This window comes from Bos grunniens, chromosome 18 (assembly GCF_055505025.1).
Source record: "Bos grunniens cultivar Pamir isolate PY7600 chromosome 18, Bosgru_T2T1.0, whole genome shotgun sequence".
NCBI classification, from domain to species: Eukaryota; Metazoa; Chordata; class Mammalia; order Artiodactyla; family Bovidae; genus Bos; species Bos grunniens.
The window spans coordinates 51,953,001-52,014,240 of NC_141182.1; the positions used below are offsets into that span (position 1 = coordinate 51,953,001).

The 61,240-nt window shown below is 48.9% G+C and overlaps 3 protein-coding genes across 11 annotated transcripts; 1 reads left to right on the top strand and 2 right to left on the bottom strand.

The window, feature by feature from the left end:
• Positions 1-3,550: 3,550 nt before the first annotated feature.
• Positions 3,551-30,675, bottom strand: PHLDB3 (pleckstrin homology like domain family B member 3). 3 transcript variants are annotated; one of them, XR_015146142.1, is made up of 16 exons: positions 29,209-29,470; positions 28,374-28,556; positions 27,991-28,128; positions 24,341-24,469; positions 23,975-24,136; positions 22,625-22,735; positions 22,421-22,504; positions 21,954-22,064; positions 11,296-11,395; positions 11,052-11,142; positions 10,882-10,963; positions 10,686-10,742; positions 8,413-8,756; positions 6,426-6,645; positions 5,736-5,821; positions 3,551-3,975 (listed from the first exon to the last, which is right to left on the bottom strand). XR_015146142.1 is itself a non-coding variant. In XM_086352879.1 (16 exons), the coding sequence occupies exons 1-16, from the start codon at positions 30,275-30,277 to the stop codon at positions 3,841-3,843; spliced, it is 2,421 nt and encodes an 806-aa protein (XP_086209005.1). In that variant the 5' UTR covers positions 30,278-30,675; the 3' UTR covers positions 3,551-3,840. The 3 variants fall into 3 exon arrangements, 2 of the variants coding, with proteins under 2 accessions (XP_086209005.1, XP_086209006.1); XM_086352879.1 differs by lacking the exon at positions 8,413-8,756 and adding an exon at positions 29,899-30,675 and having other exon boundaries at positions 29,209-29,561; XM_086352880.1 differs by lacking the exons at positions 3,551-3,975; positions 5,736-5,821; positions 6,426-6,645; ... (3 more) ...; positions 11,052-11,142; positions 11,296-11,395 and adding an exon at positions 14,781-15,630.
• Positions 30,676-31,289: 614 nt separating this feature from the next.
• On the bottom strand, positions 31,290-48,574 carry ETHE1 (ETHE1 persulfide dioxygenase). 4 transcript variants are annotated; one of them, XM_086352896.1, is made up of 7 exons: positions 48,451-48,574; positions 47,852-47,996; positions 47,543-47,691; positions 33,931-34,060; positions 32,668-32,757; positions 31,713-31,829; positions 31,290-31,502 (listed from the first exon to the last, which is right to left on the bottom strand). In XM_086352896.1, the coding sequence occupies exons 1-7, from the start codon at positions 48,529-48,531 to the stop codon at positions 31,450-31,452; spliced, it is 765 nt and encodes a 254-aa protein (XP_086209022.1). In that variant the 5' UTR covers positions 48,532-48,574; the 3' UTR covers positions 31,290-31,449. The 4 variants fall into 4 exon arrangements, with proteins under 4 accessions (XP_086209022.1, XP_086209026.1, XP_086209025.1 ...); XM_086352900.1 differs by lacking the exon at positions 47,543-47,691; XM_086352899.1 differs by lacking the exons at positions 47,543-47,691; positions 47,852-47,996.
• A 6,774-nt stretch (positions 48,575-55,348) lies between these two features.
• On the top strand, positions 55,349-57,808 carry ZNF575 (zinc finger protein 575). 4 transcript variants are annotated; one of them, XM_086352893.1, is made up of 4 exons: positions 55,349-55,721; positions 56,001-56,110; positions 56,513-56,624; positions 57,086-57,808. In XM_086352893.1, exons 3-4 carry the CDS (start codon positions 56,543-56,545, stop codon positions 57,739-57,741), a joined length of 738 nt encoding a protein of 245 aa, XP_086209019.1. In that variant the 5' UTR covers positions 55,349-55,721; positions 56,001-56,110; positions 56,513-56,542; the 3' UTR covers positions 57,742-57,808. The 4 variants fall into 4 exon arrangements, with proteins under 4 accessions (XP_086209019.1, XP_086209020.1, XP_086209018.1 ...); XM_086352894.1 differs by having other exon boundaries at positions 55,412-55,721; positions 56,001-56,093; XM_086352892.1 differs by having other exon boundaries at positions 55,708-55,900.
• The last annotated feature ends 3,432 nt before the right edge of the window (positions 57,809-61,240 follow it).

Sequence of the window (61,240 nt, forward strand, 5' to 3'; positions counted from 1 at the left end):
TGTTTCTCCTAATAGATGATGAGATTTACCTGTGGCAGGAAAATAGCGGCTGTGTTCATAAAAATTTTATCCGTTCCCTGGACCCCATGGGGTACCTCCCCCCACACACACTGCCAACAATGACTAGTACCTCAGTCACCTAGGCTGGGTCACTTGGCATCATGCCGCAGCTCAGAGAGAGAAAGTGAGTGACTGTGAAGTCATTCAGCACTGACCCCTAACCTTCCTGCCTCCCAGCCTTGGAATCTCAGCCCCACTTATGGTTTGCTGTGTGACCCTACCTAAGCGTCTTCACCTCTCTGAGCCTCTGAGGTGTCTTATAATAAAGAGAGAAGAATCTTTCGTGGTGGATTGAGGCAGTGGACAAAATTTCAAGTTTGGAGTCGGACAGACTAAAATTTTACCCCTGCCTCTGCCATCCTCTCACTCTGTGACCTCCAGCCACACCATCTCCCTCTCTGAATTTCAGCTGCCTCCTTTGCCAAGTGGGTCTGAAACCCTCTATCTCCTGAGGGATGGAGTGAGGCAGGGTGACAATACAATTATTATTGTGCGCTCCAGAGCAGGAGGCCCTGCAGGCCCCAGCTGCGTGGGAGAGTTTCAGGGAGGAACCCCAACTGGCCAGACCAGAAGAGCTGGCGTCTTGGGAGGGAGTGGGACCCAGGGTGGGGAGTTTCCTCTTGCTCAGGCCTGCCCGCATCCTGGGTGCTGACAGCCTGCTCCCCCCGCCCACCCCCACAACATGGCCTGTGACCAGAGAACACAGGGAGGTTTAAATGCAGGGTCTATGCTTATAATTAGTCTATGACTCTCCCCAGATCTCCTCCACAGGGGTCAATGCAAACAGGTTGAGAATCTGTTCCCCAGAGAGATGAACAGAGGGTCAGTGTGGAGGCACCAGGTCCCCAGCCCCAGAGGTCATGCCAGGGTGTCAGACAAGCCTGGGGCCATCTGCACTATGGGTTTCCTGTCCCCTGGGGAAGGGTAGGCTCTGGGCCCGGTGGTGTTCCCAGCCTCCCTCAGACCCACTCCCTCTGGGATGCGTCAGAGAAGGGGAGGGGTCAGAGCCAGGGCCGGCTACATAATTTGCTGGGCTCAGTGCAAAATGAAAATATGGGGACCTGGTTCAAAGGGCAGGAAAGAGTGTAATGAAAGGTACTAAAGTAGAAATGCTGGGGACTTCCCTGGCAGTCCAGTCCAGACCCTGAGCTTCTACTGCAGGGGGTGTCGTGGGTTCCATCCTTGATCTAGGAACTAAGATCCCACATCACATTGCATGGCCAAAGGAAAAAAATTTTTAATAAATGCTACTTTCCTTTCTTTCTCTGTCTCTCCCAACACCATGTGTCATGTTCCCTTGGTCTAATGTCTAATGTCATGTTCCCTTGTGCACAGGGATACTCATGGGACAAGCACAGACCCTCACAGGTGTTTAGAGACCCTGCCCCACAACTAAAGCATTCTGGTTGCTGGGTTCCCCTTCCACCAGTTGCCCGCGGCTGTGCCCCACCTGAGATGCTAGGAGGCACAAGTGTCTGACTCTCCTGTGGGCTCCCGGCCCCTGCTGGGGCTTGTGGATGGCAGAGGTCACAGGGCAGGAGTGAGGAGGGGAAGGCAGACAGAATCTATCCCAGGGAGGTGGGAGATGACAGGTGTGGGACTTTGTTTGAGCCGAGGCCCCAATCCCTCCAGATCAATCTCCATGTCCCTTCAGACTTCACTTCCAAAATGCAAATTCAAATGCAAAATTAAGAATTTCCAGATGGCAATCACAGATGATTAAATCCAAGAGGGCTCTTCTGAATGCAGGGACCTGTCAACCCCGTGAGTCACATGCCTGGGAAGCTGGTCCCTGTAAGGAGACCCAGTTTGCAGAGGGGCTGAGGGATGAAATAATCCAAAGATCCAGATATCTCATACCTGGAGGTAGAGGCCAAGGAACAGCTGGGGTCCCCAAAGGCCTGGGGTTTGGGTTGTTTGCATTCTGGGGCTTCAGGAGGACAACTAGATCCTTAAGGAATCCTGGGACAGGACACCCAGGACCAGAGGCGATGGGAACCAGAAGAATTGAATGCCTAGTTCCAGAGAAGTTTAAGGGAGGAAAAGGCCTATTCCACACAGGGACAGCCTAAAGTGGTCAAGGTTGTATCTGGGGAGCTCAAGGGACTGTGGAAGCCCACCAGGGATCAAGGAGAGCTTCCTGAAGGAGGGGACACCTTGTTGCTGCTGTAGCTGTTAGGTCACTCAGTCGTGTCCGACTCTGCGTACCATGAACTGCAGCACACCAGGCTTCCCTGTCCTTCACTATCTCCTGGAGTTTGCTCAGACTCATGTCTATTGACTCGGTGATGACATCCAATCATTTCATCCTCTGTCGCTCCCTCCTTCTCCCACCCTCAATCTTTCCCAGCATAGGGGTCTTTTCCAAGGGGACACCTTGGGTGAGACCTAAAGGGTAAAAAGTTCTGTCTGTCCTGTTTACCACCGCCCCATCCTCAGCATCTCTCTCATCAATTTTTCAGCCATCAGACATTCCCTCAATACCTAGTTTGCATATGGGTGCTTTGTTGTGTGTCAAGGACTCAGTAGTGATGGAAACAGTCCAACCCCTGCCTCCTGGAGCTCCCCCCTGCCCAGCACAAGAAACAGACTCATCAGCAAGGATGACCCAGAGCAGTCAAGGCTCCAGTGGGGAAGGTGTAGGCAGAATGATCAGGGCTGGGACTGGAAGCCCTGAGGAAACATCTGACTCAGTCAGAAGAATCAGAGAAGGCTTCCTGGAGAAGGAACCATCTGAGTTATGACCTAAATGATGAGGAGTAGGGTGGAGAGGGGAAAGGTGACTTAGCAAAGGGAACATTGGGTATATTATTCACCAAGACTGAGAGATGAAAGGATAATTTTTTTTCCCCCTTTCATGGAATGAAATGTGCCCTATGGTTCTGGGAATACAGCTATGACCAGGGCAGCCCTGGCTCTGCCTTCTTGGAGCTCCCAGTCTGTCGGGACAAAGATCCATCACCAATGATGACCCAGGATGTTCAGGAATGGGCCGTGCGTGCGTGACTGCTAAGTTGCTTCAGTCGTGTCCAACTCTTTGTGACCCAATGGACTGTAGCCCAGGGGAGCTCAAAGGAGAGGGTGTATTTGATCCAAGTGGGGGAGTCAGGAAGGGTTGCCTATAGAAGGCGACAATCCAATTAAGACGCTAAGAACAAGGAGCTAGCTGGTTAAGTGAAGGGCAGAGCAAATAACATGTGCCAAGGCTTGGAAGGCAGGAGCCTAGGAGTTCCTAGAAATTGCCCATTGCCTAGAAATTGCCCAGTCAGGTCGAAAAGGGTGGAAGCAGGCGAACCCACAAAGTGAAAAAACAAAATTGCCACACGCCTCTCTATACCCACCCCCTGCTCCCATCCAAGACCATGGGGTTGAAGAAGACCTCCATTCCTTAAGGAGAGGGATGGTTGCTTGTCTTGGGTACCCGTAACTCAAGATGCCTTGCCTAGGGTTCGAGGGGTCACATACGTCTGTGCTGGGAACCTCAGCAAACTGTTTTCTTCCATGTTTAATTCGGTATCACATGAGCAACAATAAATAGTTCCTTCCCGTCCCTGCAATCTTCCTCCAGCCCGGGTCAGAGCCCGAGGGGCTGGCTTCCCATCCGGAGAAGGCACCTGCAGCCCGGAAAAGTCGCGGCTCAGACCAGCTGAGCCAACAAACCCACAAAACTCCCTGGAGAGTTAAAGGGGCGCGCCCAGGCTTCCCGGCAGTGGGCGTGGCTTCGAGGCAGTGCGCGGGGGCGGAGCTTCACTGAGATGTCCCCTCAGAGGGTGTGATCAATTAGGGGGCGTGGTTCTCATCAGCCGCTGTAACGATGACGTCCATCCAAATGCGCACGGCCTCTGGGCTGGGAGCCACCATGTAGAAAAGGCGTTCGTAGGTTTTGACACAGAACGTTAGGCGAGGGTTCGGGCTCTGGAATAAGTAGCGGAGTGGAGGTGGTTAAGAGAACAGGTATGACTCCATCCTAGTTCAAATTCCAGCCTTGCTATTTACAGGCTGTGTAGGGTTGGGCAAGTAATTTAAACTCCCTGAATGTATGCGGATCTGTCCTCCTACATGATGTTACCTCCTTCGATGGGTTATGGGGATTAAATGAATTAACACAGGAAGGCGCTGAGAATTATGGGAGCAAGAGAAATTTAAAGGAAGGACCCATGTCCCAATCCCCCAGCTCTGCTGCTGCTGCTGCTAAGTCGCTTCAGTCGTGTCCGACTCTGTGCGACCCCATAGACGGCAGCCCACCAGGCTCCCCCGTCCCTGGGATTTTCCAGGCAAGAACACTGGAGTGGGTTGCCATTTCCTTCTCCATTGCGTGAAAGTGAAAAGTGAAAGTGAAGTCCCTCAGTCGTATCCGACTCTTAGCGACCCCATGGATTGCAGCCTACCAGGCTCCTCCATCCATGGGATTTTCCAGGCAAGAGTACTGGAGTGGGGTGCCATTGCCTTCTCTACCTTCTCCTATATTAGAAATTGTTGCTGTTGTTCAGTCGCTAAGTCGTGTCCAACTCTTTTGTGATCCCAAGGACTGTAGCCTGCCAGGCTCGGCTCCTCTGTCCAGGGATTTCCCAGGCAAGAATATTGGAGTGGGTTGCTATTTCCTCCTCCAGTGGGTCTTCCCGACCCAGGAATCTGAACTTGTGTCTCCTGCGTCTCCTGCACTGCAGGCGGATCCTTTACCACTGAGCCCCCTTATGCTTAGTTGCTAAGTCATGTCCAACTGTTTTCGAGCCATTGATTGTAGCCTGCCAGGCTCCCTGTCCATGGGGATTCTCCAGGCAAGAATACTTTAGTGGGTGGCCATGCCCTCCTCCAGGGGATCTTCCCAACCCAGGGATCAAATCCAGGTCTCCTGCATTGCAGGCGGATTCTTTACCATCTGAGCCACCACGGAAGCCCTACTGAGTCCCCTAGGAAGTCCATATGTTAGAAATACAAGCATTCAAATTTCCCCTCTTCCAAATCTAGGTCTCCCTGGTTCGTAACTGGGAAAACTTTAGTCTACAACCTATATATTGAGTACCTACTTGCCAACCCCAAATTAAGTAAAGCCTTTACGACCATTTTCTGTCTTTAACCTCAACTGTGGAGACATGGGTTTAAGAGTGCCCATTCTGCAGGTGAAAACACTGAGGCTGGAGAATGGAAGTCACTTTTCTGATGTCCCACAGTTGGGATTCCAACCTAAGCTCTAAAGACACAGTTACTCTCCAGAGCTTTCTAAACATTGGATCAGTTTCTGGCACTGCACTTTTATAAATGTTCCAATTCCAGAATTCTCTGGGGAAAAATAAATCTGATATGACACCAGGGGACCCATTCCCATTTGGCAATTGTGAGAAAATGCTAAGAAATGATCCTCTCCTTTCAATGCTCCCAGGTGGCCTCAGTCCCCACCTTGCCCAATTCAGTCATTCATTCTTGACTTGGCATCTGAGTTTCCCAAATTTCTGCTCTCAAACTTTTGTTCCAAGAAAAATAACTGTGGCTGAGAGCCAGAGACTGAGCTCTTAATTTTTGGTCCCTGCAGTGAAATGACCTGTCTGGATTTCCTGTGCTGGATGGAGTACCCTGACAATAGGGGCTGTGGGTGGCCCTTCCCCGGGGGATAAGCTAAGATTTGACTGGCAGGGCTCCAACCATGAGGGCAGGGCAGCACCAAACAGGGGCTTCACCTTGAAGGCACAGCGTAAGTGGTCGTAGTAGACTTCCTCGATGGCCTGGAAGTAGATGACGCCTTTGAGCTTGGTCTCTTCCTTGTCTGATGGAGGGGGGTGAGGGAGAAACAGAGCCAGTGAGAGATGGGTTGGGGTTGGCGGGGAGGGTACCAAGGGGGAGAGGAGTCTCTGAGCCCAAGTCCGGAGACTGGGGTTGGGGTGAGGAGCATGGTGATAGAATCTGAAGGTCCCTAAAGCGCTGTGGTTAGGAGGTGAGTGAATGTCGATGGAAGACTGGTGTGGTGAATGGACAAGGCTGGGAGGTGGGGTCTGGGGAGCTGGAATCCTAGGTCCCCAAGTCCCTTGGCCCCTGAGAAGGGCAGAGACTTAAGGAGAGGTTCAGAATCATCGATTACCCTAGAGAGGAAGGAGGAGAAGCTTGGAACCCTAGATCTGGGGGCTGGGCACTGATAATACTCCTCCTGGGTATGGGGAAACTGGGGTCTGGAGACTAGAATGGTACACAGTGATACCCAATGAGGGCTGGGTCGCTAAAGGAGGAAGCGACTGGGGGGTCCAGGCACATACATGGACCTAAAAGAGAAGAGACTGGGGGTGGGGCTGCTAGGTCTCTGGGGTGAAGGTCTGGAGTGGTCTCTTTCACAGGCTTGGGGGCCCAGGCACCTCAGGCAGCAGAGCTGGGCTTACCTGCGTAGTAGGCCAGGCGGCGGGCCTGGCGGTCAAAGCAGAACCATCGCTTCCTCCAGGTCTTGATACGGCCACCCATCTTCACCAGGGGTCCGCGGCAGCATCCCCCGGACACCCGTAAGTGCGGGCAGTTTTCCGGATTGTGGCCCCAGCGCTCCAGGTGCTGCCGGAGATCCAAGACCCGAGGGCCAGCAGGGCTGGATGGCGGCGCGGGCGGGGCCTGGGGAGGGAAGAGAAGGGGGGTGTGACGTCATAGGGTCAAGAGCTGGGAGGGAAGTCTATAGCCTGGACCCTCGAGGGGAGCCCGTCAGAGTAGCTCAAGAGTAAGGACCAGCACATCCTTTAACTTTGGCAATGACGATTAAGACGGTATCTCTGACAGCTACTCCGATTGACTGCACACTGCCCAGGGCTTTACCAGCATCCATTCCTCAATCCCCCTCAATGGCCACTCTTGGGTCAAGGCTACTATAAGTCCCGTTTTTCAGATGAGCACACTGAGGTACAGAGAGAAATAATCCACCTGAGGTCACATAGAGTTTCTAAGTGACAGAGCAGGGCTGTGAACCCAGGTCTTCCTGACCTTAGCGCTCACCCTGAAATACTGGAGATGTGTTAGAAAAGTGATAAACCCCAGTAAGCCCTCATCTGCTGTATCTGTAAAACAGGAACCAGATGGTGAGTGGTTATAAGGAGAGCGTTGATTCCATTATTATTATTGTTGTAGATAGCATTCTTGCTGTGATGAAATTGCTGATCATTACCTGTGATAAAACACACACACACACACACACACACCCACTTTATAATCTCTTTGCCCCCCTTCTCCTCAGGAGGTAGGTACGTCATTGTCCCCATTTTACAGATGTGGAAACCAAGATTCGGAGAGGTTAAGTCACAGGCCCAAGTCACACAGCCAGAGCTGATGAGCCAGGACTCCCCAGGCACAGTGGTCATCTCAGGTGGCCATAAAGTGGAGCAGAATGAAGGCAATCAAAGTGTCTACTGTTACGAGGTCTAGCCTGATCAAACCTATTCTTCCTGAATGTTTCCTGCAAAGAATGGTATATGATCCCCAAGGTCATACTGAGGCCTCAGACTACAGCATGCAAGCAGACCCCTAAGGGATTTTGTTAAAATACAGACTGGGATTCAGTTCAGGGATGCTGACGCTGCTGGTCCATGGACCACACTATGAGGATTGAGGGTTGAAAACACTGAAGTAAGGCTAAAGCAAGAAAGGATGAGAAATAGAGGTGAGACGAATTGCATGGAGACAAGGAAGAGTGAGGAGAAGGGGGGAGGCGGGAGCTGGGGAACACACAGGAGGGGAAGGGGTGGTTAAAAGGGCACCCACTGGGTCATCCTGCCAACTCCACACAGTAACACTAAGTGATCACCATGTACTGAAGTTCTGCTCTGTGGCCAGCACTGTGCCAAGTGATCACCTCGCTGCTTCTCCAAAACAACCCATTATTGTCCCCATTTCACAGAGGAGGAAACTGAGGCTCTTAAAGAGGAAGTGACTCACCAAGGTCGCCCAGGTAGGACATGGGTGTAGCCGGGCCCCAGTCAAGGAAGGAGAGCAGGGATGGGCTTGGGACTGGCAACTCCCCCACTGCCCACTTGTTTCACCTCCAGGGAACACTTGCCCCTCTCCAAGTCTTGGTTTTCCTCATCCCAGCACCCTCCTCATGGGGCTATTTCATGGATGAGCTCGCTGTTGTCACCTGGTGAGTCCACCCCCAGGCGCAAACCCCAGGGACACGCTTGCTCACGGAAGCGAGAAGGCAGCTCGAGGCATGAGGGGGTGGGGATGGGGGACAATGCAGTCAGCAGGGGACTGGTTAATAAATGATGGTGCTACCCAGCAGGAGTGTTTCATTTTTAATGAGGCAGAGCTTATGCCTGACAACCCGGAAGGCTCCAGCAGCCTTCCTGCTTTATTTTACTCCCGGCTCTCATCAGCACCTGACATGCTACTTACTTTACTTATTGATGCTGCTTTGTGTCGCTCTCCCCTGCTAAATGCCAGCTTCCAAAAGGCAGGGACTGTCACTCTGCTGTCATCCAGGGTCTACCACACAGTGCGAGCTCAGTCACTCGGCCACGCCCGACTCTTTGCGACCCCGTGGACTGTAGCCCGCCGGGCTCCTCTGTCCGTGGGATTCTCCAGGCAAGAGTGCTGCAGTGGGTTGCCATGCCCTCCTCCAGGGCATCTTCCCCACCCAGTGACGGAACCCGAATCTCCTGCATCTTCTGCATTGACAGGCGGATTCGTTATCACTGAGCCACTTGGGAAGGCCACCATCAAGAGGCACTCCATAAATACTGGGTTGAAATGAATAAGGAAAGGCCTCATGTTTGAGAGAAACAGAAATGGTTTGGGAACCATGTACTTGTTTGTGAGGAACATAAATTCACCAAATGCAGTTTGACCAGTGAATGTGGAAAAGTATAAACACAGATTTAAAGCCTCCTCTATGACAGAAAACACTTGCGCCTCCCAGTTGGGAGAACTTCACTTTCCCAAATTCTAAAGTGTTTGCTGTAGGGGCTTCCCTGGTGGTCCAGTGGCTGGCACTCTGCAGTTCCTCTGTAGGGCGCATGGGTTCCATACCTGGTTGGGGAACTAAAATCCCACATGCCACACAGGGAGGCCACAAAAATAAATAAATAAGGTGTATGCTGTAACAAAAAAGTATTCATATTCTTAGTATAGGTAGAAATAAAAGCTTAATGAGGAGCTGTCAGCTAAACTCAAAGTGTGAGAAATTCTACAAGATAAATGACTTTTCCACCCAATAAATGGCATTTTTTAAAAAAAAAGCAGGGAGGGAGGACTCAATCTCAGAGATTTAAGACATTTTTACTAAAGGCACTGTGTGTGCTTTGTTTGGATCCAGATTTGAATAACCAACTATCAAAATCTATTCTGAAGACAATTTGGAGACAATTAGGGATTTTGTTAAAATGCAGACTGGGATTCAGTCATTCCAGGGTGGGGGTCTGGAGGCGAATGAAGCTCAGGGATCCAATGCTGCTGGTCCATGGACCACACTATGAGGATTGAGGGCTGAAAACATTGAAGTAAGGCCAAAGCAAGAAAGGATGAGAAATAGAGGTGAGCCGAACTGCATGGAGACAAGGGAGAGTGAGGAGGGGTGGGGGGAGGAGCTGGGGAACGCACAGGAGGGGAAGGGGTGGTTAAGAGGGCACCCACTGGGTCATCCTGCCAACTCCACACAGTAACACTAAGTGATCACCATGTACTGAAGGTCTGCTCTGTGGCCAGCACTGTGCCCAGTGATCATGATCACCTTACTGCCTCTCCAAAACAACCCATTATTGTCCCCATTTCACAGAGGAGGAAACTGAGGCTTCTAGAGAGGAAGTGCTCACCAAATGTTACTATGGACCAGTATTAGAATGTTACAGAATTAGTCATAATTTCATAAGCTATGACAGTGGAACTTACGTTAAATATATATATATAGTAGGTACATACTGATATATGGAAGGAATGATAAAATATCTGGAATTGGCTTTAAAATATTCTTCTGCAGAATGGGAAGTAAGTGTGAGGTCCAGTACAAGAAAGTTAGTAATTACAATAAGATTCAATATTGATAATCACTGGAGCGACATGGAGGACTTCCCTGGTGGCTCAGTGGTAAAGAATCTGCTTGCCAATGCAAGAGTCGCAGGTTCAATCCCTGGGTCGGGAAGATCCCCTGGAGATGGAAATGGCAACCCACTCCAGTATTCTTGCCTGGAGAATCCCATGGCCAGAGGAGCCTGGCGGGCTACAGTCCATGGGGTCACGAAAGAGCCGGACACGACTGACCAACTAAACAACGGTCATGAGCTGCGTGGTGGGCACATGGGAGGTTATTAATCTAGTCAAACTTTGAACAATATGTTTGAATATTTCTTAAGTAAAAAGGGTTTTTTTGGTTGTTGTTTTTTAAGAATCAAATAAAACAAAATTTTAAATATTATTTAAAAGCCCCAGCTTGTGGTTACCCTTATACTGCAGTAACTGGCTGACAACGGCACCCACTTACAGAAAAGGAAACCGAGGCACAGAGAACTGAGCGTGTCACATACCATGGATTCAGATGACCCTGATGGGAACAGAAACTAGGTCTTCAGAGTTCCCCTTCTCTTGCCAAGCCCAGGATACTTTTTGGAGGTCAGGAGAGGGTGAGATGTCAAAGGGCAGAGGCCAGGGGAAGTGGGGGCAGGGGCGAGACTCACCATGATGGCAGGTACAGGGGGGCCTGAGGAACCTTCCTTGCTTCTTCTTGTCCCTTCCTGTGGGTGCAGAAAGAAAGTGTCAATGAGACTGCAAACCAATAAGAAGTGGGGGAAATGTACTGTGTTCCTGGGTCCGAGGGAGGAGGGGCTGGGGGCCTGGACTCCTGGGTCCGAGGGAGGAGGGGCTGGGTCTCACCCTGGCCTGCAGCAGCCGCTCCCTCTCCGCCACGGCCTGCTGCAGGAGCTGCTCCATTCGGGCAATGTCTGGGTAGAGGGCCCTGCAGTTGGGAGCAGGGAAGAGACAGGGCCGGTGAGAGGAGCCCAGTCTCTTCCCCCCGTCTCCTCACCTTCTCCCTGATGTCTCACCTATTCCTGGGGCCGCAGTTCAGAAGCTGATAGAGAGGGTGTCTCCCGGAGTCTCCAGCTTCAGGCGGGAGGGCCGAGGCCTCCAGGGATCCTGGGAGAGAAGGGCCAGGGCAATGGGCTGGGATGCTTCCTGGTCTAAGCCTCTCCCTCTCTCCCCCAATGAGGGCATCCAGGTTTGTCCATCCTGTGTGCAGGGAGGGTGGTGATGGGAGAAGAGGGTATGTGGGGTGATGTTGGTACTCACCACTACAATGGAGCGACAGAGGCCGGGGGCATCCTCTCTGACTGGCTCTCTCTCCCCTCTTCCGGGACAGGCTTCCAGTCCTCTGGAGGCCAATGGAGCCCTGAAAACACACACAGCCCAGGCACACAGGAAAAGATGCTCAGTCTCCACCATTAGATCGGAGAACCACCAAGGAAAACCACCAGCTTGAGACTTCCCGGGTGGCCCAAGGGTGAAGACTTCGAGCTCCCCACGCAAGGGCCCGGGTTCCATCCCTGGTCAGGGAACTAGATCCCACATGCCACAACTAAGAGTTTGCAGATGGCAACTAAAGATCCTGCATGCCCCAGTGAAGATCGAAGATCCCCGAGCAAGCCGGCACAGCCAAATAAATAAATACGTTTTTTTCAAAAAAAGAAACCACCATCTCATTGGCACGGATCAGAAAGCCACTGTAAACGCAATGCTGAGTGAATGCAGTAGTCACAAAGGACCATACAGTGTACTGATCAGAATGGGCAAATCCAGAGACAGTGGTTGCCAGGGGCTTCGAGGAGAGGGGAATTGAGGGGTGATGGCTCAAGGGTACAGGGTTTCTTTGTGCATGCGTGCTAAGTCACTTCAGTCGTGTCTGACTCCTTGCAACCTCATGGACTGCTGCCTGCCAGGCTGCTCTGTCCATGGGGATTCTCCAGGCGAGAACACTGGAGTGGGTGGTCATTCCCTCCTGAATATTCTCTAAAATTGCTGATGGTAATGTTTGCACAACTCTATGACTACACTGAAAACCACTGAAAAACACTTTTAATGGGTGAATTGTAGGGTAGGTGAATTATAGATCTACATAAAACTGGTTGTTGTTGGTTTTTTTTAAGCCCACTGTATCGGGGGAGATGTGGGAAACCAGACGTTCTCCTACAAGGCTGCTGCTGCTAAGTTGCTTCAGTCGTGTCCGACTCTGTGCGACTCCATGGACTGCAGCCCACCAGGCTCCACCATCCATGGGATTTTCCAGGCAAGAGTACTGGAGTGGAGTGCCATTGCCTTCTCCGCCCACAAGGCTGAGGGCTGTTTTATTGGAAAAAATTTACGGAGGTCTGTTTGGCTCTTTTTAAAAAATAAAAATGGGAAAAAAGAAAAATAAAATGAATTTTTAAAAAGAAAGGAAATAAAATCAAAATGACAAATGTATAAAACTTTTGAGCCCCAACTCCATTTCTAGGACTGTATCTTGTGGGTACACTCAGACATGTGCAAAATGACCTGAGTTCAAGGTTAATTCCCACAGATGCCTGGAGACCACCTAGTTAGTTAGTTAGTGTTAGTCGCTCAGTAGTGTCCAACTCTTTGCAACCCCATGGACTGGAGCCCACCAGGCTCCTCTGTCCATGGGATTTCCCAGGCAAGAATCCTGGAGTGGGTAGCCATTCCCTTCTCCAGGGGATCTTCCCAACCCAGAGGTCAAACCTGAGTCTCTTGCATCTCCTGCATTGCAGGCAGATTCCTTACCTAAGTAAGGAAGAGACCACCTAGGAGACCACCTAAGTGCCCATAAAAAGGAGACAGGCTCAATAAACCTGAGATCATCCACATGGAGGAAAATCCCAAAGCAGATAAAAGGCAAAGGATGCTGTTTATATCAGCTAGAAAACAATGTTTACGGTATAAGCAAGTACAGAGAGTGCGAAGAGGATACCACCTACCCATAAAGAGAGGGGGAGAGTGTATACATGCCTGACTGCTTCAGTACCGAGTATTGGGACTTCCCTGGTGGTCCAGTGGCTAAGACTCTGACCTCCCAATGGAGGGGGCACGGGTTCAATCCCTGGTCAGGGAACCTGATCCCGAATGTGGCAACTAAGACCAGCATAGCCAAATAAGTAAATATCCGATGTACAATGAAAGTCGTTCAGTCGTGTTCGACTCTTTGCAACCCCACTGACTATACAGTCCATGGAATTCTCTAGGCCAGAATACTGGAGTGGGTAGCCTTTCCCTTCTCCAGGGGATCTTCCCAACCCAGGGATCGAACCCAGGTCTCCCGCATTGCAGGCAGATTCTTTACCAGTTGAGCTATCGGGGAAGCCCAAATAAGTAAATAAGTAAAAATAAATACTTTTTAAAAAATACAGTACATCTCCGGGAAGACAGGAGACACTGGTAACCCTGGCTGCCCCTGGGAGGTGAGTTGAGTGGACGGAAACAGTGGCAAGATAGATCTTTTCTCTGAATGTCCTCCCTTTGAACTCACAACAAGAGGAATTTTTTTTTTTTTAATAATAAAATAAACATGACAACCAAGCGCAACCTGTGTTCCTGGACCAGAAAAAACAATTTTTTGTTGTTGTTGTTTTTTGCTAACAAATAACATCTGTGGGACAACTGACAAAAATATGAATAACAAGAGCTTCCCTGGTGGCTCAGTGGTAAAGAATCTGCCTGCTAATAATTCAGGAGACATGGGTTCCAGCCCTGGTCCAGGAAGACCCCACATGCCAGGGAGCAACTAAGCCTGTGTGCCACAGTCATTGAGGTCTAGAGCCCGGGAGCTGCAACCACCGAGCCCTCCTGCCACAGCTACTGAAGCCCATGAGCCCTAGAGCCCGTGCTCTGCTACAAGAGAAGCCACTGCAATGAGAAGACTGCAGCTCCAGAGCAACCCCCTCACCACGGCTAGAGAAAACCAAGAGCAGCAATGAAGACCCAGCACAGCCCAAATTAGATAATTAAAAATATATATATATGAATAACATTTGTGGACTTGAATAGTATTGTCTCAATGTTAGCTCCCTGAGTGTGATTGCTGTACTGTGGTTGTGTCTGGGAATGGCCTTGACCTCAGATGATAAAAAGTAAAAGCATTTAGGGGTAAAGGGGAATCATGCTTCAGAAAAGAAGAATAAACTGTGTGTGTGCGTGTGGGTGTGTGTGTACAGAGAAGGATAAAGCAAATGCCAAATGTGGTAAAATGTTAGTCACACAATCTGGGTGACAGGTAGACAGGAATACTTTCTGCTCCTCCTGCAATTTTCCTGTAAGTCTTAAATCTTTTCAAAATAAAATAATAAAAAACTACCCCCCAAATGAAAATAAACTTATTTGAGAGTTAACAAAGCAAACTAAAATAATTTCTTTAAAAAAACAGCAAAAACTCTGCTTGGATAACAAAACATAATAAGAATAAATAAGTTGTATAATTTGAGCACCAACACATATCGTGCGTGCCAAGCTGCTTCAGTCGAATAAGACTCTTTTGCAATCTCATGGTCTGTGACCGCCAGCTCCTCTGCCCATGGGATTCTCCAGGCAAGAATACTAGAGTGAGTTGCCAGGCCCTCCTCCTGGCCCAGGGATCAAACCCAAGTCTCCTGCATCTCCAGCATTTCCAGGAGATTCTTTACCAAGGAGCAACCAGGGAAGCCCACCAATATGTATGCTCACTGCTAAAGATATTAACTCATCAAATATATGTAATTCACGAGTTAATACTAAAAGAAAAATCGAACTGGTCACCAAAAGAACCAACTCTTTATTTTGAAGGTAGGTGAATGAAGTGAAATCGTCAAACACTTTCTTTTCCTACAAAAACCATATCCCTGGGTAACCAAATAATCAATAAAGGCAAGTCCCCCTTTAGAAAAAATTGTCAATCAATAAACGAAGAAGGAGGACTTCCCTAGCAAGCCAGTGGTTAAGACTCTGCACTTCCAATGCAGGGGGTACAGGTTCCATTTCTGGTCAGGGAACTAAGATCCCACATGCTGAGTGGGCAGCCAAAATAAAATAACTGCTTTTTTTGTTTTAAGATTTCTTTAACTAAATTAAAAAAAAAAAAAAAAACAATAAAAATAAATGAAGTAATGACAGATGGGATTTTCCCACTCATGGCTTCCAGGGAATCAATCAGTGGATGCCACAAAAAAAGAGACACATGCTCCCAGGATGATTTGCCAAAATGCCAATCATGCAACTGCTCAGCCTCCCACATCCAACTTTACAGGAAATAAAGAGGCAGAGCAAGGTGGTGTTGACCCCCACAGATGCAATCAGCAGACCCTGCCTGCGAAACTACAGAGCAACTGCCTGGTTTCTTCACCAAACAGATTTCAAGAGGGACAACAGAAGAAATGGGAGTCTGTGGATGCTGCTGCTGCTGCTAAGTCGCATCAGTCGTGTCCTACTAGAGTGGTTTGCCATTTCCCTCTCCCGTTCACGAAAGTGAAAAGTGAAAGTGAAGTCGCTCAGTCGTGTCCAACTCTTCGCGACCCATGGACTGCAGCCTACCAGGCTCCTTCTTCCATGAGATTTCCCAGATAAGAGTACTGGAGTGGGTTGCCATTGCCTTCTCTGTGGATTCTAGGAAATTTAAAAGAGATGCGCTGTGCTTAGTCGCTCAGTCTTATTCGACTCCTTGAGACGCCATGGACTGTAGCCCGCCAGGCTCCTCTGTCCATGGGGATTCTCCAAGCAAGAATACCAGAGTGGGTTGCCATGCCCTCCTCCAGGGCATTTTCCCAACCCCAGTGATCGGACCCAGGTCTCCCGCCTTGCAGGCGGATTCTTTACCTGAGTCTTCCCAATAATAATCATTAAGCTGTGCGTGTGCTCGATGTGATTCTCTATGTCTGTATTATTTTAAAACGTTTTTTTAAAAATAGTTACCATGGGACTACTGGGCTTCCCAGGTGGCTCAGTGGTTAAGAATCTGCCTGTCAATGCAGGAGACGTGGGTTTGATCCCTGAGTCCCGAAGACCTCCTGGAGTAGGAAATGGCAACCCACTCCAGTATTATTACCTGGAAAATTCTATGAACAGAGGAGCGTGGCGGGCTACAGTCCATGGGGTCGCAAAGAGCCGGGCACAGCTAAACACACACACACACACATACACACACACACACACACAAACACAAAACCATGGGACTCCCCTGGCGTCTAGTGGTTAAGGCTCTACACTTCCACTACAGGGGGTGCAGGTTTAATCCCTGGATTGAGAATACGATTCTACATGCCACGCAGCTTCATTCAGAAGATAAAAAGTAAAATAAAATAAAAATAATAACCAGTATTTACCAAGTGCTCAGTCTTTACCTAAGAGTGTATGTGGCACACCACAGACCCATTTAAGCTTCTAGAAGCCCTGGGAGTCAGGAAAGGTTCAAACCACTTCAAAAAGATGAAAATGAGCCCCAAGTTCCTGTGGTTCTTTACTCTTCCCTTCCCTCAACTGATATTCCCAGCACTTCCCAGCTGAGAGATTGTTGGCACTGAGGAAACATGTAGGTAAGAGAAACTCAGTCTTTCCTGGTGGCTCAGACCATAAAGAATCTGCTTGCCAACGTGGGAGACCAGAGTTTCATCCCTGGGTTGGGGAGGTTCCCTGGAGAAGGGAATGGCAACCCACTCCAATATTCTTGCCTGGGAGAATTCCGTGGACAGAGGAGCCTGGCAGGTTACTAACACACACCAGCAAGAGAGCGCCAAGTCTTGTCTGCATGGAGCTGACACTGCAGGGACTGAGTGACGTGTGTGTGTGTGTGTCCAGTCCTGTCAGACTCTTTGCAACTCCATGGACTGTAGTCTGCCAGGCTCCTCTGTCTGTGGAATTTTCCAGCCAAGAATACTGGAGTGGGTTGCCATTTCCTACTCCAGGGGATCTTCCCAACCCAGGGGTTGAACCCGTCTCTTGCACCTCCTGCACTGGCAGGCAGGTTCTTTACCACTGCACCACCTGGGAACCCTCAAGGAACTGAATGAGTCATCACACAAGACGCAGATCATCTGACATCGCTGTGAGTGAAGAGTGTTACAAAAGAGAGTTATAAAAGGGTAATATAAAAAAGGATCACCTGCAACTAGAAGACCAGGAACAGCCTTCTGGACACTGACCCTGAGGCCCAAAGGATAAGAGTTGGCCAGGGTTGACTGAGGCGAAGGGTGTTCTAGGTCGCAGGATCGGCAAGTGCGAAGGCCCTGAGGCAGGAGCCAGCACGGTGTGCTGGGGGGTCAGTGCCCCCGCAGCTGAACAGAGTCAGTACAGGGAGGGGGATGCTGAGAGGTGGGCAGGGGTCAGACCACACAAGGACTTGTGGGCCACACCAAGGAGCCTGGGGGAACCATGGAAGGCTTTTTGGGGGAAGCGCTGAAGTAGGAGGGATCAAGATCACTCTGGCTGTTGTTTGGGAGCCAAAAACTAAGGTGGAGAAAGTCAGTGAGGAGGGTGGTAGAAGGTCGCGAAAGCCAGAAATGAGGGTGGCAGTGGGTGGAATAAGAATTATAATAATTATAACAATATCAATCAAGGATGGTTAAGAATCCACCTTCCAATACGGGGGACATGGATTCAATGCCTGGTCGGAGAGCTAAGACCCCACATGCTGCAGGGCAACTAAGCCCTTAAGCCACACCTGGAGAGAAGCCCACGTACTGCAACTAACTAGCCGACGCAGCCAACAGTGAATTTTTTTTAAAAAAAAGCTGGTCTTCCCTCATTAAGAAATATAATAATATCAATCATTATATAACCAGAGCAACAGGTGCCCACGTTTACTAAGCACCTGCTATGTGCCAGGCATCACATCAAGTACTTTAATGCATTAGCCAATGAATGCTGTTATTATTCCCATTTCACAGCTAAGTAAACTGAGGCATAGAGCCGTATCTCAGGTCAACCAGCTAGGAAGTGGCACAACAGGTACTGGAATCCGAGCAGAGTCAGTACTCTTAGGCATCACATGATCCTGGAAAGAAGGGGTGGGATTTGAGAAGGATTTAATAGGACTTGGAGGGAGAGACGGGCAGGGGCAAGGGGAAGTGATTTGTTAATCCCTGCATTTATCTGCTTGTCTACTGTTTCTCTGGCTTCGTAAACAAACACTCCCTATGTTCTTTGTGGGGCTTCCCCCTGTGGCTCAGGGGTTAAAGAATCCACCTGCAATGCAGGAGACTCAGGAGATGCAGGTTCGATCCCCTGGAGGAGGCCATAGCAACCCACTCCGGTATTTCTGCCTGGAGAATCCCATGGACTGAGGAGCCTGGCAGGCTACAGTCCATAGGGTTGAACAAAGTCAGACACAACTGAAGCAAACTTAGCAAGCACACACATACAAGCTCTTCGTCATCCCTGAGGTCCCTCGTCACTGCCTATGAGCTCATGTTAACCAGGTGCCCACTTGGGTTCTCAAGTTTCCTTGAGAAACCCTCGTCTCTGAAAGGCACAGGCTGAGGAATCAGGCAGCTTTGGTTCACACCGAGCTCTGCCGCTTAGTTGGGTATGTGACTATAGCAAGTCACGTCTCTTCTCAGGGCAACTCCCCTCCCTGTAAAGTGAGCGAGGTCCTGCCACCCTGCCGTAACTAATGCAAAGATTCATACGCTGACCTCATGCAAAACACACATAAGAGTGGGGCACTGCCACCAGTGTCCAAGGGCCAGACACGTGGTGACACCTGCATGCAAGGTGGGTGTGGGGTCCATGCCAGAGGGTACCGGGTCCACCTGGCCTTAGAGGCTCCGTGTCCACAGAAGCCACTAACTCAGGTGAGGACTCCATAGGAATGGCCCGGCTTTCCACCAAGTCTTTATAGATATGCAGTTTAATTATAAGGGTCATATTTACCCAAAGGCACGTTGCCTGGCAACAGAGCTGACAATCCACCTTTATCAGCCTTCCAGCTAGAAAGTTACAAAAGCTCTGCTAACCCTTTACCTGGACAATAAGAGGACCCACTGTTACAGTTTCTTCTAACCAAAAAATGAATTTTATATTAGGTGCATTTGCAATTTCATACATATATAACATATTATTGATTATATATTCAAGAAACATATCATTTTAATAAAAATATATTAAGTTGAAGCATGTCAAACTGTCAGTATTTGACCGTTTCTCACCTTCAAATGGGCTTCCCTGGTGACACAGACAGTAAAGAAGCCTGAAGTGTGGGAGACTGGGGTTTGATCCCTGGATCAGGAAGATCCCCTGGAGAGGGGAATGGTAACCCACTCCAGTATTCTTGCCTGGAGAATTCCATGGACAGAGGAGCCAGGAATTATATGTTTCATGAATATATAATTCAATAATATATATTATATATGTATGAAATTGTATATGCACCTAATATAAAATTTTATTTTTGGGTCAGAAGGAACTGGCTTTGCATCCATGGTGTTGCAAAGAGTTGGACACAACTGAGCGACTTTCACCCTCAAATAATAGCAATTCTGTGGGTTCAAAGTGATGAGATGGCTTTGAGCAGACCCTGGCCTACATTAAGCTCTTAAATATTAATATTAATTATATTTTAGCAATAGTTAATAATATATTAATATTATATTGTTACTATTAAGATATGTTGCATATAATATTATATAATCAACAGGTAAATATTATAATATACAATATAATTAATGTATTAATATTAACTTTTGAGCTTCCCTGGTGGCTCAGACAGTAAAGAATCTGCCTGCAATGCAGGAGGCCCAAGTTTGTTCAGTCCCTGGGTTGGGAAGATCCCCTGGAGAAGGAAATGGCAACCCACTCCAGTATTCTTGCCTGGGAAATCCCATGGACAGAGGAACCTGGCGGGCTACAGTCCATGGGTCACAAGGAGTTGGACACGACTGAGCAACTAACAACAGCAACAACAATATTATGTTATTATTGTGGGTACAAAGACAGACAGACATGGATCTTCATAACATCATTGTTAACTGCACAAAACTCCATCCGCCATCCTCAGAGAGGAGCTCCAGGCGCCCACACAGAATTGTGTGCGCACAGAAGCTCAGAGTGGTTCAGAGCGTGGCCTCTGAACGCAGAGTGCTAAGTTCAAATCCCAGCCTTGCTGTATACTAGCTGATTAAGAAACCTCAGCTGCCTCAGTTTCTTCCCTATAAAACGATAAGAAGAACCCAGCTTGTAGAGTTGTTGCAACGCCTAAATGAGTGAATCCACATAAACATTTAAAACAGTGCCTGGGGACTTCCCAGGTGGTCCAGTGGTTAAGAATCCACCTTCCGATGCAGGGGACAGGGGAATCTAAGATCCTGCAGCCTTGGGGCAACTAAGCCCACACCCAGCAACTACTGAGCCTGTGGGCCACAGGGAAGATCCAGCACAGCCAAAAGAAAAAAAAAGTTTTTTAATTCATAAAATAAAACAGTGCCTGGCACACTATAAAGACTCCAGAAAAAAAAAAAAAAGGCTTCACAAATTTTAGCAGTCTTTATGATTGTTACTGTTTATATCATTATTACAGAGCCATTGAAAAGGAAGAGGCATCTCTAAATGTATTGAAAGAAAAAATCTCCACCACAGTCTTGAGCTAGGGGAAAAAAAGCCAACTAGTAGCTAATACTGGAGAAGGCAATGGCACCCCACTCCAGTACTCTTGCCTGGAAAATCCCATGGGCAGAGGAGCCTGGTAGGCTGCAGTCCATGGGGTCGAGAAGTGTCGGATACGACTGAGCGACTTCACTTTCACTTTTCACTTTCATGCATTGGAGAAGGAAATGGCAACCCACTCCAGTGTTCTTGCCTGGAGAATCCCAGGGACGGCGGAGCCTGGTGGGCTGCCGTCTATGGGGTCGCGCAGAGTCGGACACGACTGAAGCGACTTAGCAGCAGCAGCAACAGCAGTAGCTAATACACATGTTTTTGAAAAAACATTTACAGGATAGAACAAGCGCTCACCCTTTCTAAGGGCTGACCCCACATCCCTACAATAGCCCTACCTCCGGGCACAGCACTCTGCCACTGTCTACTCTATTTCATTTAAAGTTGCTAGCAATATATTCAATAAATGTTTTAACCCATTCATAAGTTGGAACCCCCATTTTCAGAAAATCTGGAAGAAAGAAACAAATAGCTACCAGGACCTCCCTGGTGGCCCACTGGCTAAGACTCCACGCTCCCAATGCAGGGGGCCCCGGGTTTGATCCGTGGTCAGGGAACTAGATCCCACATGCTGCAACTAAGACCAGGTATAGCCAAATAAATAAATACAAATACTAAAAAAGAAAAAGAAACAAATAGCTGCTCGGTTCTGAGGAGGAGGAGGGCCACGGCTCCTTGGGCTGGGGAGAGGAGGACTGATTATCAATATGCTCTGTTGGGTGGCTTTTAAAATTTACATCTGGGGGCCTCCCTGGTGATTTAGTGGTTAAGAACCCACCCGCCAATGCAGGAGACACAGGTTCGCTCCCTGGTCTGGGAAGATCCCACATGCCAAGGAGCAGCTAAGCCCACGTGCCACAACTACGGAAGCCCATGCACCCTACAGACCTTGGTTCACAGCAAGAGAAGCCACCGCGATGAGAAGCCCAGGCACTACAGTGAACAGTAACCCCCGCTTGCCGCAGCCAGAGAAAAGCCCGAGCACCGCCACGAAGGCTCAGCACAGCCAAAAATTAAGAAACAAATAAAATCTTTTTAAAACTAACTAAATAAAATTAACATCTGGGCAGGCCCGGTTCCATTTCTCCAGGGGAGGAGAGGTAAGATGTTAGGCAGAAGACAGAAAAAGAATAATAAAGCTGGAGCTTGGTGAAAGTTAAAAATGCGGCTTGATCAGCCTCCCCTGTCCCTCCCTCTCTCCCCCATGCCCACAGCAGAGAAAGCCACAGTGACCAGCGAGACCCCCCAGGTGATGAGGTATTTGGGGGTGGTAGGGGGGGCACCTGGAGGGAGCTGTGAACAGAGAAGAGGCAGGAAGAGGTGGCGGCGGCCGTGTGGGCAGTGGGATCCTGGAGAACCAGCAACTGGCGGTCTGTCTTCTGGGTGAAGAGGAGCTGCAGGAGAAGGGGTGGGGTGGAGGGCCGCTGCCAGGATGCTCTGGCCTCCAGAGCATGGATGCCCGCTGCCAGAATGCTCTGGCCCAGGCCTCCAGAGCCAGCCCATTTCTTGAATGGAAAAGGAAAGGCTCAAGGCCCCAAGAGAGTGGGAATGCAGTCTCAGGGAAGGAGGACTTGTGTGCAGACTGCTGGCTCTCTGAGGAGGAGGCTCTGGAGGTCTGCACTCCTGAGGCCCAGGGGGAAAAGGGATTAGGGGTTGAGAATGGTAGATCCCAAGGGAGAATGGAGGTGGGGGGCCTAGATTCCTGGGTCTGAGGGAGGAGGGGACTGAAAGGCACACGAAATCTCCATACCTTGGTGAGAGCCTGGTTGGGCTCAGAGAAGTCCCCGCCAGGGGTTCCCTGAAGGCAGTTAAGCTCGAGCAGTCGGCTCCGTTCCTGGGGAGGGCAAGACATGAGCAACTCCTACACCTCAGGGGACATATGGGGTGCAGGCGAGGCAACGGTATGCCCCAGCAGGAAGTGGGGATGTAGGACAGGTGTCGGCAGTGAACTGACCTGCGTCAGGGCCTGAAGGGCCTCCTCCTTCTTCCGGCTCAGCCCCCGACTCTCAGCGGCCATCTGCTCCCCCAGCGACTTGAGCTGCTCCTCCAAGACCTGGATCCGGCGCTGTGGGGCACCCGCCAGGGCCCGGGTTACTCAGCTGACCCCGGGTCCCGGGCTGGTACGCCCAGAACCAGGCCCTCCTTGAGAGCCTGGGGTGTGCTCTACCCCATACAGAGACCCTGGCATCTGGATGCCCGGGAGGGCAGGGGGAACTCAGAGTTAACCTTCGCTAGTGCCCTTCTCCCCTTTGAGGGCCTAGAAGAGACCTGGGGTGAGCTGGAGGGATGGAGGTTCAAACATCCAGAGGCTGAGGAAGACAGAGACCCAGAGAAAGTCGACATTGCCAAGAACAGAGAGAGAGAGGGACTTTCCTGGTGATAGAATGGCTAAGACGCTGGGTTCGTGCAATGCAGGGGGCCTGGGTTTGATCCCTGGTCAGGGAGCTAGATCCCACATGCCAGAGCTAAAAAGATCTTACATGCTGCCATGAAGATCGAAGATCCACTAAGACCCGGCACAGCCAACTAAATAATAAGTATTATTAAGAAAAAAGAACAGAGAGAAAGGGAAAGACAGAGATAAACCGGAAAAGATACAGAATAGAAGAGCCAAGACAGGGAGAACAGAAACAAAGCCTGTGAGGCAGGAATGGGAAAGGAGACCCACGTGGGAACTTTCTAATCCGAAACTCTGGGAACCTTTGTATTAAATACAGTCAAAAGTTTAAAGTCGCACAGTTGTGTCCAGCTCTTTGCGGTCCCATGGACTGTAGCCCATCCATGGAATTCTCCAGGCAAGAGTACTGGAGTGGGTTGCCATTTCCTTCTCCAAAATATAGTCAAACTTGTAGCTTTTTCCAGCAGGACTTTTCAGACCCTTGAAAGTGAAGCTCCCAGAAAGGACTGGTGGGAGCATGATTTGAGATAAGGGCTGAGACATGGGGAGTGTAGTGGCGAAGACCTAGCAGGTTCAGATCCCAGTTCGATCCTTTGGGAACAAAGTGACCTTGGAAAAGATAACTCGAGCAGCTTGACCTTGAGTTCCTTCATTTAGAAAATTCGGGAAAAGATATGAAGATCTGTCTCCCAGGACTGTTGTAAGGATTCGATGACTTAATAGTCATGAAATGTTTAGGATCGTGCCCAGCCCATGGTCAGTGCTCAATAAACATCATCGACCATCATGACTGTTTTGAAGAACATGACACAGGGAGGCCACCAGGACAGAGAAGGGACGAGACAAGTGAGTGGAGGAGCCAGAGGGCAGCGGCGAGGGAGGCAGGGTGAGCCCAGACCGACTCACCCTGTGCTGTGCCACACTGGCCTGGAGCTCCTGGACCTTGGGGTCTGGCACGCCGGCCCCAGGGCTGTCCCGATCTTCTTCCTCCTGCCGGCTCTCGCGCTCCAGCTGCTGGAACTCCAGGTCCTCGTAGGCACGCTGGGCCATGTCCAGCTGTTCCCTCATCTGTGGAGGGAACACAAAAGGATTGGAGGCCTGGATCTCTAAGAACCAGGAGGGTGGAGGGCTGGAGCCACGACTCCTGGACGAGGGAGGAGGGGCTGCAGATCTAGACTCCGGCGTCCAGAGGGTTAGGGGCTTGGGGCCTGAGCTTCTAGGTGGGTAGGAGAGGAGGGGACTGAGGGTGGCCTGGATACCGGGTCCCCTTACCTCCTGCATTCCCTGCAGAAGCCGCTCATGCTGGTCTTCAGGCTGCAAGTCAAGCTGCTCCTGGGCCTCCTGGAGTCTTTGGCGAAGACGCTCCACACGATCCCTCTCCTGGCTCAGCCGCCTCTGTTCCTGCATCAACAGCAATCAGGCTCTTAGCCTCAGCCTGAGCACAGGGAGGGAAACAGAGGCCAGCTGGGGCTAGGCCAGCCAGATCTCAAGCTCCTACTCGCCTGGGAAGTCCCCCCCTTCCAAGTCTGGGGTGTTGGCTCTATGAGGGCAGGGACCCTGTCTCTCTGGTTCATGCTGTACAGGCCCACCCAGAGCAGACCAAGTAAACAGCTTTTTAAGAAATGAAGGAGGGGACAGATGAATGGATAAAGATGTGGTACACATACACAGTGGAATATTACTCGGCCATGAAAAAGAAAGAAATAATGCCATTTGCAGCAACATGGATGGAATTAGAGATTAGCATACCAAGTGAAGTAAGTCAGAGGAGAAAGATAAATATCACAGAATAATAATCATATGTGCCATCTAAAATTTGACACAAATTAACTAATCTATGTAACAAACAAACTCACAGTCATAGAGAACAGACTTGTTAGCGCAGGGAACTGTATTCAATATTCTGTGATAAATTGTAATGGAAAAGAATATGAGGGGTCTTCCCCTCGGTCCAGTGGTTAAGACAGTGTACTTCCACTGCAGGGGCATGGGTTAGATCCTGGTCAGGGAACTAAGATCCCACATGCTGAGCTACATGGCAAAAAAATAAATAAATAAAGAATATATATATATATATATATATAAAACTGAATCACTTTGTTGTACAGCAGAAGTTAACACAACATTGTAAATCAACTATTCTTCAATAAATGTTTAAAAAAGAAACAAATGAGGGAATGAATGCTAAACATATCCAGACTTGGTGATTGATACTGGGGACCCAGAAGGGGGTCAGACCTGGGCCCTGTACTCCAGTAGGGGACACAGCCAGTTATAGCCTGGGACAATCAGGGCAGTGAAATGCAGATTCTGTGGGAACCAGAATGGGGGGAACAATTTCTACCAGGGTAAGCCTAGGCTTCCTGGATGTGAAGATTTTAAGATGAGCCACAAAAACCAAGGAGCATTGAGACCTGGGGAGCTAGAGAGGGCTGGAAGGGCTTTCTGGACTGAGGGAACATCATGGTGCAAATGAATGGAAGTTGAACAGTACAGGAGGGACTTTCCTGGCGGTCCACTGGCTAAGACTCTGAGCTCCCAATGTAGGGGACCTGGGTTCGATCCCTGCTCAGGACACTAGATTCCACATGCCACAACGAAGAGTTTGCAGGCGTGCTGCAGGCTAAACTGCTTCAGTTGTGTCCAACTCTTTGCAGCCCCATGGACTGTAGCCCACCAGGCTCCTCTGTCCATGGGATTTCCCAGGCAAGAATACTGGAGTAGGTTGCCGTTTCCTCCTCCAGGAGATCTCCCCGACCCAGGGATCAAACCAGTGTCTCCTGGGGCTCCTGCATTGCAGGCAGATTCTTTACCACTTGAGCCACCAAGGAAGCCTATGAGTTTGCATATCACAACTAAAAATTTCCACATGCCAAGTGCCCAACTCAGCAGAGCCAAATAAATAAATAAAAATAAATACTTAATAAAAGAGAAAAGAAAAGTAAAGGAAGTGTAAGGGCAGACTGCAGTCAAGAAGAAAGAAGGTGGGATGGAGGGAAGAGATGGGGAATACAGGTGAGAGATGACAGTGGAAAGGCAGACAAGATGGAGCTCGGGTGTGGTTTGGACCACCAGGCTGAGGAACCCTATCCGGGGTCAGTGGGGAGTCACGGCAAGATTGAAAGGCTGGGGTAGGATCTGGGTGTGGAACCATCACTCTGGGAGATAGGTTCGAGGGGTTGAGACCAGCTCCTTCCTGAGTCCTCCGGGCAATAAGAATGAGACCTTAGACTTCCCTGGTGGTCCAGTGGTTAAGAATCCGCCTGCCAACGCAGGGGACATGGGTTCAATCCGTGGTCTGGGAAGATCCCACATGCCGCAGGTCAACTACTGAAGCCTAAACTCTCGAGCCCAAGTGCCGCAACAAGAGAAGCCACAGCAACTACAACCAGAGAGTAGCCCCCGCTCACCGCAATTAGAGAAAGCCTGCACGCAGCAACAAAGACCAAGTCCATCCAAAAATTAGTAAATAATAAAAATTAAAAAAAAAAAGAATGTGACCTCGCCCGAGGTCTAGGCAGGGCAGATATAAAGGAGATAGACTAGCAAGAGAGATTCAGGGAGAACAAAGAACAGGACGTGGTGACTGACAGGCTTGGGGTGAGAGATAAGGTGGCGTGCAGAGTGAGGCTCAGGACTCTGGCCTGGTGACCAAAGGGACAGTGAGACAGGGACGGTGTGGAAAAGGGAGTTGCTGAGGTCAGCACTGGATATGGTGAATGAGAAGGGGCCAGACTCCTGGATCTAAGGCAGGAGGGGCTGGGGTCTGAAAACCCAGGTCCTAGGGGAAGAAGGAGCATCTAGGAACCAATGTCCTAGAAATCAGGACACATAGGTCTAGATTTTGAGAGAGAAATCAGGGCTGGGAGAAATACAGGCTCTTTGAGGTAACTGAAGACTTAGGATCCAACCCCAGGAAATTCCAATATGTAAGATAAAGGCAAAGAGAGAGACTGACAGAATTACAAAGTTATCATTTTCCAACCTGCAGCATGCTCGGGAAAAGCAATGACCACCAATGGATGTTAAAGCCTTTAGGTAAATAACTATTAGGAAGGGATCAGAGTGACCTCACTGAGGTCTGGAGAATCAGAGACAACATCCCCCTGGCCCAGTGCCCCCAAAGCACCACAGCACATCTGAATCTGATCCATCTTATACATTTAATCAACCACCTGCTTCCAGGAAGCGAAACAAGTTAAAGGACACCCCCGGTGTGCAACTGGTCACATACTGACCATGGGACAGAGGATTTGGTTTCTTCAACAAAGAGTTCAGGGGAAAAAAACAGTAGGCAGGGACCATTAGAGGAGAAACAACACACACAAGGCATTTCAACCCATTACAATATACTGGCCTGTGGGGAACCCGATTCAAACAGCCAGCCATTAGCCATTGTTTTTGAGACAGTCTGGGACCCATAGAAACTGACTGGAGATGAGACAGTAATTCTTCAGATGTGATAATGACATAGGGGTGATGTTTTCTTAAAAGAGTTCTTAAAGAACTAAAGTATCTACTGTCAACATGATGTCTGGTACTGGATTTCAAATCTAGGGACAGGGAAGGCAACTGGAGGACATGAAACAGGAATGGAGGATTCATCGCAGCTGAACTGGGGAGTACATCACATGGCAACCGTCTATTTTTTGTTGGTTTGACATTTTTCACAAAATGACATTTAGCGAGCAAAGAGAGATGGAACACGCCCCAGTGAGTCAGGCCCCAAAGTCATAGAGGAGGGAGGGAGGAGGGAAACAGAGAGAGGCATAGGTCCCTGCCACTGCCCACCCCCAGCCCCAGTATCATCATGGCTTGGGCAACGCAGGGTGTAACCCCGGCCCCAGGTCCCAGGAGCACCACAGGAAGTCTGTCCAACAAGGAAGAGAACCGACGGTGAAGATTCAGGAGGGCTAACACACCTGTTCCCGCTGCTCCTGGCCGCCCTTCTCTGAGTCCACCTGCTGCCCTAGCAGCTCACGAAGCTGCTCCTCCTCCCGCCGAGCGGCCACTCGCTCCCCAGCCAGCTCACCCCGCAGCAGGGCCACCTCCACCTCCATCTGCAGAGAGAAGGCAAGAGCTGGGACCCAGAGGCCTGGGTCTGAGAGTAAGAAAGGGGTGCTGGCGCGAGGATGCCTGCCTGGGTCTGAGAGAAGAACCTGGGAATCCGAACTCCTGGATTCGAAGAGAGTATGGAGCTGGAGGCCTGAGACTCGGCTCCCATGGTTGTAAAGGACTGGGAGCCTGGCCTGACGGGGTTCCCCACGAGTTGGGGCCAGACTTCCCAAGGGGTCTGCAGCCTCACCTCGATCCTCAGTTCCTTCCTCTGACGCTGTAGCTCCTTCACTCGCTGCTCCATCAAAGCCACGCGAGTCAGTGCCTCCAGCTGCTGCGCGCGAAGCCGCCGCGCCGCCCCTCGCACCCCTTCTCCAGACAGAGCGGGTGCGGGGGTCGTGGCCGGGGTCTGAACTGGAGACGGAGCCTCCGCCTGAGGTTGAAGAAGGCTAGTCAGTTGGGGAGGACTCGCCCCCTGCCGTCACTAAATAGGTCCCTGGGGCGGGGAATGAGGGTGGGAGTCTGCGTTAGCGACCCTTAACCACCAAGCTCTTTTATCCGAGGCGGGGAGGGTGCAGGTCCGATGACCGCTCGGCCCCAGGAGGTGGCTCAGGGACTCGCAGTTCGGGGAGGGAGTACAAGGATGCTGTTTCCCATTGTCTTGGCCTCACGTCTTCGAAGGTTCTGCATTTCTTTCTCTCTCCCCGGGTCTCTGAGTCTTCCCCCCTTTTTTCTGGGCCTCATTTTCCTGATTCAGTGTGTCTTCTGTCTCTGAATCGCTGTTTCTTTCTCCCTCAGAGTATCTCCCTGTCTCAAGGTTTCTCTGTCTCTTTTTCTGTTTCTCTGAGCATCATTGTTTCTGGGTTTCTGTCTGTGTCTATCCTCAACTCTCTGAGTCTCCTGTCTCTGGTCTCGCAGTGTCCCTTGACTCCTTTGGATCTTTGTCTCCCAGTTTCCCCGTCTCTCGGTCTCTATCTGGTCTCCCTATACCTGGCTCAATGTGTCTCTGTCACCCGCTTGGGTCTGCTCCTCTGGGTCCCCGGCCCCCCCCCCCCCCAGTAACTCTCGCCCCCCGGGTCCCTCACCGCATCGTGGCTACTTTCGGTGCTGCTGCCTTCTCCCACTTCTTCCTCTTCCTTCGCCTGCTGCTCAGCTCCTTGGCCGCTCGGAAGCTCTGCCGGGGCCTCGGGCGCCTCCGGCTCGCGGGAGTCTTTGGGGTGCCCCTGGGGCTTGGAGGCCCCTTGAGATCGGACCTCTGTGTCGCACTCCGGGACCGCCGCCGGCGGGGCCCCCAGGTCCGGGCTGCTTCGCGTCCCCATGGCCGCTGAGAATTCCCGTCGGGTGGGCGGGGCCTGGGGTTCCGGAGGCGTTGGGGGCGTGGCCCAGGGGGCCGGCGCGTCCCTCCCGAAAGCTACGGAGAGCGCTCCAGAGGCGGGGCCTGAGAATTCAAAGGACGGGACTGAACATTCCACAGGCGGGGCCTGGAGCTTCTAGGGGCGGGGTTCGTGGCTCCTAGGGCGTCACGCCCCAAGAGGCGGGACTGGAATTTGAGTCCGGGTCCTAGTACGCCCCCTACCGGCGTCTCCCTGCTATCTAGGTGTCGAGCCTTGTACTTTCCCACCCTCCCCCGACTATCCCCTTAGACCACTTTAGAGCGACCCCATCATCATCTGCTTCGCGGACTCAGGATCTGGGTTCCGCCCTGTCCTCTCTGGAGCCCCGTAGTCTCAGCTCTGACCCCCCTGTGTAAGGGAGCCGTGCCCCTGCCGCCTCACCCAGGGATCGGAGAGTCGGGTCTCCTGGTCTCCCTCTCTGGACAAACCAGGAGCCTTGAGTCCTCGGGTCCTCGGGAGCGAAATTCCAGAACTCCAGCCCCCGAGACCCCCACAGCCCCGGCCCCCTCACCGGCTCAGGCTTCGGCGCGCTCCGTTCTGCGCTCCGGCGCAGCAGTTTCTGCCCACTGGACAGGTGGCTGGGGAAGAGGGAGGAGAGACAGGCTGCTCGGTCCCCCTCCCCAACAGCCCGGAAGTGGAGCGGGGGGACAACAGGTCCAACAGCTCTCGAGGGAGGAGGGAGCGACCAGCTTGCCCCGCCCGCAGCCGCGGCACCGGGCCATCCTGGCCCCACCGGCGCCACCCTAGGAAAACCCAGCATGACGACCCCCCAGCTCTGCCTCCAGCTCCCCCAGTCCTGCCCCCAGGGGGCCAGGCGCCTTGGTCACCTGTGTAAAAGCGCCTCCCTAATGCCCAGACCCTGAGACTCCTGACAGGAAGAGGGGAATGGAGGTAGGGACCTCTCCCCTCTAATGAGCACTTTAGAAGGGCCCCAACCGGTTTGGGGAGCTGGACAAGAGGAGGGGGTGCCCTGAGCTGAGTCAGAGGCCCGCCCAGAGACAGCGGGAAGTGTGGCCCCCCCACTTTGCTATGGGTGGAGGGCAGAGGTTAAAGGTCTCAGCCAGACCCTTTCCTCTCTGGGCAAAAACAGGAAAATAACTGCTATGTGAGAAAGGATTTTTGGATGTCAGGAGCTGCCTATATAAAGTATAAACATTTTATACACATTAATTTATTTCATCTTTACAGCAGGTTACAGAGAAATTACTATCTCCATTTTATAGTCAGGAAAGCTGAGGGGGGCAAGCGTACCCAGAGTCTACACATGTTGTTGATGTGAGCAACGTATCTGTTCTCTGGAAAATCCATAGTCTTTACCATTACACTTACTGCCATTCAAGCCAGGAAGTCCCTGAGAGATCATTCGGAAAGATAGTAACAATAATAGTTAACACTGATAGGAAATCTGCTGTGTAGGCAGTGTGCCAAGCACTTCATGTATAATGAACTCATTGGATCATCACAACACTCTATTATTATTTCTATTATTCCCATTTTACAGATGAAGAAACTGAGGCTGGGAGAATTGAAATACTTTATTCTGGGTCTCACGGGGCAAGTGGTTTAAACTCAAGACTGTTCTAATCCAAGGAGCTGAGAAATCCTGCCCCACGTATCTGTTTGCTTCTCTCTTATGAGTTACAAAAATCTCCTCCTTCCAGGCTCCCAGGACCTTTATTCTGCCCTGCTCCCTGACCTCTCCAGGGACCAGAACTAACCGCAGATACCTCAGCCCAGAAACCCACTGGTTCCCCCAGAAAACAGAAGTCAGATTCAGAGAAGGGAAAAAAAAAGATGTTTATTTAAGAAGCTTGAGGGGGCTAGTAAGGGAGGGGAAGAGGAGAGAGGCCCCAGTGATGGCACGGCTCCCCTCACCCCACCTAGTGCATTCTTAACGGATGTGAGCTGTGAGCGCCTGAGAGTCAGGGTCGGTCAGGAAGGGGGTGTCTGGATCCCACAGCGCATGTTAGCTGGAACAGCAAAGTCTGAAATGAAGAAGGCAATAGTGAAACAAAGGGGCCCAAGCAGACCATGCGGCTTCCCCTCTGCCCCACTGGGGACCCAGACATCCTAATAGCTCTTCTTCTTTGAGAAACTAAGAGTCCAGACCCTCAGCACCTCCTCCCTCACACCCAGGTGTCCAGACCCCCAGCTCCTTCCCTCAGATCCAGGAGTCCAGATCCTCAGCCACTCACCTATCTGCTGAGGTTTAGGCAGGTTCAGTTTGTCCATGACCTTGACAAACTCCTCACAGCTGAGGGTGAGCCGAGGGTTCAGAGTCCGCTCCTCCTCCACAGTGGACACTGTGAGCCCTAATGGCCAAGGGAGTGGGGAGGAATGTCAAATTGTCCAGTGCCTCTGGCCTCCCAGAACTACATTTCCCAGGAGGCCTCAGGGTATCTTTCTGGCCCAGGACTAACAGATTGCTTTCCCACTAACCAATAGGCACTATGGGAAATGTAGTTTCCCAGTTCCTTAAGTTCTATAAGAAAGTCCCAGGAAAGCCTATGCCTTCCGGAATTCTAGGCTTTGCCAACAAAGGTTCGTCTAGTCAAAGCTATGGTTTTTCCTATGGTCATGTATGGATGTGAGAGTTGGACTGTGAAGAAGGCTGAGCGCCGAAGAATTGATGCTTTTGAACTGTGGTGTTGGAGAAGACTCTTGAGAGTCCCTTGGACTGCAAGGTGATCCAACCAGTCCATTCTGAAGGAGATCAGCCCTGGGATTTCTTTGGAAGGAATGATGCTAAAGCTAAAACTCCAGTACTTTGGCCACCTCATGCGAAGAGTTGACTCATTGGAAAAGACTCTGATGCTGGGAGGGATTGGGGGCAGGAGGAGAAGGGGATGACAGAGGATGAGATGGCTGGATGGCATCACTGACTTGATGGACATGAGTCTGAGTGAACTCTGGGAGTTGGTGATGGACAGGGAGGCCTGGCGTGCTGCGATTCATGGGGTCGCAAAGAGTCGGACACAACTGAGCCACTGAACTGAACTGACCCTCAGTATACCTCAGCACTTGATCTTTTTAGCCAGAGGAATTCCTGGGAATTGTAGTCCGAGAGCCACACGAGGATTATAGCAGTTCAGTGCTCCCTCTCAAATGCTAAATTATGTAAATCCCACACCTCCTCCAGGAAGCCCTCACCATGGTAATCATGAGCAGGGTAGATCAGGCAGTTTCCTGGAAGAGTGAAGATCTTTTCATGAACTGAATGGTACAAGGTCTTAGCACAGCCTGGGGAAGGAAAAGTCAGAGGTCAGTGGAACAACAGGTTGAGAGAAGCTCCCAAACTGCTTCCCTTCAGGAAGAAGACAGGAGGATAAAAATCACTGTAGCTAAACCTTCTCCCTCATTTTCTGTCAGTAGCCAACCCTTTGTGTAGAGGAGAGCGAAGGGAATTCTAGGTAAGTGGAACAACACACGCAAAGACTTGGGGGATGGTAAGAATTCAGCATGACTGTAAAGAAGGTTGAGATAGGACCCTGAAGCACCAAGTCCCGTCACTCTGGGGGTGCTAAGAAAGGATTCTGGGCAGGGAAAGTGGACTAGAAGGTAAGAAATTGAAGACATGAGGCAAAGGAGGATAGAGCCATAGTTTTGGCAAGAAGCTCCGAGTCCTAAATTGGGACAGGAGCAAACCTCTCAGAATGTTCTGCCATCTTTTCTTTGATCTCATGACTGTGTTGGGGATGAATAAATGGAAGATTAGGAGCTTCAGAGAGAAAAAGACAGAGACCAAGATGGAAAGATAAGGAAAGAGGAAGCAAGAAGCAGCCTGGGGACGTGGCTACCCACAGCCAGCTCACTAGGGCTGTCTCTTTTCTCTCATCCAGCGTCACCCTGCAAGGTGGCTGAATCCTCCCAATCTAGTGTCCCCCCCATTCACACACATACTCAAAGGGCAGCTGAACCCTGACACTGTGAAACTAAACATCCTTCCCATAGTGAAACTCCTTAATGTAACTGCCCCAGCAGCTATACCCCAAATGTAACATCGTGCGTGCACGCTCAGTCACTCAGTGGTGTCCAACTCTTTGAAACCCCATGGACTGTAGCTTGTCAAGTTCCTCTGCCTATGGGATTTTTCAGGCAAGAATACTGGAGTGGATTGCAATTTCCTCCTCCAGGGGATCTTCCTGATCCAGAGATCAAACCAGCATCTCCTGAGTCTCCTGAATTGGCAGGAAGATTCTTTACTGCTGAGCCACCAGGGAAGCCCAATGTAACATCACCCCCTAGCAATTAAACCACTGAACCTAACCACCTCCTAGCAGCTAAACTCCTTGAGTCTAATGCTAATGCCCTAAAAATCTAACATTTGTTCATTCATTCTTACAATGGACACTTAAAATCCTGGCATTCACATAACCATACTAAAATCTTGGGTCAGGGAAAAGGGCCTGTGACCTTGCTGGAAGTCTGTCCGCCCACACCCTCGGATAAGCAGGGCGTCTCCAGTGAAGGCCATGCTGTGGTCGTTCAAGACGAAGGTGACACAGCCAGGGGTGTGGCCAGGGCTGGCCCGGGTCTCCAAGGCCTGGCAGAGAAGGAAAGTACAAAGAGTCACCAATAAGCCTATGGTTTTACACTCATGGTAAAACTGGCCTCAGATGCTCCCACCTCATCCCAGGGTCACATTTAGATAATGTGTACTTTTTTTTGATTAAAAAAAAAAATGTAAGTTAGATCCTAGACTCAAACGTCACTCCAGAGTAAACCCCCAATGAATTACAAACTTAAAACAAGGAAATAAAATCATAAAACTAGAACAACAAACATACAAAGAAATAGGAGGCTGGCCAAGAAGTTCACTCAGGAAGTTTTTAGCCAACTCGATATATGATCTCTGGTTAGAGAAGAACATTCTCTTAAAAGGCTTAAATCATTAAGGGAAAGATCAGTGGTTTGAATTTTAATAAATTTGAGAATGTTTACAGAATGGCAACAACATCATAAACAAAATTTAAAGGAAATCAACACGCTGGCAAAATATTTTTGTAGCACATACATACCAGACAGTAGTCAGGATACTTTATGTACTAACGGATCTTACATATCAGTAAGAAAAAGGTAAGCACACTAATAAATATGAAATACTAAACAGTCATTTAAAATTATGTCATTGAAATAAAATTTAATGATGCTATACACAAATATTTAATGGCATGAAAAAATGTTTACTAGCCAGTAAGTGCACAAAAACAGGTTACAAAGCAACTTAATGTCTATTTTTAAAAATTTATTAATTAACTCCAAGTATTTTTTTCTTTAGACTCCTCCTATATTATCTTTTTGTTTTACAGTGAACATGCCATTTTGTAATCAAAAATAAAACACAAAATTCAGGATAAACTAAATAAACACTTAAAAAAACCAAAATTCTAGAAGGAAATATAAAAGAATAGATCTATACTTATAGATACATATTATATTAATGTTTATATAACATTATGCATATATATAATATATTATATATTACATATGTATATACATAAAATCTTGAGGTAGAAAAGGTTTTTCTAAGCACAGTAGGAAATCCTGAGGCCACAAGGAAAAACAGGGACCACATAGTTTAACTTCATTATAGAAAAGGAAAATCAGAGCGACAAAACAAAAAAGCTCAGAGACAATATTAGCAGCATGTATAAGAAAGTGTTATAAAACCAGAATATCTGAACAGCTTCTAAACATCAATAAGAATCCCCAAAGAAAACTGGCTACATAAAAGAACAGGCAATTCAGGGAAGAGGGAACAAACATCTGAAAAGATGTTTGATCCCCTTTAAAAAAGGGCAGGGAGAGAGAGGTTTAAAATAAATTTTAAAACCTTTATTTTTCATTTATCAGATTGGCAACTGTCAGAGTTGCTCAGGGTGTTTGAGACAAACCCTTTCATCCTCTCAATGTGAGTACAACTCAGAAAAGCCATTTTAGATGGCAGCTAAGCAGCGTCTCGGAGAAGGTGATGGCACCCCACTTTAGTACTCTTGCCTGGAAAATCCCATGGATGGAGGAGCCTGGTACGCTGCAGTCCACGGGGTTGCGAGGAGTCGGACACAACTGAGCGACTTCACTTTCACTTTTCACTTTCATGCATTGGAGAAGGAAATGGCAACCCACTCCAGTGTTCTTGCCTGGAGAATCCCAGGGACGGGGGAGCCTGGTGGGCTGCCATCTATGGGGTCACACAGAGTCGGACACGACTGAAGTGACTTAGCAGCAGCAGCAGCAAGCAGCGTCTAGCAACATCTCAAAGGCACATATTTTCTGACCTCTCAAAGCCACTACTAAGGCCTTGCTGTTAAGCACAACCAACACATGAGCACAAAGACACCACCCAGGGAGCCCTGATTATCTAAATCCCCACACTCAGTTCAGTGAAGCAACTGTCAGAAAAAAAACTATTACCCCAGTGATTTAACAATCACCTATGAGATTAGTTTCCACTCACGTATGACTCCTCCTCTCTTAATAGAGGCTCCTCCCACCAGTTAGCATCCTTGTCCAGGGCAGTCATCTGCTAATTATCAAAGGACACTATGTGCAGACTCTATATCCACATCCGATATCTGTTTTAACCTTCCCCACTCACAGATCTCCAGTTTGGTTTGGGGCATCAGTGTGCCCAGCAGAAGCACTTTCCCAGTCTCCCTGACAGCTTGAGTGGCCTCTGGCACAGTTCTCTGGCCCGTAAGATCTCAGCAAGTATCCTGAGAAATTCTGGGAAAGGTTTTCCCTTCCTAATAAAAAGGGACTGGCACTTGCCCTTTCCACTTCATCTGGCTCTGAACACAAGATGTGATGGCTGGAGTTGCAGCAGCTATCTTGCAACCATGAAGGAAAAAAAGCCAAGATAATCAATCCCACAAATGATGGTGATGCCAAATCAGAGAATAACTACCTTCTTCCAAATTTCCTGTTATAGGAAAAAGTGAAACTGTTTGTTCAAGCCACTGTATGTTTTTTTCAGTTACTATCTGCCAAACTAGGGTATATAAGTACAAAGGGAAATCACAAATCTTGCAAAATCTTGTGGGAAAAAGCATATCCCCTGGCCCCTCAAAGTAATATTGCCTTTTGGTAGTAGAGGAATGATATTTCACTTTTTATTTTGTATGTTTCCATACTCTCTGAATTTTTTAAACAAAAAGCATGGAAATTTTTGAACTAAAAAAGGGGATGGATATTCAGGAGAAATGTTCAAAATATTTAACTTTGGTTATAACAAAGCTATGACAAACCTAGACAGTGTGTTAAAAAGCAAAGACATTACTTTGGTGAAAAAGGTCCATATGGTCAAGGCTATGGTGTTTCCATTAGTCATGTACAGATGTGAGAGCTGAACACTAAAGAAGGCTGAGCACAGAAGAATTGATGCTTTTGAACTGTGATGCTGGAGAAGACTCTTGAGAGTCCCTTGGAAAGCAAGGAGATCAAACCAGTCAATCTTAAAGGAAACCAACCCTGAATACTCTTTGGAAGGTCTGATGCTGAAGCTGAAGTTTCAAGACTTTGTCCACCTGATGCAAACAGCTGACTCATTAGAAAAGACCCTGATGCTGGGAAAGATTGAAGGCAGAAGGAGATGAGGGTGACAAAGGATGAGATAGCTGGATGGTATCACCGATTCAGTGGACATGGACTTGGGTAAACTCGGGGAGATGGTGAGAGGCAGGGAAGCCTGGCGTCCTGCAATCCGTGGGGCCACAAAGAGTTGGATATGACTTGGCAACTGAATAACAACAACAACAAATAACATGGGTATTGGCCAATCAGAAGGGCGTCAGTTGTAAACAACCAGTAATTAGAGTATATAAGGGCTTCCCTGGTGGCTCAGCCACAGAGAATCCGCCTGTAATGCAGGAGCCCTGGGTTCAGTCCCTGGGTCAGGAAGATTCCCTAGAGAAGGAAATGGCAACCCACTCCAGTATTCTTGCCTGGGAAACCCCATGGACAGAGGAGCCTGGCTGGGTCCACAGGGTTGCAAAAGAATCGGAGCAACTAAACAACATTTAGAGCATGTACAGTTGACCCTTGAATAACTCAGATTTGAACTGTGCAAGTTCATATATAGGAGGATTTTTTTTCAGTAGTAAGAACTACAGTACTACCCAATCTGGCTTAGCGAATCCATGGATGTGGAGAAAACACAGATGGAAGGACCGACTGTATTAAGATATATCCCGATTTTTGAATGTGGGGAAGGTCAGTGGCCCTAACTCCCTGAGTTGTTCAAGGGTCAACAGTATATGGCATATTAATTATGTGATGTGTATAAATTAAACAAAATTTTAATATAAATTGAACACAATCCTGCTTGCCACAGGGATCAAAATCTCCTAGGCCCTTAATGACCAAGTCTGTGTCACAGGTGGCTTTGCTAATGGTCAGCCTCCCTATTTATCTTTCCCTTCTCTGGAATATCTAGAATTTACCATCTCTATCAACCCCCATAATCCTGTCCATCCCAGGCCTCACCTGCTTGGGCCAACCACCAGCCTCCTCCCTGGCCTACCAGCCTCCAATCTACCTCCTACATGACCTGAGGGAGCTTTTCTACTACCCAGATCCAATTTTGTCCCTATCTGCTCAAAACTCATCCTGGGGGAGGGGGGTTCAAGAGGGAGGGGACACATATATTCCTATGGCTGATTCATGTTGATACATGGCAGAAATGAATATCATGTTTTAAAGCAATTATTCTCCAATTAAAAATAAATAATTGTTTTTCAATCCAACAATTAAAAAACAAAAAAACCTTTCCCAGGCTCCCAGTGGCCCTGGGACAGAGTTTCAGCTCTTCAGCCCCGGCTCTGGTGCCTGCTCACGTTTCCAGTCCCATGTCCTATGACATCCACCTTTCCCCAGCTACTTTGAATCCCAGAGTCATTGCCAGAAAACACCAGGCTTCTCCACACTTTTTTTGCCCCTGCAATTCTCTCTTCTCCCATCAGTCTGGTCTGCCTACTTTTTATGAGCCTGATTGACTCCTTTTCCTTTGTCAAGGCTCTCTTCTAAGGCCTTGACATGACTGAATTCATTCAGACCTCACACATCATTACTCGGTAAGCATCATTCCTGTCCCCACTCTACAGATGAGGAAACTGAGGCACGGGATGCGAATGAACGAACTACACGTGACGATACGGATGAATCTCACAGACATAACCATGAGCCTAAACAAAAAAGTGGGGCAGACATAAAGAGGGAAGTGGAGAGGCAGAGGATAAAGTGGGAAATCTCAGAGTGCCTGGTACACAGGAAGGTAAGTGGTATTTCATGAAGCTGAGGTTTCAGTGCTGACCCCAGATGTAAAATATTTCTCATGGATTAGTGGTTAAGAGCAGTCCCTGGAGCCATATGACATGGGCTGTAAATTTGGCTCTGCTATTATTAGCTGTGTGACCTTGGGCAAGCTATTTCACCTGTCTGGGCTTCTCTGCTCATTTGTAAAATGGGGATAATTGTCCCCACTTCATAGGGCTATTATAAAGATTAAATTATTTCATGTATGTAAAGCATTTTAAAAATGCTCAGGAAATTCCCTGACAGTCCCATGGTTAGGACTCCACATCCTCCCTGCCAAGGGCCAGGGTTTGATCCCTGGTCACAGGGACGGGGGAGCCTGATGGGCTGCTGTCTATGGGGCTGCACAGAGTCGGACACGACTGAAGCGACTTAGCACCAGCAGCAGCAGGTAACTGAGATCCTACAAGCCAAGTGGCTCAGCCAAAAAATTAAAATGCCTGACATACAATAATTTCTGTATTATAAATAATAATAATGTTTTAAAATTCTAAAATACTGATCTAGTGGAACCACCAAACCTCCTGGGTTCAAATCCTGGCTCAGCCAACTTTCTCAGTATAATTTTTGGGGAAGTCACTTTTCCTCTCTGCACTCCCTTCTCTGTAAAATGGGAAAATACTTCTGATCTAACTACAGGGATGTTGTTGTTTAGTCACAAAGTCGTGTCTGTCTCTTTGCGACCCCATGGACTGTAGCCCACCAGGCTCCTCTGTCCATGGGATTTCCCAGGCAAGAATACTGCAGTGGGTGGCCATTTCCTTCTCTAAGGGGATCTTCCCAACCCAGGGATCTAACTTGCGTCTCCTGCATTGCAGGCGGTTTCTTTACCCCTGAGCCATCAGGGAATCCCTACTACGTGGTTAGGAAGGTTTAATGAGATTTATCTGTCAGAGAAGACACAGTGCAGGGTCAAGAACCAGGTTCAGCCATAGTAATGCTTCGTCTGGACTGCTCAGTAGTTATTAAAAGTCTGAATTTGCTGTTGACCCTTATCATTTGGAGGATTTCTCAAAAATGTATATTTGTAGCTTCTAATTTTAAAAAAGACTGAGAGAAGGGCTTCCGTGGTGGCTCAGTGGTGAAGAATCCTCCTGCCAATGCAGGAGACATGAGTTTGATTCCTCATCCAGGAAGATCCCACATGCCATGGAGCCCTTGTGCCACAACTACCGAGCCTATGAGTCGCTCAGAGCCTGGGAGTTGCAACCATTGAGCCCACTGAACTCTTTGAGATCATATGGGCTGCAGCACACCAGGCTTCTTTGTCCTTCACTATCTCACAGAGTTTGCTCAAACTCATGTACATTGAGTTCTAGACTAAAGGAGACTAAATACACATACCAGCCAAATGCCATGTATGAACTTTGATTGGGTCCTATTTAATAAAAGAATAGCTATAAAAATTATGCTTTTGAACTGTGGTGTTGGAGAAGACTCTTGAGAGTCCCTTGGACTGCTAGGAGATCCAACCAGTTCATCCTAAAGGAAATCAGTCCTGGGTGTTCATTGGAAGGACTGATGTTGAAGCTAAAACTCCAATACTTTGGCCACCTGATGCAAAGTGCTGACTGATTTGAAAAGACCCTGATGCTAGGAAAGACTGAGGGCAGGAGGAGAAGGGGACGACAGACGATGAGATGGCTGGATGGCATCACTGACTCAATGGACTTGGGTTTGGGTGGACTCCAGGAGTTGGTGATGGACAGGGAGGCCTGGAGTGTTGCAGTTCATGGGGTCGAAGAGTCAGACATGACTGAGCAACTGAACTGAACTGATAAAAATGATTCCTGATAAAATGGGGAAATTTGAACATGGGCTAGATTTCAGAACTATTTAAGAATTTAAGAACATGTCTATGTTGTTAGACATGACAGAGATTTTTTAAAAAGAATGGTTCTCAAGGTGGTGTCGTAGAGTGAACCCTCAGGGTCTGCAAGATCAACACTATTAAACTATTTTCACAATGGTGTGAAGAGGCCTTTTGTCCTTTTTCACTCCCATGAGAATTCAGTGGAGTTTTCCGGAAGCTACATAACCTGTGATGATGTCATCACTCTGACAGCTGGGTGCTTGTGTATGCTTGTGTTTTTAAAAAAGTCTCAATTTCAACTTCTGATACAGTAAATGTTTTTTGCATATCAGAATACTTATGTTTTCTATTTAAAACTGAGATATGATTGACATATAACCAATACAGTAAATATTAACAGACAGAATCCAGGTAAACAAGAGCTTTTTAGGGCCCTCCATAAACCCCATGAACTGTAGCCCACCAGTCTCCTCTGTCCATGAGATTTCCCAGGCAAGAATACTGGAGTGGGTAGCCATTCCCTTCTCCAGGGGGTCTTCCCAACTTAGGGGTCAAACCCCCACCTCCCACAATGCAGGCAGATTTTTTACCATCTGAGCCACCAGGGAGGCCCTTTATAACTTTTAAGAGGGTTAAGGAATCCTCAGATCAAAACGTTTGAGTTTGAGAACCGCTGATATGGGAAAACAATCTTAGAAGTCTTCAGGGGGAAAAGTCTGCAACTTAGCTTTTGACTACAAAAGGAGGAAAAAAGTATTAATATATACACATGAGAGAAATAAAGCAAAGTAGTAAAAATGTCAGCAACCGGTAAACATCAGAGAAAAGATATGAGACTATTAACTGTACTATTCTTTTGATTTACTACAGTTTTGAAAATACTAAAAATAAAAAGTTGTGGGTGGGGGCAGCTAACGTGGTGACCCAGCCCAGCCTCGCCTGTTCCTGAAACCTGAGTAATCCTCTGCAGGGATTCTGTGGGACCCGCCTAACCCCACATTCTTTTCAAAAATTTATTCTTCCCGTTCACGATGCATCAAGGGCGTAATACAGCTCCACAGCTGCCCTTTCGCCTATTTCCTGCAGAAATGTGCCTGCTAAGCCGGCTTCAGTCATATCTGACTCTTTGTGATCCTATGGACTGCAGCCGCCAGGCTCCTCTGTCCATGGGATTCTCCAGGCAAGAAAACTGGAGTGGGTTGCCATGCCCTTCTCCAGGGGATCTTCTCCACCCAGGGATCGAATCCACATCTCTTATGCCTCCTGCACTAGCAGGCAGGTTCTTTACCATTGCGCCACCAACTGCCTGTTATGACCTAGCCTCGGAAGTCAGGCAGGATCACACCTGGGAAGCCCTTCCTGCAGATGTGGTGCCTTAGAAAACCATCAGCGAAACTCAACAGGAGATGCACGCAAGCACAAGGCTCCTTCGCCTGGCAGTTCCCATGGCCCGCACTGCCCCCTGGTGGCAAGTAAGCGCTAGCCTTTTCCCACTTGGTTCTCAAGTTCATTTCTCTGCTCCATTATTTAAAAAGCACTTGGTTATGGTATAACTAACTGCTGTTTCTATACCCGCTAAACTTGAAGATCTAAAGCGTCATTTTCCATTGTAGCTAAATACTCTAAAGTTTCATCAGCTAAACTTTCTTTCTTTTGCGAAAAAAATTAAATTTATTTGTTCTGCTTAGGGGACCTGGTACTTAAAAATGCATCAAAAAATAAGATGGACGCTGTGTTGTACACATGAAACTAACAAGATACTGTAAACCAACTATACTTCGATTAAAAAAATAAGATTAAGTGATAGATAGATAGAGGCATATGCTGTAAATGTTTTTTCAACTTTTATGTATGCTGCAAGTTTTTCATAAAAATGTTGGTGGCGGGGGTTAGACTTGTTCTGGGGCTTCCTGGTAGCTCAGCTGGTAAAGAATCTACCTGCAATGCAGGAGACCCCAGTTCGATTCCTGGGTTGGGAAGATCCCCTGGAGAATCCCCACTCCAGTATTCTTGGGCTTCCCTGATGGCTCAGAAGGTAAAGAATCCACCTGCAATGTGGGAGACCTGGGTTTGATTTCTGAGTTGGGAAGTTCCCCTGGAGGAGGGCATGGCAACCCACTGAAGTATTCTTACCTGGAGAATCCCATGGACAGAGGAGCTTGGCAGGCTACAGTCCATGAAATCGCAAAGAGTTGGACACGACTGAGCGACCAAGCATAGCACAGCACACAGACCTGTTCTACAATATTTCATTCCAAATAGGAAGAACCACTGAAATCCTCAGGTGGGCCAAATGAGAATCACTTGTGAGATTTTAAAATATACTGATTTCTGGTGTCTGCCTCAAACAATTAAATCAGAATCTCTTAAGTGGGACCCAGGGATTAGTATCTTGAGAAGCAACCTCTTTGCATCAATATATGAAAGTCGCTCAGTCGTGTCTGACTCTTTGCAACCCCATGGGCTTCTCCAGGCCAGAATCCTGGAGTGGGTAGTCTTTCCCTTCTCCAGGGAATCTTCCCAACTCAGGGATCGAACCCAGGTCTCCCACATTGCAGGTGGATTCTTTATCAGCTGAGCCACCAGGGAAGCCCAAGAATACTGGAATGGGTAGCCTACCCCTTCTCCAGCAGATCTTCCTGACCCAGGAATCAGACGGGGGTCTCCTGCATTGCAGGTGGATTCTTTACCAACTGAGCTATCAGGGAAGCTACATCAACATGTGTAACAGGAAAGACTAACTTTCGGAATCTGCCACCCCTCATGGGAGCTGCTGGAAGGTTTACGTTTCAATTACTGCTTAATAAAACAGAAAGTCCACTCTACAATGAAACCACCCAAATGTGGCCCACTGTGAATATAAAATCTACAGGCAGTTCAAAAAGCTGGTGGTTTCTACTAACGTTAAATATATGTCAGTTCTAAGATCCGGCAAGTCCACTCCCTGGAATTGAGGGTAATGCCCGCCATTACCATTGAGAGTGATGTTCAAGAATCTCCAAAGCAGTGTTCTACATAATAGGCCAAGACTGAAATCAACCATCAAAAGGATAATAGATATAAACTGTCAGCAATTCACATGACAAAATGCTCTACCACAGGGGCTGGCAAACTAAGCATGGCATTTGGCCTGCCACTTGCTTTTATAAGCCCTGGGAACTAAGAATGGTTTTTCTTTTTCATGGTTGGAAAAAAAAAATCAAAATAAGAATGGCGTTTCATGACACTTAGAAATTATTGAAATCAAATTTTCAGGGGCCATAAATAAGGCTTTAGTGGAGCCCAGCCGTGCTTATTCATGTCTGCACTGTCTATGACTGCTTTCACAGCAGCAGGAGCATTAAGTAGTTACAACAGGGATCACATGGCCTGCAAAACTAAAAAGGTTTACTATCTGGTCTTGGGCAGAAAAGTGTGCCAGCTACTGCTGTACAACACGAAAGGAAAGAACTACAATTATACAGAAGCATATGTAGAGTGAAGGAAGCAGACACAAAGAGTACACACGGATCCCTGTTTATCAAGTCCAGAACAGACAGAACTAGTCTGATTTTTAAGTCAGAATAGTCCCTTCGTGTGACTGTCAATGGCCAGGAAGGGGGACACGGAAGACTTTTGGGCCAGTGGGCTTGATTTGAATCTGGGTGGTGGATACTCCAGTATAGACATATGTAAAAAATTACCAGGCTGCACGTGTATAATATGAGCCCTTGTTATTATAATATGCATGTTACAATTAAAATTTTTAAAGTGGAGGGGAGAGAAGTGAGAGGGGAAGAAAAGTGCCCATCTCCAAAGGTTTATAAGGAACTCAGATGAAAAACAAACAAAAATGCTGAATAATCATAAAGACAGATAGTAAAAAGTGTTGGCGAGGATGTGGAGGAACTGCAACCTTCACACAGGTGATGGGAACATAAAATGGTACAGCCAGGACTTCCCCGGTGGTCCAGTGGTTAAGAATCTGCCTGCTGATGTACAGGATATGGGTTTGATCCCTGGTCAGGGAACTAGGTTCCCATATGCCTCCGGGCAGCTACGCTCGTGCGCCACCAGTAGTGAGCCTGTGAGCTCCAGAGCACACACGCCACACCTAGAGAGAAGCCTGTGGCCATGATGAAAGATCCCACATGTCTCAACTGAGACCCAACACAGCCAAATAAATACATATTTTAAAAAATGTTTATTTAAGGGCTTCTCTGGTGGCCCAGATGGCAAAGAACCTGCCTGAAACGCAGGAGACCCAGGTTCAGTCCATGGGTTGGGAAGATCCCCTGGAGAAGGGAAGGGCAACCCACTCCAGTATTCTTGCCTGAAGAATTCCATGGACTGAGGAGCCAGACCTGGTCGCAAAGAGTTGGACATGACTGAGCGACTAACACACACACATTTTTTTTTTAAAGATCAATTTGAAAAAAATAAAATTGTGTAGACACTTTGGGTAACAGTTTTTTTTTTTTTTTTTTAATTTATTTATTTGGCTGCACTGGATCTTGGTTGAGGCATGTGAACTCTTAGGTATGGCATGTGGGATTTAGGTCCCTGACTAGGGATCGAACCTGCGCCCTCTGCACTGGTAATGCAGAGTTTTAGCCAGTGGACCACCAGGGAAGCCCTGGGTAACAGTTTCTGATAACAGTTTCTCAAACTGTTAAACAAAGTTAGCATATGATCCAGCAATTCCATCCCATGTATACACCCAAGAGAGATGAAAACATACACCCCCACAAAACTTATTCATGAATATTCATAGCAGCATTATTCACAATACCCTTAAAGTGGAAACAATTTAACTGCCCATCAACTGATGAATAAATAAAATGTGATATATCCATTCAATGGAATATTATTCAGTAATAAAAAGAAACAAAACACTGGATACATGTTACAACATGGATGAATCTTGACAAATTGTGGTAAGTGTTACAGTCACAAAGACCACATATTATATGATAGCATTTCTATGAAATATCCAGAATAAGCAAATCTGTAGAGACTGAAAGCAGATTAGTGGTTGCCTACAGCTGTGGGAGCAAAAGAAGGATACACTGGGGTGACAGCTAAGGGGTGCAGAATCTTCTTTCTGGAGTGATGAAAATATTCTAAAATGAACTGTGGTGAAGGGTGTGCAACTCCAAATATACTAAGTCACTGAATATGTATTTCAAATGGGTGAACTGGATGGTATGTGAGCCATATCAATAAAGCTGTTTAAAAAACCAAGCACTGAGAGTTCCCTGGTGGCCCAGTGGTCTGAACGCCACGCTTCCACTGCTGTGAAAAGTGAAAGTGACTCAGTCGTGTTCGATTCTTTGTGATCCCATGGGTCCATACAGTCCATGGAATTCTCCAGGTCAGAGTACTGGAGTGGGTAGCCTTTCCCTTCTCCAGGGGATCTTCCCAACCCAGGGATCAAACCCAGGTCTCCCGCATTGCTGGTGGATTCTTTACCAGCTGAGCCACAAGGCAAGCCCAGTGCTGTGGCCCCGGTTTAATCCCTGATCAGGGAACTAAGATCCTGCAAGCTGCTCCACACAACAAAAAAAAGAAAAGCACTTAAACAATCTTCCATAGCTAGAGCCTTCCACACTGATTAACTGAAAACATCACTCACCCAACATAACAAAGGGCTCACCTTGACACATAACTCCAACTGTTTCTAACACCTCTAATGCTTGTTAGAACCTGCCTATTAAACACAGTGTATATAAATGTCCAATGCATTTTCTTTTTACTTTCTTCCAGGAAAAGACTTGAAATAAAGAGGCTGTAACCAGTGGAGCTAAACCCTCTGATCCCAAATTAGGAGTCTGAGATTAACATATACACACTACTATACAGAAAATAGGTAACCAACAAAGACCTACTGTATAGCACAGGGAATCCTACTCAATATTTTGTCATAACTCGATATGGGAAAAGAATCTGAAAAAGAATGGGTAACTGAATCACTTTGCTGTACATCTGAAATTAACACAATATTGTAAATCAACTAAATGCCAATATAAAATAAAAATTAAATTTAAAAAGTAATAATAAACCTTCCGATCCCACACACAGACCTCATTTCCGCAAAATCCTGACTCGTTTAGCAAAACCTGGAGGCAAAGTCCTCACCCTGTCATCTAACATTCTGTTTACAAAGCCAGCCAAACTCTCTTCAGACTTTAGCAACTCTGATCAGAAAAGAGTTCTGCCAGCTGTTTCCCCTTCCCCCTGAGGGCAACTCCCCCTAGCACCCTCCTCACCCATCATATTGCCCTGGGTTAAGATTCTGGCCGGAACCCTGCTGATAGGGCTGGTTGCAAAAAAAGGAGGTAGGAATCTTCAGACCATTGCTGTGTGAGGCAATAGCGAGGCTGGAGTTAGGGTGAGGCAAGCAGGCTCCTAAAGGGGCGCAATATTTAAGGAGGCACCCACTCGAAGGTGCCAGCCCTGTCATTTCACAGACGTGAGAATGAGCGCCTCCTTAAGTGTTGCGCCCGAGGCACCTCTCTTGCCTCACCCTAGTTAGTCCTTGCCCTGGGGCTACTGGATGCACCTTCTTCCATCAATGATTTTAGGAAGCCAGGGCTGGGTCTCTCCCTCAACGGTGACCTTGGAATTCCAGCTCCCAGTCAAATATTATGAGACTCCAAGGCCAAAGGAGTTGCCACAAGATTACAGAAAACTCTTTAAGTGTTGTTGACTTAAGGGGTTCGGTCAAAGACACACCTGCCAGAGACTCCTGGCCCACTTTTCCTCCTGGGTTTATGGTGCCCTCCTCCCAGAGACAGACCAGGAACTCAGGCCTGGCCGCCCCTCCTACAGCAGGTCTCAGAAGCCCAGGCCTCCATCCCCACTTCCCTTTAGCCCAAGAAGTCCAGGCCACCACCCTCTTAGACCCAGCATCCAACTCACGAAGCGCCCGAACTGGATGGAGTCTCCATCCTCAATGTGCCAGTCAGCCTGGGCCCCGCTAAGGCGGGAGATGACAGACTGGCAGCCAGGAAGTAGGGACCGGAGGAGCCCGGAGCCGGTAATGTGGTCCGCATGGCAGTGGGTATTCACTGGGAGAGAGAGGAGGGCCAGGTCCGGGAGGGCACAGAGAGGACCCGGGATCCCCAGCCTCAAGCCCCCGCCCGCCCTGAGACCCAGGAGTCCGGGTCTCCGGCTTCCCGCTCCAAGCTGCGGCCCCACGCCCTCAGACCCCAGGAGCTTCACACTGACCCGCATACAGCAGCCGCAGCCCCAGCTCCTTGACCAACTGGGCATCTCGTTGCGCTGTCTCCAGAACCGGGTCGATCAGAACCGCCTCTCGGGACTCTCGGTCCCCCAGAAGATAAGTATAGGTGCAGCTCTTGGGCTCAAACATCTGGGAAGCGGGGCGGGTACAGCTGAGAGCACAGAATCGGACTTCCACTCATTGCAGACCCAGGAGTCCAGGCCTCAACTCGATTGTCTTCCTAAGATCCCGGCCCAGAAACTCCAGACCCGTTTTACTCCAGGAGTCAGGAGTCTGGGACCCCTGCACCTTACTTTGTCTAAACCAAAGAATCCCAACATCCATCCGTCCCCAAATTTGGGTTCCCATCACCCATTCTGAAATAGAAGCAGGATTCCGGCCCCAAGTCCGGAGGATTCCAGAACCACCCGCCCCCCCCCCCCACCACCACCTTTAAAGGACGCGAGTCTAGCCCCACACCCCTTCCTCAAAGATCCAGGATCGGGGCCAAGGTATCTCTCCGGATTTAAAGGACCCAGGAGTTCCGCCCTTGCACCCGCTCAGGACCCAGTAATCTTCGCTCCCGGGTCCAGCCACAGCGAACCTGCCGTAGGAGAACGGGGGCTCCAGACCCTGTGTGTTGACTGAGCCGCCGGCCAGCGATCTTCAGTACAGACCCCGCCATCGTGCCCGAGGCAGAGTAGGGACGGAGCCGAGGACGAATGCCCGCGGAAGCCGGGTGCTCCGCTGGCTGACCTCGGAGGGGCAGGGCGGGGGCGGGGCCCGCCTTAAAGGAGCCGCGACTGCGCGGACCGAGGGCGGGGCTGAGCAGAGCTAGGCTGGCGAGTTTGGAAAGTCCCAGAGAAACAAAGAACAGTCACCTCACACTGACCTGAATGGGCATCATCAAAAAGTCTATGAACAATAAATGATAGAGAAGGTGGGGAGAAAAGGGAACCTTCCTACACTGTTGGAAGAGTTAGAACCACTATGTGGAGAACAGTACAAAGGTTCCTTAAAAGAAAAAAAAGCGTCTGCCTACAATGTGGGAGACCTGGATTCGATCCCTGGGTACGGAAGATCCCCTGGAGCAGGAAATGGCAACCCACTCCATACTCTTGCATGGAAAATCCCGTGGACGGAGGAGCTTGGTACTGTACAGTCCATGGGGTCACAAAGAATGGGACACGACTGAGCGACTTCACTTCACTTCTTCACTTCAAAAATAATAAATAAATAAAAATAGAACTACCATATCATCCAGTATTCCCCCTCCAGGGGCATATATCCAGAGAAAACCACGATTTGAAAAGACATATGCACTCCAATCTACACTGCAGCACTATGTACAGCAGTCCAAACAGGAAGTAATCTAAATGTCCATCAGCTGGGGGAATGGATAAAGAAAGTGTGGCACATAAATAAAAGGGAATATTACTCAACCATTAAAAATGAAATAATGCAACATGAATAGACCTAGAGATCATCTAACTACCTGAAGTAAGTCAGAGAGAAAGATAAACATCATGTGTTATCACTTATATGTGGAATCTTAAAAAATGATACAAATGAACTTATTTACAAAACAGAAACAGAGTCACAGACTTTGAAAACAAATGTATGCTTCAGTTCAGTTCAGTTCAGTTCAGTTGCACACCAGGCCTCCCTGTCCATCACCAACTCCCGGAGTTCAGTCAGACTCATGTCCATCGAGTCGGTGATGCCATCCAGCCATCTCATCCTCTGTCATCCCCTTTTCCTCCTGCCCCCAATCCTTCCCAGCATCAGAGTCTTTTCCAATGAGTCAACTCTTCACTTGAGGTGGCTAAAGTACTGGAGTTTCAGCTTTAGCATCATTCCTTCCAAAGAACACCCAGGACTGATCTCCTTCAGAATGGACTGGTTGGATCTCCTTGCAGTCCAAGGGACTCTCAAGAGTCTCCTCCAACACCACAGTTCAAAGGTATCCATTCTTCGGCGCTCAGCTTTCTTCACAGTCCAACTCTCATATTCATACATGACCACAGGAAAAACCATAGCCTTGACTAGACGGAGCTTTGCTAGCAAAGTAATATCTCTGCTTTTGAATATGCTATCTAGGTTGGTCATAACTTTCCTTCCAAGGAGTAGGTGTCTTTTAATTTCATGGCTGCAATCACCATCTGTAGTGATTTTGGAGCACCCCAAAATAAAGTCTGACACTGTTTCCACTGTTTCCCCATCTACTTCTCATGAAGTGATGGGAGCAGATGCCATGATCTTTGTTTTCTGAATGTTGAGCTTTAGGCCAACTTTTTCATTCTCCACTTTCACTTTCATCAAGAGGCTTTTTAGTTCCTCTTCACTTTCTGCCATAAGGGTGGTGTCATCTGCATATCTGAGGTTATTGATATTTCTCCCAGCAATCTTGATTCCAGCCTGTGCTTCTTCCAGCCCAGCATTTCTCATGATGTACTCTGTATATAAGTTTAATAAGCAGGGTGACAATATACAGCCTTGACGTACTCCTTTTCCTATTTGGAACCAGTCTGCTGTTCCATGTCCAGTTCTAACTGTTGCTTCCTGACCTGCATATAGGTTTCTCAAGAGGCAGGTCAGGTGGTCTGGTATTCCCATCTCTTTCAGAATTTTCCGCAGTTTATTGTGATCCACACAGTCAAAGGCTTTGGCATAGTCAATAAAGCAGAAATAGATGTTTTTCTGGAACTCTCTTGGTTTTTTGATGATCCAGCGGATGTTGGCAATTTGATCTCTGGTTCCTCTGCCTTTTCTAAAACCAACTTGAACATCTGGAAGTTCACGGTTCACATATTGCTATGCAGCTAAATAAATAAATAAATGCTTGCTAAGTTTCTTCAGTCATGTCTGACTCTTTGCCACCCTATGGACTGGCTCCTCTGTCCATGGGATTCTCCAGGCAAGAATACTGGAGTGGGTTGCCATTTCCTTCTCCAGGGGATCTTTCCCACCCAGGGATCAAATCCTCATCTCTTAGTCTCCTGCATTGGCAGGCAGGTTCTTTACCATTAGTGCCAAATAAAGCCCCAAATAAATAAATAACTTTCCATGATGCCTTGCAAAATCGGGTTTGGAATCATTTGGCTTCTTTTGGAATGTGAACCTCTAAAAATGGCTTTTATTCATTTACACCAAGGACCTAGAGTTGAAACACGTCTAGTCATGGGCAGTCTGAAAGTTTGCTCTTTGGAATCATATCAATAGCAAGAATTGCATATCAATTGCGAGAATAGCACCCCGCCCTCACCTTGGTCACAGATTCAGAGGTCAACTGTACCACATCATTTTATATGAGATACATTAGCATTCCCCATTCTAGTAGCCAAGAGGGGTCCTGGAACTAAGCACTCCCACCCCATCCCATGGATACTGAACTCATGTTCATGCCCAGTAGTTTCAGTCCCGTCCTACTCTTCATGAGCCCATGGACTATAGCCCACCAGGTTCCTCTATCAATGGGATTCTCCAGGCAAGAATACTGGAGTCGGCTGCCATGCCCTCCTCCAGCGGAACTTCCTGACCCAGGGATCGAACCAGCATCTTCTGTGTCTCCAGGATTGCAGGCGGGTTCTTTACTGCTGAGCCACTGGGGAAGCCTGTGGATGCTGAGGGATGACTGTAATTCTCCCTATGTTTGGGGAGACAACCAGTGCTCCATCTTTGGTCCTCTCCCCTTAGCCAACTTTGCCAGACTCCTAGTGTGTTTCTGATGGACTTTATGAGGAGAGAGACTCAGAGACAAGGAAGATGCAGAGACTCAGTCATACTGAGAGGGAGAGAGAGAGATCTGGAGAGTTTCAGAGATATATGGAGAAGCATAGAGTTGAAATGGGGTGTGGGTCAAAAGGAATATGGTCACAAAGATATACCTGGAGGGACTTTACTGGCTGTCCAGGGGTTAAGACTCTGTGCTTCCACTGCAGGGGGCACAGGTTTGATCCCTGGTCAGCCTCAGTTGGTAAAGAATCCACCTGCAGTGCAGGAGACGCCAGTTCGATTCCTGGGTTGGGAAGATCCCCTGGAGAAGGAAAAGGCTACCCACTCCAGTATTCTGGCCTGGAGAATTCCATGGACTGTATAGTCCATGAGGTTGCAAAGAGTCAGACACGACTGAGCGACTTTCATTTTCACTTTCTCTCAGGGAATAAGATCATGAATGGAACATGGCACAGCCAAAACAAAACAAAAAAAGATATACTAGGAGATTCTAGAAGATTGTGGAGATGGGAAGAGATGTGGGGAGCAGGGAACATTAGAGCAGGGAGAAATGTACAGGAAGGAGAGCCTGTCAGAACAGGGAAACACCCAGAGAATGGAGAAACAGGTAGAAAGACAGGCTCAGACTCAAGGAGAGAACCTGCTTCAGTTATCCTCACACTGAGGTGTCCTGAATGTTTGGCTCAAGCTGGGTGAAACTGGAGATGCAGAGGTGAGTCCTCAGTCTGGTTGGTGGGGAAAGAGGAGCAGACATCAGGCCTAAAACAAGGAGGAGAGGTACAGGGATAGCCAGGAGCTCAGGGGAGAGAGAGGCCAGGAAAGCAGGGACCCTCAGGCACTTTACTGTGAGGATCCCCCAAATAAAACCTCCTCAGCCCTGGGGCCCATTCCTAACTGTTCTGGCAGGATCTCTAGACAGTAACCTGTCCCTTGAAGGCATGCACGCCTTCTGGGGGTTTTGTAGTGTTAGCTGTGAGGCATCCTAAGAGTTAGAAACTACCATCACTCTTCCCAACTGTGTGACCTCAGGCTCAAAACTTAACCTCTTCTGGGCCTCTGTTTTCTCATCTGTAAATTGTGGCTGAAAATAGTTCCTCCCTCACTGTGAAGATCTAAGAAAAGATAACAAGCATCCCAATGTTCACAGCAGCATTATTTACAATTGCCAAGATACGGAAGCCACCTAAGTGTGCAGCCACAGAGGAATGGCTAAGGAAGATGTGGTGTATATACACAATGGAATACTACTCAGCCATAAAAAAAAATTTTTTGCTGTTTGCAGCAACATGGATTGACTTGAAGGGCATTCTGCCAAGTGAAATAAATCAGAAAAAGGCAAATACTGCATGCTGCTGTTGCTGCTGCTGCTGCTAAGTCGCTTCAGTCGTGTCCGACTCTGTGCGACCCCATAGATGGCAGCCTACCAGGCTCCCCCGTCCCTGGGATTCTCCAGGCAAGAACACTGGAGTGGGTTGCCATTTCCTTCTCCAATGCATGAAAGTGAAAAGTGAAAGTGAAGCTGCTCAGTCCTGTTCGAGTCTTAGCGACCCCATGGACTGCTGCCTACCAGGCTCTCTGTCCATGGGATTTTCCAGGCAAGAGTACTGGAGTGGGGTGCCATTGCCTTCTCCCAAATATTGCATGATATCACTTATATGTGAAATCTAAAAAATAGAACAAGCTACTGAATGTAACAGAAAAAAAAAGAAGCAGCAGACTCACAGATAAGTACAAACTAGTGGTTACCACTGGGGAACAAGAAGTGGGGAGGGGCATTACATGGGTAGAGGATTAAGAGGTATAAACTATTAGGGGCAAAATAGGCTACAAGGATATACAATGCAAATAGGGAATATAGCCAATATTTTATAATAACTATAAATGGAATATAACCTTTATATTCAATAAACTGAATCACTATACACTTGTGATTTATATACTCTTGTCAGCAACTATATTACAATTTAGAAAAAAATCAAATGAGTGCACGCTTGCAAAAAGGTTGGCAGATCAGCTGGCACGGAACAATTTCTAGGTGTTTTGCTCCCAGGGAGGTGGCTCTCCTTATTTCATCATCCTTGACTCCTTCCTCCTTTTACTATTTCCTCTCCATTCATTACTAAGCCCTGTTGAATTAACCTCTCCAATCAGATCACTTTTGCATCATCATGCCCTCTGCCCCAGTCACAGAGGCAGCAAAGCAAGAACGTAAATGACACGGATTCCAGGGCTAGGCTGCAAGGGTTCAAATCCTGGCCCTGCTTCTTTCTGCTTGAATAAGTCTTCGTGCCTCTTGTTTTCTTTCGGCTGTTCTGGGTCTTAGTTGCAGTATACAGTATCTTCAGTTGTGGCATGAGACTCCTAGTTGCAGCATGTGGGATCTAGTTCCCTGACTAGGGTTTGATCCTGAGCCTCCCCCATTGGGAGCATGGTGTTTAAGGCACGGGATCACCAGGGAAGGCCCAGTGCCTCATTTTTGAAAAATAATTCATTTCTTTTTATTTTTGGCTGTGCTGTATCTTCCTTGGGGCGCATGTTCTCGTCCCTACGCACGGGCTTTCTGTAGTAGCAGCCAGTGGAGGCTACTCTCCAGTTGCCAGTGTGCAGGCTCTAGCGGCCGGCTTACTAGCTGTGGCACATGGCCTTAGCTGTCTCACCGCACCGAAGAAAGATGTGAGCTCTTCCTGGACCAGGAATGGAAACCATGTCCTCTGGATTGGCAGGCAGATTTTTAACCACTAGACCACTAGACCGGGGAAGTCCCACTGTGCATCATTTTTATCATAGTAGCACCTCCTCTCGAGAAAACTGCTGTCAGGATTAAATGAATGAACATCTACAAAGCACTCAGGACAATTTCTGATATAAAAGATCAGATGCTGTAATGATAATATAATTATTACAAAATTATATTATTTTTAATAGCTAATATAATTAATATATAACAGCCGCCTCACTGACTTGTCTTCCATTCTGCCTCCCAATGATCCATTTTCCATGCAGTAACCTTTTAAACCTATTTAAATGAACCTTTTAAAATGTTAAAGAAGAGACTGAAGACTCACAGCAAACAAATTCAACGTGTGGATCTTGTTTAACTACTGATTCAAACAAACCAAGCATAACAAAAATATTTTTATGGAATAGGAGGCCTGGTATATAGCTTCAAAAATCACCTGGGAGGAGTGGGTGGGGAAATGAGCCCAGATAATCCTTCCTTATAACTCCCTTGACTGCCAGGGTTTGCCAGATCTTGTGGATTATCAAACTGAAGACCCACCCATGCGGGGGTAGTTTATGGGCACTTCACGATCATTCCTGTGCGGGGCGGGAAGGTGCACCGTCACGTAATGGTGCCAGGCAAGCCACCCTGGGCCTAGCTTCAGGAGCTCCAGCCAGGAACGCGGGGGCCCGGGAAACGTGGACACTGCCGCCCTCCCTGCCCCAGGGCCTTAGCATTGGGGTGCGAGGGGCTGAGAATCGTGAATCACCCAACGGCGAAAAGTGTCGGGCGCTGTGCAAATAACGTGACTTGCACTGGGCATCGGCTCCCTCTGAGCCCGGAGTCCCGCTTCCGTCCTCTCTCGAGGAAATGGCTACCCTTTCCTTGCCAATGCCTTTAAGGGGAGAATAGGAAGCGGGTTCTTGAAACTGATTCGCGAGACGGAACTCAAGCTCCCAGCGGAATTCTCGAAAAGAAGGGGAACATAAAAAGAGAAGGCTGTCTCAGTGATCTCCGAGTTAGGTTAACTCCTGCACGTGCTTGACCCCAGTCAGCCACCGTAGGCCCCGCAAGCCGCAGGACACTTTCCTCCGGTCCTTCGGCCTGTAGCTGTGCGCCTGCTCGCCAACTCGCTGGCCTAGAGAACCCACCCACTCCTTCCTTTCCGTCTCCTCCGCAGCAGCCCCCGCGAGCCGCGACTGCGCATGCGAACTGACGCCCCCAACGTCTCGGCGTGGGAGGAGGGGATGGAAATGAGGCTGGGCCCAGCAGCTCGCGCGCGCTCCCTCCTTTTCCTTCCCGTCGTTGGGCGCGCGCCGGGTGGTGCAGCTCCCCAGCATCCGAAGGCAGCTCTGCAGTGGCCACGGCCGCCGAGGGAGGGGCCCGGAGCCCCGCCCCCAGGGAGGGGCCGTCCTCAGGTGAGGGGGCAGGGGTTCGGACCCAGACACCTGGGTCTCGGGAAATGGAGTGGGGCCTGCACGCCACAGTTCCCGGAGAAGGACCCATTGGGGTCCTGATGCATAGGTTCCGGAGGGGCTGCATTGCCCCCTGAGCCTTGGGAGGTTACACTGATGCCCGAATGCCATGATCCCAAGGGGTGCGTGAAGGCTCGGACGCTTGCGACCTAGAGGGAGAAGTCCATTATGGGTCTCTGGATCGCAACACACGAGCCACGCTCTTTCTGTGTCTTTCTCCAGGTCTCCCCTCTCCTCTCCACGTCTCCAGCTCCACTCCGTGGTTGAAAGGCAGTGCACGCGGCGTCTATGGACTGAGACTGAGCCAAGAGCCGGGTAAAGCTACCTATTGGGTGTGTATTACCGCACACTGAGCTCCTAGGCCCCTCCCCTGGGACAGAGTTGCTGAGCAACCGACTTCGGGTCTTAATTGTATAACTCCACCCATCCGCGGCCGGTCCCGCCCACCTGGGCTTAAGCCCCGCCTGCTCCGCGCCCGGGGCGGCTGGGAGTTAAAGTTGTAGAGGCCCCACCCACTCCGCCGGAAGGCTCAATCTCGGGGTCTAGGTTCCAGACTGCTTCTGGGTCGGGTTTGCGTAACCCCGCCCACTGCGCCCTTAGGCTCCACCCACCCTCGCCTTCTAGGACCTGACGTGATAGCCCCTGCTCCTGAACAAACTAACCCCTGAATATGGGCTCTCAGTCCTATCCCCAACAGCCTGATAACCCCCGGCGTCGCCCCCTCTCCCGGCTAGGTCCTCCCTCTAGGTTTCTGGGCCAGCAGGATGCTGGAGCGAGAGACGGAGTCTGCGGCAGGGGGCGCCGAGCCTAGTCCCACTGACAAGGAGCCTGTGATCAAAAGAGAAGGTGAGGGCGTCTCCACCCGGGGTAGGGGGCGTTCTCCAGGAATTGGGGCCAAGAGAGTCACGTATTGTGGGAACCTTAGGGTGACAGTTTGAGGGCCCAGGGTGATAACCATTTCGGATCCCTAAAACGCAACCTTCTGGGGAATCCTCCAGGTTGTCTTTGGGGGACCTCGGTGATCTTCTGTAGGGATTTCAGGGTTATCACTTGGGAGGATCCTGGAAACGAACACTTTAGTGGCTTTGGGAAAGCTTAGGTCTGGGGTTCCAGAGATGTAACTCTTTGGAGCCTGCCTTAGGAGGATGCATGGCAGTGGGTGAGGAGCAGGATCAAGCCATTTGGGGAACCACAATATGACCCTTGAGGTGTCCAGATACCCTAGAATGTCAAGGTCTAGGGGGAGTCTGGTCTAGATTCAGGGCATTGGCTGCTTTCTGGAGCCCACCAACCCGCCTGTTCCCTAGCTCCCGACCAGGGCCCGCCGCAGAAGCCCAGCCAGTCTGTTCCAGAGCCCGCTGCCTCCACGGGGGCGCCTTCCCGACCCCGTCGGCGACCCCCGCCCCAGCGCCCGCACCGCTGCCCTGACTGTGACAAGGCGTTCTCGTACCCGTCCAAGCTGGCCACCCACCGGTTGGCACACGGCGGCGCCCGCCCCCACCCGTGCCCCGACTGCCCCAAAGCCTTCTCCTACCCCTCCAAGCTGGCCGCCCACCGCCTCACGCACAGCGGCGCCCGCCCGCACCCGTGCCCGCACTGCCCAAAGGCCTTTGGCCACCGCTCCAAGCTGGCAGCCCACCTCTGGACCCACGCGCCCACCCGCCCCTACCCATGCCCCGACTGCCCCAAGTCCTTCTGCTACCCCTCCAAGCTGGCGGCCCACCGCCACACGCACCATGCCACTGACGCCCGCCCCTATCCTTGCCCACACTGCCCCAAGGCTTTTTCATTCCCCTCCAAATTGGCGGCCCATCGCCTGTGCCACGACCCCCCGACCGCGCCAGGCAGCCAGGCCACCGCGCGGCACCGCTGCTCCAGCTGCAGTCAGGCGTTTGGCCAGAGACGCCTCCTACTCGTTCACCAGCGCAGCCACCAGCCGGAGAGCCCCGGGGAGCGGGAGTGAGCGCTCCTCTTGGCTCACTGGCTCCTTCTGCTGCCAGCCCCCGTCAATAAAGAGGTGGCATCTCTAAGCCAGGCTGTATGGACTTGCCTCTTCCAGGTAGACGAAAGGGAAGTTGACCCCGCATTGGGCTCAAACTTAGAGGCGGAGGAATCCTTTGTTTGGGGGAAAGGAAAGTGTCATCCATAAGAGTTTGCACTGAGTCCCAACCATGGACCTGGAGGCGTGGTTAGAAAGGTCTTGGCTCTGGTTTCCACCCCACCTATTCATATGGCAAAGGTTAAACTGCTAGCATTGTGTGCTGCTGAGGAGTGTGGAGACAAGCTCTCCTTGTGAGTTTAAATTAGTGCCTCCACTTTGGCCATTGACTGTGTGTGTGTGTGTTAGTCAGTCGTGTCCGACTCTTTCCGACCCCATAGGTCCCTGTAGCCCCCCAAGCTCCTCTGTCTATGGAATTCTTCAGGCAAGAATACTGGAGTGGGTAGCCATTCCTTTCTCTAGGGGATCTTCTTGACCCAGAGATTGAACCTGGTCTCCTGCACTGTGGGCAGATTCTTTACCGTCTGAGCCACCAGGGAACCCCCAACTATAGGTGTAAAGAAGTTTGAATGTGTCTATGTTCATGTCAGCTATTCCACGTCTAAGAATTTATCCTAGCACTTGGGGGGGGGGGAAGGATATAAGATTAAGGATGTTCACTGCAGTACAATGGTAGTGCCAAAGATGAGAAATAACCTGAGTGCCCATTGATAGGGGACCAGCTAAGGAATTACAGTACAGCCACAGAATGGAAGATGTAGCTGCAGAGGGGAAAGTCAGCTCTACATGTACTGACATGTAGAATTCCCAAGGCATACTAAATCATAAAAGCAAGCACAAAGGGTATACTACCAGAAGTATAAAAATTTTTTTAAAGCCCAAGCTTTGGAGCCATCTTTGACCCACTACGTAAAAGCCTCAGGGCCTCAGACAAGTTTTGTGATTTCTCTGGACTTAGATGCTTTATCTATAAAATGGGAATTAAAAAAAATTTTTTGGCCACACTGCACAACTTTCGCAATCTTAGATACCCAACCAGGGACTGAACCCAGGCTGCTGGAGTGAAAGCACTGAGTCCTAACCACTGGACTGCCAGGGAATTTCCAAATGGGAGTATTACAAGGCCTTTACAAGCATCTTTTGGGGCAAAGATGGTTCCCCTTTTGGAGCCCGTTTCTCCTGCTATAAAACAAGGATGACTGAGCTAAGAGTGGACTGCTGTTCATTCTACAGACATGTATTAGGTAGGTACTGTGAGCTGGGCCCTGCACAGGGTGTTAGGAACACGGCAATGGACAAGACAGACCTGATCTAGTGAGGAGGTGGACACCAGCCAGAATTGCAAAAACAAGAGGAAGAAGCCAAGGAACTTCTCTGGTGGTCCAGTGGCTAAGACTCCATGTGTCCAATGCAAAGTGCCCAGGTTTGATCCCTGGTCAGAGAACTAGATCCCACCAGCTGCAATGAAGATCAAAGAGCCCATGTGCTGCAACTAAGACCTGGTTGTCCTTCAGTGGCTAAGTCGCATCCTACTCTTTGTGACCCCGTGGACTGCAGCACGCTAGGCTTCCCTGTCCTCCACTATCTCCTGGTGTAGCCAAATAAATATTGTCTAGAAATAGTACTGTACAACATATAGGTTAAAAAAAAAAAAAGGTAAAGAAGCCAAGCCCACTTTGAACAAGTAGGGGAGCCTCACCTCCCCCCATTCGAAGAATTATTACACAGCTGTCATAATGAGGCTGGTGATGTTGGCTTGGGAACAGGCTGGAGGGATGGCACTGGGAGCTCAGATACAGACCTGTGCTTACAAGGTCCTGTCAGGAGATGCTCTCCACCTGTATACTCAGAGGCTGGGCAGCAGATCTTATTAGGTTTTGCAGGCCATACAGGGTCTGCCACCACTGTCCAGCTCTGCTGCTGTGCCGCAAAGGCAGACAGCCACATTAGGATATAAGGATGAGCGTGGCCATGTTCCAATAAAATGTTATTTACAAACAGCCGGTGGGCGGATTCAACCCGTGGACTGTAGTTTGCCAGTCCCAACCATAGACGAGCCGGGGCAGGATAGCTAATCGGGAAATGAGCTGAGAGATAAGAGAAGAAAATTAAATGAGACCCTGCAGAATAATGGTCCTCCAAAGACGTCCACGTCCTAATCCCTGGAACCTGAGTTTGTGTTGGCTTCCACACGGCAGAGGGGACTTTGCATACATGACGAAGGATCTCATCTTGAGATGGGAGATTATCCTGATTATTCCAGTGGGCCCAATGTAATCACAAGGGTCCTTAAATGGGAAAGACGGAGGCACAGGAGCCAGAGATGTGACAATGGAAGCAAAGACTGGAGTGATGGGGGGCCACGAGTCAAGGAATGCAGGCAGCTTCTTGAGGCTAGAAAAGGCGAGGAAATGGATTCTCCCCTAGAACTTCCAGAAGAAACACAGCAAAATAAAATTTTAAATACATACATTAAATTAAAAATAAATTTTAAAAGACAGAAGGAACACAGCCCAGACATCACCAAGTTTTTACCCCAACTTAGACTGATTTTGGTTTACTGACCTCCAGAACTGTAAGAAAATAAAAGTTGTATTGTTTAAATCCTGTGATCTTGGTAATTTGTTACAGCAGTGTAGAAATGAATACAGCTCTCCACCTTACAGCATACACAAAAATTAAGTTCCTAGTGATTTAAGATCTAAGTTTGAGACATAAGACTCTGGAGCATTTAGATGGGAATAAAAGAATATCTTAGTAACCTCAGAGACAGAGAAACTGACACAAAAAGTATAAATTGTAGAGGAAAAGACTGGTGAATCTGACCATAAGCAAACCAAGTTACAACTATGATAAAGATACATAAGGGTTGGGTTTTTTTTTTTGGCCCCACCATATGGCATGTGGGATTTTAGTTCCCTGTCCAGGGATCAAACCCATGCCCCCTGCTTTGGGGATGCAGTCCTTTGCTGGACCAGGAGGGAAGTCCAAAGATACAGTATTGTAAGTGTATGCATGCTAAGTCGCTTCAGTTGTGTCCGACTCTTTGCAACCTTATGGACTGTTCCCTGCCTGGCTCCACTGTTTGTAGGATTCTCCAGGCAAGAATACTGGAGTGGGTTGCCATGCCCTCCTCCAGGGGATCTTCCCAGGGATCAAACCTGCGTCTCTGTCTCCTGCACTGCAGGCAGATTCTTTAGCAGCTGAGCTACCAGGGAAGCTCATTATGAGTGTATACCTGGCATAGGCTGTCAGATACAGAGTTAGGAAAGGTCTCCTCGAGGAGCTATTATTTGAGCTCGGATCTGAAAGGCGGGGAGGATGGAATGTGAGGTGGTTTGTGGAATCTCCAGCATCAGGCTCCAGACAAATGAAAACGAGGCCACAGGATGGCAGGCTCCCCTCCCTGGGGGAGGGACAGCCAAGGGGCAGGATCTCTCCTCGGAAGTCAGCAGTATGGCCT

What these genes read in the sequence shown, in the direction of transcription:
- PHLDB3 (XM_086352879.1), bottom strand. Translation starts at nt 30,277, where the DNA reads ATGCTGGGTTTTCCTAGGGTGGCGCCGGTGGGGCCAGGATGGCCCGGT. An exon ending in GGAAGGAACTGAGGATCGAG is followed by an intron (nt 28,129 to 28,373) that starts GTGAGGCTGCAG and finishes TTCTCTCTGCAG; the next exon opens with ATGGAGGTGGAGGTGGCCCT. An exon ending in CCAGTGTGGCACAGCACAGG is followed by an intron (nt 22,736 to 23,974) that starts GTGAGTCGGTCT and finishes GGTGCCCCACAG; the next exon opens with CGCCGGATCCAGGTCTTGGA.
- ETHE1 (XM_086352896.1), bottom strand. Translation starts at nt 48,531, where the DNA reads ATGGCGGGGTCTGTACTGAAGATCGCTGGCCGGCGGCTCAGTCAACAC. An exon ending in CCCCCGTTCTCCTACGGCAG is followed by an intron (nt 47,997 to 48,450) that starts GTTCGCTGTGGC and finishes CCCGCTTCCCAG; the next exon opens with ATGTTTGAGCCCAAGAGCTG. An exon ending in GCCTAAACCTCAGCAGATAG is followed by an intron (nt 31,503 to 31,712) that starts GTGAGTGGCTGA and finishes TCTTCATTTCAG; the next exon opens with ACTTTGCTGTTCCAGCTAAC.
- ZNF575 (XM_086352892.1), top strand. An exon ending in CGGGTAAAGCTACCTATTGG is followed by an intron (nt 56,111 to 56,512) that starts GTGTGTATTACC and finishes TCTCCCGGCTAG; the next exon opens with GTCCTCCCTCTAGGTTTCTG. An exon ending in GCCTGTGATCAAAAGAGAAG is followed by an intron (nt 56,625 to 57,085) that starts GTGAGGGCGTCT and finishes CCTGTTCCCTAG; the next exon opens with CTCCCGACCAGGGCCCGCCG.